This window comes from Gracilinanus agilis, chromosome 2 (genome assembly GCF_016433145.1).
Source record: "Gracilinanus agilis isolate LMUSP501 chromosome 2, AgileGrace, whole genome shotgun sequence".
In the NCBI taxonomy this organism is placed as follows: domain Eukaryota; kingdom Metazoa; phylum Chordata; class Mammalia; order Didelphimorphia; family Didelphidae; genus Gracilinanus; species Gracilinanus agilis.
Genome location: NC_058131.1, coordinates 478,456,914 through 478,529,002, shown reverse-complemented (window position 1 = coordinate 478,529,002; position 72,089 = coordinate 478,456,914). Strand labels below are relative to the sequence as shown.

At 38.5% G+C, this 72,089-nt stretch overlaps 1 protein-coding gene across 2 annotated transcripts; it reads left to right on the top strand.

Annotated features, from left to right (window-relative positions):
* Nucleotides 1-19,881: 19,881 nt before the first annotated feature.
* On the top strand, nt 19,882-71,416 carry ZFYVE1 (zinc finger FYVE-type containing 1). 2 transcript variants are annotated; one of them, XM_044664924.1, is made up of 11 exons: nt 19,882-20,364; nt 47,484-47,988; nt 50,655-50,869; nt 59,702-59,808; nt 62,515-62,623; nt 63,204-63,301; nt 63,434-63,509; nt 67,025-67,195; nt 67,929-68,109; nt 68,930-69,043; nt 71,179-71,416. In XM_044664924.1, the coding sequence occupies exons 1-11, from the start codon at nt 19,882-19,884 to the stop codon at nt 71,409-71,411; spliced, it is 2,292 nt and encodes a 763-aa protein (XP_044520859.1). In that variant the 3' UTR covers nt 71,412-71,416. The 2 variants fall into 2 exon arrangements, with proteins under 2 accessions (XP_044520859.1, XP_044520858.1); XM_044664923.1 differs by having other exon boundaries at nt 63,392-63,509.
* The last annotated feature ends 673 nt before the right edge of the window (nt 71,417-72,089 follow it).

Genomic DNA, 72,089 nt, shown 5'->3' with positions numbered 1-72,089 from the left:
TTAACCCCTACTAATTGGTGGTTGGAATTTGGCCCTTGTCCTTGTACCTATATCTCTACTTTTTAGACTTTAATGGATTGTGTATGATTTGTAACCCCTTCACAGCTGTGACTCTTTCTTTGTGTTCTTTGTTTGAAACCAGTATAAAATGAAGTCTAAATCCCATAGCATTAGAGCAACATGGGCTAACCACTAGTCTGGTTGTTCTCATTTTCTTTTTCCTGTCTTAACAATCCAACGCCTCAGAACCCCCCCAAAATATAGAGATGGCTCTCTATAGATAATTCCACAGAAAATCAATATATCATCATAGATATGGGCAAAGGATGGGTGAAGAGAAGGATGATGAACCAGGTACTTAATTCCTTAAGAAAGGAAAGAGAATTACCTAGATATCAGTAGTAACAAAAATCTTTTTCATATTACCTATAATGCTTTTCCTTTTATTTACATTTATGTGGTCACGTTTGTATAAGTTCTGAGGCTCCACTTCATTCTTTCTCTTTTGCTCCTGGGAGTGGGCTGGTTAGTAACCTTTTAGTTAGGTCTCTTTTGTTAGTTTATTATTAATAAAAAACTTTATTAAATATAATATTTAGTTATTGGATATTAATTTTAAAATACACAAAGTAGAGGTGAGGAGCTAAGAATTCCACTCCTAAACTAGTATGTTGGGCTGCTAAGTGGTATAGTGAATGGACCAGTGGGCCTGCAGTCAGGAAGATCTGAGTTCAAATTTGTCCTTAGACACTTATTAGCTATTATAAGTGTTAAATTTAGTAGTTGGACTTAAATTATGTAAAATAAAATGGTCGCTAGTTTTATTATATGTTTATTTACAAAATAGAGTGGAAATAAATGGAGAAATGTGAGAGAGATTAGAGAAAATACCTATACTAGTCCTCAACCAGTAGTGAGTAAATAGGAGACTTCTTCCAAGTTGGAAGCTAGTCTCTTAGAAAACTAGGAAAGTAGTCAGCTCTTTTCATTCACCCAGTGAAGTAGTCCAGGAGTCAGAATCCAAGTTGATGCCAATCCAAACCTCAGTCTCCAGTGAAGTTCCCTCAAACATTATCTCCAGGAGACATTCTCACTTCACTTCCAGGAGACACTCAACTTCACCAGATTGCCTGCTCAGGGATGTCCATGGCTTTTCCCTGCCCCTTTTCACAGGGTCCAGTCACAGTTTCCAAATTGTCTGAGTTGTCATCTTTGGATTCACACGTTTCTGAGTGTGTGAACTTTTGAAGAATTCAAAAGTTTCTGGCTGTTTGAGTTGGTAAAAAAGGATGGTGCTCTCTATCTTACTGGTTTCTCCCCTAGCATCATGTAAAGTGTGAATTCACTAAGTGGTTTGAGCTCCTTCACCTAGTTCAGTGGTTCCCAAACTTTTTTGACCTACCACCCCCTTTCCAGAAAAAATATTACTTAGCCCCCTGGAAATTAATTTTTTTAAAAATTTTAATAGCAATTAATAGCACCTGTGGCCATCATCACCCCCCTGGATCACTCCAGCACCCACCAGGGGGCGGTAGCGCCCACTTTAAGAATCACTGACCTAGTTCAAGCCTGTGTTGATTCAATCAAAAGATAGGCAAAGGAGTTAATCCTGTCCCCACAATCTAGGGAGGTACTAAGTAGGGGTACTTAAGTTATTGTTAACCAAAGTTTTAACTCCAACTAGATAAAGAGAATAAAGGATTCCCTTTTCACATGTGTGAACTCAAAGAGAACCAAGAATTGCCTTTCACACTACATGACTTTAGGCAAAATCACTTAACCCTTTTTACCTCAGTTTCCTCATCTGTAAAATGAATTGGAGAAGAAAATGGCAAACTTCTCCAGTGTCTTTACCAAGAAAACCCCAAATGGGGTTGCAAAGAGTCAGCAATGCCTGAAATAACTGAATAAAAATAACAACTCACTATGTCAAGGGAGTAAAAGAATGAGCAACTAGCAATGGAGAAAGGTATCAAGGAATGATAGATATCTTTTTTAAAATTTAAAACTTTATTTTATTGTCATGCAAAACACACTTCCATATTGGTCATTTTTGTAAGAGCACACTTATACATGTAAGAGGGAAAATTTAGGTATTTATAGATATATATTTAAAGTGTGGCCCCCAGGAATCAACAATTCAGGTTGATTCCGTAATTAAATCAGACCCAAGCCAGTGTCAGGTTGAGGAGTTTATTTACAATCAGGAAAGTAAAGTATAGGAATAAAGAAAAAGGCCTGGACAGAGAGAAAAGGTTAAAAGGCTAAATAAATGAAGCTGTAAGCCACAAGGCCCAACAGCCAGATAGGCAGAGTTTGGAAGCGGCCCAGCTAGGCCAAGGAAGTCAGCCTAACTTACCTACATGACAATACAGAGTGTAAGCAGTCTGTCCTCTCAGGAGATCCTTCAGAGTTCGAAGCGGGAACTGCCTCAACAGGAAGTCAGTAACATACTTAAGGGATAGTGTCCTTCCTCACTTCCTGTGGGTCCACCTCTAATTCAAATGGACAAATGGCAGCCTCTACACTGATTTGGACTGCCCAAAGGGCAGTCCCCTGTTCTTGATTTGTTACTTATTGTCACATGTGGGTAACTCTTCTTCCCTCCCCGCTAAGGAAGGTGAGGATTACATCATTTCTACGCCTAGGATGGGTAGACTTTTGACTATGAATGGGCTCGAGCTGATTCCATTTACACATACATAACCAAAACCCCAAACTAAAACCATAAATACACTGATGTGAAAGATGACTCCAACAGTTCTTTCCCTGGAAGTGGATTCCTCCAAAGCATTCCCTTATCATTGTATTGCTGAGAGTAACCAAGTTTTCACAATGATGTATGATATTGCTGTTATGTATGATGTTCTCCTAGTTCTGCTTATTTCACTTTGCATCAGTTCATGTAGATCTTTCCAGCTTTTTATGAAATCACCTTGCTTATTATTTCTTAGAGCATGATAGTATTACATCACTAACATGTACCACAATTTGTTCATCTATTCCCATTATCCCCTCAATTTCCAATTCTTTGACACTACAAAGAGAGCTGCTATAAATATTTTGTACAAGTAGATTTCCTTTCCCCTTTTTTATTATCTCTGGGATACAGACGCAGTAGTGGTATTACTAGATAAAAGGGTATGCACAGTTTTATAGCCCTTTAGTCACAGTTCCAAATTGCCCTCCAGAATGGTTGGATCAGTGATGATAGATACCTTTAAGGGAAATCCAGGTACCTCTGAACACCAAATGGGGAAAAAAAGTGTGAGAAAGAGATAAAAAAAATGGTGAGTCTATTAACAATATAATCCAGAGTCCTATGGTCACAGTGAAATGATAGAGGAGATAATAGGGCCTGAGGGATAGGGATAAGAATGTGGATAAAGGTTTGTGGAGGACTGGAACCTAAGGGAGTGTCTACCAACTGAAGAAAGCTGAACAAATAATGACACATGAATGTAATGGCATATTTTGGTGGCCAAAGAAATGACCAAAAGGAGAGTTTCAGAGAAATTTGGGGAAACTTATAGGAACTGGTGAAGAATGAAGTGAGCAGAACCAGGAGAACAATCCATATAGTAAAAACAACACTGTACGTGTAATATTGCTAAATCCTGATTTTTGTATCCTGTAAGGTGGTTGCATGTATTCAAATATATAGATTTAAAACTTAGAATTATGGGTAAAATATGGTAATTGGTCCAAGTCCAGTGGAAATATTCAGTGCACATTCAAATAATGTGACTACTTAAGGGATTTTGTTATTTACACTAATCAGAACCTAGCTGTCCAGTTAAAATAATCCACTCATTTTAGGCCGGTGGGGTAATATAGTGATATAATAGCCCCTAAGGTCCTTTGGTTTTCTTTTCTTTGATTTTAGGGTTTATTTTAGATGAAAAGTTCTGAGTTCTGTCACAATCACTCTGAATTCCTAGTAAGGTAAAATATCTAACACCCAGTCAGAGGTTGGATTCTCTACCCTACATATACATGTATGTTTACATATATGTAAACATTTTCATATGCATATATACATACCTAAATACATATGGGGATTGTGATATATGGGAGATTGTATGTTTATATGTGTATATGTATATATGTGTTTATATATGTACACACACATATATATATAGTGATACCTCGGTTTTCCAATAATCTGTCTGAAAACAATCAACCAAATCCGAAACTGACAAAAACCAAGGCAATTATTTCCATTTGAATCAATGTAAATCCAATTAATTCATTCTAGACACTCCAAAATACATACCAAAAACACTTTTTATAAAGAATAAATATAGTGTTTAATACTAAAAACAATAAGAAATTAATATCAGATGAATATAAAAGACTAATGTAAAGAACAAATGAGTACCTGGGTGGAATCCAGACCATCCAGATGCACCATATATATGGCTGCCTACCTTTTGGCTGTCCTTGTCAGCAATGACTCCCCCCAACTCCAAGGACCTAAAGAAGATCCTAGACAGCATCAGCATCCAGGCAGATGAGGGTTAGGTTAGGCAAGTTCTGCAGCAAAAACATTGAGGACATGATTGTGCAGGGAAGCTGTAAGCTGGCCTCCATGCCTGCCAGGGAGGAGTTGGCGCAGCGAAGCTATTGCTCTCAGAAGTGTCTGATGATGGCCTCTGACTGAGTGCCCACCTAGATCCTGAACGAATAAATGTTTTTACTTAAGAAAAAAAATTGCCTTTCTGAAGACTCTTTTTTTTTTATTGATTAAGAACATTTTTCTGTGGTTACATGATTCGTGTTTTTCCCCTCCCCTTCTCCCACCCCTCCTCCCATAGCCAACGCGCAATTCTACTGGGTTTTATATGTGTCATTGATCAAGACCTATTTCCATATTATTAATATTTGCACTAGGATGATCGTTTAGAGTCTACATCCCCAATCACTATCCCCATCAACCCATGTGATCAAGCAGTTGTTTCCTGAAGATTCTTCTTGTAGTATGGAAGACAGCGGGCAGAGGAGAGAGAAGTTATTTGGAAGGAGAATCTCCCTCCATAAGAACCTTAGGTATCAAGGAATGATCTGGAAAGACTTTGGAAAGACACTAACATGTAGAAGAGCTATTACCTTGATTATGTCCTTCTTCTCATGTGAGATACTATGGAAGAATTTCTACTTGACTAAGATGAGATATCTCACTCCCAATGAGAGAGCTCATTTATTTTGTATAGTCAGGTATATATTCTCCTCTGTATGCGCTATCTGATTTTTGTTTGCTACCTGTATGAATAAATGGATTTATTTGCTTTTTAAAAATTTGCCCACTTCCCCCCCCCCCCGCAAAATTAGCATCAAGGTCAAGTGGGCATGCAGACAAAATTTGAGGCAACCCACGAAAACCAAGATAAATTTTTTGTGGAAAAAAATTGAGGAAAACCAAAACCAACGATAACTGATGTCCATGAAAAAGAGTATCTATCTATCTATTTATCTATCTATCTATCTATCTACACATATATAACATATATAATATATGCAACTATATATAGATCTATATAATAAATCTAATATTTACTTGCTTAATATTTCACAAGCATTTGCTTGTGTTTTATAGATAATACCAATATTTAATGTCAACAACTCAACATCTGATTTAATTTTTACAATTAGATTTATTTATATATATATGTATATATGTATATGGAGAGAGAGAGAGAGAACTGGTTTTGGTTGATTCAAGATTCAGTTTGCTAAAAACATTTGAGTAAAGAAACTATAGATTATATTATAATATCTGTGGATAGACAGGCATCAGGAAGGGAAGTTAGGGAAAGAACAGACTGTTTTTTAGGACTTCTTTGAGGCTTGATCCTTCTTTTCATAATTTTGAAAGAAACTAAGAGTTTTCCCATTGTTTCATTTTAGGTAAAGTGTTTAGGATATGACCCAGGCTCTCACAGTATGACTTTGATTGATTTAAAGAGTTATGCAAACTATTTTCACACTAAGTTATGATGGTTTGAGTGAAATTTTTAAGTGTTTGTACTTAGTCAAGAGATCAGAACTAAATGAGGCTGGTTTTTGAACCCACCCTTATGTAAAGACCAACAACATTAAAAGAATGAAGAAGAGTAAGAATTTACCAGCCACAGGAGAAAGGCAAATATTTCTCTTTAAGACTGATCAACAGAGGATTGAGAGCTAAGCCTAGAGATGGGAGGTCCTAGGTTCAAATTTGACCTCAGCCACTTCCCAGCTGTGTGACCCTGGGCAAGTCACTTGACCCCCATTGCCTACCCTTACCACTCTTCTGCCTTGGAGCCAATACACAATATTGACTCCAAGATGGAAGGTAAGGGTTTTTTTTTTTTTAAAGACTGATCAAATTGTCTTAGTTCTTTCAGCATACTTTTTTTTTTAATGGAATAAGAAGAGTAGGAGACTCTACAAAGTACCTAATCTAACCTCAGTCAACAGGAGGTACTATAATTTGACCAAATTATTACTCATTCGAGGTCAAAGAGTTTTTATTATATATTACATCTTATAGAGATAGCATTAAAGTAGGATGCAGCCTAGGGTTGGCCATGGAGTGCATGGGTCTTGAATGTTAGATGAATAATATTTGAGGAGCTGTTTTTTTGTTTGTTTGGTTTTTTAGGCAATGGGGATTAAGTGACTTGCCCAGGGTCACACCTGTGTCTGAGGCCAGATTCAAACTTAGCACCTCCCTTCTCTAGGCCTGGCTCTTAATCCACTGAGCCACCTAGCTGCCCCCAGAAGTTGTGTTTTAAGGGGACTGACATGCTTCAGAACCATCTGACTACAATGAACTGGCACACACACCAAAAACATATAACATATCAAGAGATTCCTGTTTCATTATCAGCCAGGATATACAGTGGGGGGTGAGTTATAAGGGACAAGCAATAATTTTGATTTTATATATAGACATATTTCTTCCAATAGAGAAGAAATGCTTAAAACACAAAGTACTTATAAACTTTCCATGATAAATATCTAAAATATGAAAGAGTAAACTTAAGTCTTTTTTTTTTTTAATAACCCTTATCTTCTGTTTTAGTAGTAAGAGCTAGGCAATTAGGATTAAGTGACTTGCTCAGGCTCATACAGGTAGAAAGGATCTGAGACCATACTGAACACACATCCTCCCACACCAGGCCTGGTACTCTTTCCACTGTGCTACCTAGCTGCCTCTCCTAATATAGTTTCCTTGATATATCATATATGACCCTTGATATATGAAAGACTTTGTAAGACTTGAATTGAATAGACATATCACATAACAACTCCTGGGTCAATAGCTTTGAACCTCTGGATAGCGTGTGAGTTAGTCACCATGGCTAGAAGGACCCTTCTTTGAGATTGCTGTTGTGCCATCCTATGCTGAAGGAAAGAAAAAGCAAGAAGGTTTGAGATCTGATCTCTAGTTCTCCTCACCAAGCAGCACATGAAATTGCTGCCAGGCCCATACATTTGGCCTCACATGGAAAGAAAAAGAGTACAAAAGAGCAGTAACTCCTTTTCAAGATTACAAAATGGTTGGTTCTCTCTGACTCAGAAGCCAATTCTTTTTTGGCACAAATTCTCTCCTGTCTTGGATACCAAGGAACTACTGCATTGTCCCAAAGTGCATGTCCTTGGGTGTTGAGCCGGAGCATGTCTCTCTAGAAGTAGTCCACAGTACAGGATGAAGCATGCTTCATGGAATGGGTCCCAAGGCCCCAATCCTGCAGACCAGGGGAGCTCATTATTTTTATTACAATTCATTCACTCATTCATTTGTCCAACAAACTCATTAAGCACTCACTATGTTACCTGTCACTGTACTAGTTACTAAGGGTTCCCATACTAATAGTTCCTTTTAGCAAAGAATTTATATTTTCCTGGGGAAAGAAACAATATCAACGTAGATTATCAAATACACAGAACATATGAAGTAGTTTGGATAAGGAAGTGTACAAATCACTGAAGGATGAGGAGATTCGTACTTAAGTGTAGGAGGTGGGACTCTGAGCACTGAAAGAAACAAGAGATGTTACAAGGTAGATATGAATAGGAAGCGCATTTCAGGCATGAGGAACAGCTGGACAGATGGAATGTCATGTATGGGGAACTGTAAGTATGTCAGTTTGGCTAGACATGGATTATATGAAGGAGTGCAGTAAATCTGTATAATCTGGGTCTCAAGTCTATTTGCATAAGACTCTCCTCATTGTTGGAAAATTATTCTTCCATGCTGTGCCTGGACAAGGAGCAGAGTTGGTGAGAGCTTAGAAGAGGAGAGATCATTGTTCTGGTTTCCATGCTTGAGAGGACACACACACACACACACACACACACACACACACAGTTAGTTTCTTTAGAGAGAGGTTCTTGCTGGGAAAGAAAGACTGGGGAAAAAGCTAACATGTAGGGGAGCTGGCATCTTGATCCCATGATCTATCACCAGTTTCCCACATTAGGGACTTGAGGTAATTTCTTTCTGGATAAGATTGAGGTCTCTCTGTCTCTCTAAATTGAGCTGAGATATCTTATTCCCAATAGGATGGCTCATTTGTTAACTTAGAAAAAACACAGAACTATTATTAAATAGTCATAAAACCACTCTTTAATCAAGGGAAAGGGGGAACAGGGCTACTTAGGCCTCTTTTGCAGAGCTGCGCCTTGTGCAGAGTCCAAGAATTGAACACTGCTTCGCTCTGCCACCACACTAGATGAGGACTCCAAGGAACAAAGGAAATTGGGGAACTTATATACCATTTGGGAAGATCCAGAGGCAGGAGAGATGATTGACATTACACTGGTAAAGATGGGATTTACAATCAAGCTTGGGAAAGGAATCATAGCCAGAGGCTAGGGTGTAAGGGAAGGGGCTGCTTACACAGTGGATACTAAAAGATGGTCCCCTGCCCAGGTGTCTTCCTGGGAAGGGTCTACCTAAGACAAAAGGGTATTTAGCATTTACCCTAAGGTCCATTATTCAGTCTGCAACTGCTAGCCTGAGATTCCCTTTCAGGGTGGATCTTCACTGTAACAGGGAAGGACAAGCTTTGGGGTCTCCAGCCTAAAAGCTATTTCTAAAACTTGGGGTTCATCAGATCTCACTAAGCTACAAGTTTGGGGTCTCTAGATTCCACTTTGACGCATCCCCCTTTTGGTCAAGACTGAACATCGCTGACCAATGATGGAACTCTCACTAATGGTGGGGAAACCTTAGGGTACAGGTATGGGCGATTGGCACTTGGGGGCGCTCCCCAGTGCCGGGCGCATTGACCCTTGTGCCAGAGAAAGGTAAGCAGTCTACCCTTAGCAAATTTTTACAAACACAACATCGGCCCTCTTCCCAAGTCTTTAAATCTTTCAATTCCCTGTGTCCTGATGTGATTAATGCCTTTGGCCTCCTCTCTCCTGGAGACTTCTCTCTCTTTGTACAAGACAAGCTTCATTGCTGCAAGAGAAACTTAAAAGAGATCTATAAACACTTTTTTTAACAGACCTTGATCAACTCCCAACATACTTACTCACTATAAAGATTATTCTAACCTCACTCAAGACATCCCTTATAATTGATTCTATTAGTGTTCATTCTACACCCATAAGTTTATTTAAACTACATACGCAATCAACAATTGCCTTACTTTACCAAAGTATAAAAATCAACCCTACAAACTATAGAGATATAAAAGCAAAAATAAATCCACATCATAAGCTTGTCTTGTAAATCTGAAAGTAGTGTCAAGTTTTAAAATATCTAATACAAAGAAAAATTCTAATATTCTATGATGACAATCTCAAAATCATATGAAAAACTGACAATTTCAACTTCAAAACAATTTTAAAGTCTCAAATTAAAATTAACTCCAAAAATTCTAAAGATTGAAAATGCTTCTAAATTTTCCTAATTTAAAAATCTCTCACACACAGCCCTTGGGGAGGTTGAGATGCTGGGGATTTAAAAAACTGGTTTCATTCACTTTTTAATTACTTAACTATAATGCCTATTACTTTGTAGGAAAAAATGTTGCAACTAAGTTAGCTAATGTAGAGGTAAAAATTCTTGTGAAAATAATTCTCTTGTTTAGGCAGTTAACTTGAGATCTCCTTAACCAAATTAGTTTTGGGTACACTTTTCAATTTCCTCAAGTATCTATTCTTTGGCAATAAAGGCTCATTTACCATTGAACCTAGATCTAGTCTGTAGGTGATTTCAGTAGAGTTCCTAGGAGCAAAAGTTTCCTTATCTCATTGTTTCCTGCCTTTTGGCTTAGAGATGTATAAACTTTACTGGCACTGGGGAGAAAGTCAGTGTTCTATCTGAACCCTGTTAAAAATGCTGCTTAGAATCTACTATTTATATGTATTATTTCCCCCCTTTTTTTGACACTGATGTTTTGCCAGGTTTTCCTTATGACCTAAATTCTTCCTCCTTTTAGGAAAAGGGACCTCTAATCTGCTAACCTCATTCACAATGGCTAAAAATTTCCATTTGCCTTCACAATTCCCATATTCTAGGCCTTGCCTTTCTAAAGCTTCCTTCATCACATGATTACAGAAACTAGCTAAAACAGGAGAAAAGTGGGAAGTAACTTAAAATGAAGGAGAGGCTCCTATAATTTGGAATATTAATGCCATGCATAAATTGGTAATGATGGGCATTAGGTCACCTGTAGAACTTGACAGAAACTTAGCCATTTCTCAGCCCTTCCATTCACCTTGTGACTGCATCCATAACCAATTTTCTCCATAGCATTTCTTTTCCCATTTATCTTCCCATACAATTCGCCCTTAGATGGCAATTCACTCTAACCATGCTCAGGGTTTAAAATTATCTTTCCTTGCTTATTAACAATTATTTCGAGGCTCCATCATTTCTTTCCTAAATTCTCTAAATAAATAAATAAAATACTACTTTGAAACAAACATGTTCTGTAATACTGAACTAGCATTCTGGAATCTGCTGTGAATTCTCAAATCTAACATATACTACTTTCAAGCCTCTTAACAAAGCAAAATGCTACTATTTTAAACTTTCCCTACTTTAGCTAAATTTGGGGAAAAACTCTTCTTTCTAGGTTCTCTCTTTATAAAAGGGATTTTGCTCAAGGTAAATTTACGAAAATGGTCAAGTTTTTGAATGTTACAGAAATTTGAAAGGTCAAATGAAAGCAATTAAGAAAGGTAATACTTACTGGTTCCAGTGACATCTTGGGGCTCCTTTGCTTTTCTCATAGGTGTCTTCTTCAGAGAATCTTTCAGGTTCGGATTCTGAGTCTTGTCCATGCTTCTGGCTCCTAAGAACTGGCCTTGAGAGACAATAGTGCTCCAGGGGTTGTAAATAAAATCCCTTTAACAAGCCATATAGCAAACTTGACCTTAATAAGCTTTACTCACTTCACACACACTCCAGAACTGGGACAGTAAAATGCAGGGCATTCCTAGAAGTTTCTTAGGAATTTTCCCAGGTGGGGAATTCCTTTCTCTAATATGGGTCATGTGCCAATGATCATCTATCAGAAAAATGATGCTCACAAAATAAATACCAAGTCGGATTAGTTCTCTCCACTCAAAAAGGAAAACTCAATTGCCTATAGGAACCAGCATTCCCTGGTCTTTTTAAAACAAAGACTTATCTATTGTAATGGTTACACTCTGGAAATTTACCTTAAAAACTCCAAAAATCAGGCTATAGTTCATGATCCCTTTTAAAACACATAAACTTCTCTCAACCCAAAACTTTGGATTACTAAGGAAAATCTAAATTCCCTTTAAATCAGAATACCTATCCAATTCCCTTCTATCTTCTTACTCTGTCCTTGGTTCCAAATTACCTTTCTTTCCACTGGGCCTCAAAAGCCTTCGTTTTGGCCTAAGGCTAAAGTGGCTCCTTCAGAGGAAAATTGTTGGTCAGTTTAAAACCTTCAGTTTCCTTACCATTCAAAGCAAAGCCTTTCCCTAACCATATCTTCTGTAGTGAGTTGAACTAAACTCCATCTTGGCCAGCTCACCTTGGGATTTGACTTTGTTGCCATTTGCCATTTATCTAGATATTTGCATGCATTAGGCCCATACTTTGAAAACATATATCTTGCAGTCTTATTAGTAGGTAGTTCTTTGGACTGCTGGTTACTTCCACCTCCTGGGGCCACAGATTTACTGTTCCCCATTTTTCCAGACACCCCCAGGCTGGTTCTGGTTCTGTGACTCTCCGTGGATCCACGGACCGTCGCCCCAAACCCCCCTTAATTAAAGAGTGGGTCACTCCCAAATATGCGTGACATCTGCTAAGCAGACTCCTGACTCAATCCCAAATGGGCTGTGTGGGTACCTCACGTCTTGGAGTCCTTGTTAGCAGGGGGCTGAGGCTGCCGTGACTTTGGATCTCGCTGGGGAACCTCCTTTTGTTAACTTAGAAAAAACACAGAACTATTAAATAGTCATAAGACTACTCTTTAATCAAGGGAAAGGGGGAACAGGGATACTTAGGCCTCTTTGGCAGAGCTGCGCCTTGTGCAGAGTCCAAGAATTGAACACTGCTTTGCTCTGCTCTAAGCTCACACTAGATGAGGACTCCAAGGAACAAAGGAAATTGGGGAACTTATATACTATTTGGGAAGATCCAGGGGCTGGGAAAGATGATTGACATTGTTCTGGTAAGGATGGGATTTACAATCAAGCTTGGGAAAGGAATCATAGCCAGAGGCTAGGGTGTAAGGGAAGGGGCTGCTTACACAATGGATACTAAAGGATGGTCCCTGCCCAGGTGTGTCTTCCTGGGAAGGATCTCTGATACAATGGGCCAGACTACCTAAGACAGAAGAGTATTTAGCATTTACCCTGGGGTCCATTATTCAGTCTGCAACTGCTAGCCTGAGATTCCCTTTCAGGGTGGATCTTCACTGTAACTGGGAAGGACAAGCTTTGGGGTCTCCAGCCTAAAAGCTATTTCTAAAACTTGGGGTTCATCAGCTCTCACTAAGCTACAAGTTTGGGGTCTCTAGATTCCACTTCGACACATTCATTCTGTTTTTTGTCTGATGTAGTCTAATCTGTATAACTTCTTTGATTTCTGTTTGCTACTGGTTTGGATAATTGGATTCATCTACTATTTACTATGTCTGATGGTCTTTGTATAACTGGCATTTGGTGGAGTTGTCTTCATATACAGCTTAGAGCGCTCCTTCCCAATTAAAGAGATAGTGAGTAGGAACTTAGCTTGAACCTAAAAATAATTGCTCTTAGAGTAACAATATGAGGGTGGTGGTGGCTATAAGTGTTAAAATTAATGGTTTGGCTAAATATGTGAAAATCATAAATTTTTTATTTATAAAGTGGCTAAATATACGAAAATTATAAATCTTTTATTTATAAAGTAGAGAAATACAAAAAGGGTAGAGGAGACATTAACCTATCTAACTAAATTAAGTTTCTGGCTATTTGAGTTTGGGGAAAAAGGTGGAGCTCTCCAAGTATCTTGCTGCCTTCTCACCTAGCATATTCAATCAAAAGGTAGACAAAAGAGAGCTAATCTTATCCTCACAATCTAGTGAGGTACTAAATTGGGGTCTCAAAGAGAACCAAGAATTCCCTTTCACTGTGGCAGAGAGGTAGAATTCTAGTCTACTACTTTTCCTCGAGAACAGTACAGCCAGCCTCATAGCTCTACAATCCTGCTCCTTTCCTAGCAGGAATCAAACTTTGTCTGGCTATGCACCAGATTCTTGTTGAGATTATACAGACATCTATACATATATACCTGTAAATAAATATTTATCTGTGTGTATATGTTTTTGGAATTAAATGATTTTATTTAGTAAGAAGTTTCATTCATGGGAGTGTAAGCCAACTTTTAGATTTGAATTATGATATAGAAATAAGGGCCACTTCCATGGCCCTTTGCACCTAGAGAAACATTTATTAATTCTTTTAATATACTTGGGAAGTATTTATATCATTTTTTTTTATAAACCATTTAGTTAAAAGTCACCGAAGGATAAAGAAACTTATTCAAGGTGACCAAGAAACTTTCACAGCATTTTTTTTTTTTTAACCAAGGCCACAAGCTGCTTAGTCTAGCCTTGGCATGTTCTAGGTTATACTTATGTGTGTCAAGTTTTATGTCTTCTACTAAATTATAACTACCCAGTATCACTAGTCTTTGTAAACTACAGTTGCCTACTACAATGCTAGCATAGTACTATACTAGTACAGTAGTAGTAGTAGTAGTAGTAGTAGTAGTAGTAGTAGTAGTAGTAGTAGTAGTAGTAGTAGTAACTACCTCTGGGGTAGCCATGGCTACTACCTGACATTTAGATAACACTTTCATATTTGCAAAGAACTTTTAGGTGCTTAGTGTTTGTTGGAAGAATGTTCATGGCAGTCCTAAAAAGAGAATTCCAGAAAATCTTTTAGGGTTACCTAGTATAATCAACCAACTTCAAATGTATGCCTAGAAGTTTAACTCTAGGTTAAAAAAAATTTCTCTGATGGAGACTGAATGCAGATTGAAGCATATTTTTTAAAAAAAATCCTTACCTTCTGTCTTAGAATTGATACTAGATATTAGTTCTCTGGCTGAAGAACAGTAAGGGCTAGGCAATTGGGCTTAAGTGACTTTTCCAGGGTCACACAGCTGGGAAGTGTTAGATTTGAACTTAGGTCTTCCTGACACCAGCCAGACCTGGCATTCTATTCATTGTGCCACCTACCTGTCCCAGAGCATACTTTTTAAAAGCTTATTTTTCTTGTGTGTTTTTTTAAAGTCTGTTTTCTTTCACAACATGACTAATATGGAGATGTTTTGCATGACTGCACATGTATAACCTATATAAAATTGCTAGCTTTTTCAGAGAAGGAGGAGAGGGAGGGAGGGAGGGAGGAAGGGAGAGAATTTGGAACATAAAAATTTAAAAAGATTGTTAAAACTTTTGCATGTATTTGGAAAGAAAAATAAAATGTTTTAAAAAATTAAGAAACTTCCCTACTAAATTTCTCCTTTTTAGCCCTAAATCACTTTTTAAAATTAAAAAGGAATAATTGGTGATTTCATTTATAATATATTGACCCATTAATTGACATGAAAGTTATAGCTGGTTTTGATCATATTATCCAACTCTTGAATGTCTTCGCCTATAAAGAATATACATAATTGCCAGTAATAGAAACTTTCTACAATATAGGGTTTCATTATTTCACAGATTAGTTATACCTTTGTTAACTTAGAAAAACACAGAACTATTAAATAGTCATAAAACCACTCTTTAATTAAGGGAAAGGGGGAACAGGGGTACATAGGTCTCTTATGCAGAGCTGAGCCTTATGCAGAGTCCAAGGATTGAACACTGCTTCGCTCTGCTCCCTGACCCCCTGGGAGTGCCACTGCGCTAGATGAGGACTCCAAGGAACAAAGGAAATTGGGGAACTTATATACCATTTGGGAAGATCCAGTGGCTGGGAGAGATGATTGACCTTATACTGGTAAAGATGGGATTTACAATCAAGCTTGGGAAAGGAATCATAGCTAGAGGATAGGGTGTAAGGGAAGGAGCTGCTTACATAAAATGGATACTAAAGGATGGTCCCTGCCCAGGTGTGTCTTCCTGGGACTGGGTCTTTGATACTTTGGGTGAGACTACCTAAGACAAAAGGGTATTTAGCATTTACCCTGGGGTCCATTATTCAGTCTGCAACTGCTAGCCTGAGATTCCCTTCTGGGTGGATCCTCACTGGAACAGGGAAGGACAAGCTTTGGGGGTCTCCAGCCTACAAGCTATTTCTAAAACTTGGGGTTTATCAGATCTCACTAAGCCACAAGTTTGAGGTCTCTAGATTCCATGTTGACACCATCTCTAATCTTTAAAATGGGGATAATAATATTAATAGTACCTACTTCATAGGAGGAATGCAATGAATTATGTGTGTATATATGTGTGTCAATATATAGATCTATTGATACATATACATAGTATGTATATATAAATGTACACATATATTCAGGGCTTTGCAAATTGAAGTGCTATAGCAATGTCACTATAGAGACGTGTGTGTGTCTGTGTGTGTGTGTATATATGTATTTATATAGCAGTTAGGTGGCACAGTAGAGTGCTAGGCTTGAAGTAAGGAGACTCATCTTCCTAAGTTCAAATCTGTCTTCAGATACTAGCTGTGTGACCCTGGGCAAGTCACTTAACCCTGTTTACCTCAGTTTCCTCATATGTAAAAAGAGCTGGAGAGGGAAATGGTAAACCTTTCCAGTCTCTCTGCCAAGGAAACTCCAAACGGGGTAAGGAAGAGTTAGCACTAGGATTCCAAAATGACTGAATAACATCAGTGTTTAAATATAAATGCCAAGTATGTAGTGCTAGGCAAAATGTCAGTTACTATAGGCAGCTAGACAGCCAGATGGAAAGTGAGCTGGAGTTAGAATTAGAAAGATCTGAGTTCAATTTCTCCTTTAATCACTTACTAATTGCAGTGACCCTGGACAAATAATTTCATATTTCTTAACCTTAGTTTTTCTCATCTGTAAAATAGGGATAATAATAGCACCTCTATCCAGGGTGGTTGTTAGGATCAATGAATTTACATAGATTGCTTAGCAAACCTTAAAGTGCCATATAAATGCTATCTGTTATAACCATTGGCTAAAATCCTGTCCCCTGACATAACATATGGGGCACAGTTCTTATAAGCAAGATTGGTTGTTTTGCCTCTCTTTGTATCCCCAGAGCTCACTTAATACAGTGCTTGGCACATAGTATATAAAGGTACTTGATAAATGCTAGTTTTTTTAGTTGATGAATGAGATATAATAATTTAAATGAATTACTTGTACTAACAGGTTTGTAATGAGGTGATCCATAAAAGTACTATCTAAATGTAAGGTATTATTGGTTATTAAAAAAGCTACTCTTGAAGGCTCCTGAGCATCTAACATTTAGAAAGCACTCAATAAACGTCTATTGAATTGAAAAGTAAGTTGCTTGGAGACTCCAGGATGGAAGAATTAACGGGGGGGGAGGGGGGAATCATTGCCTTGGAGGCTTGGTAAATACTTTTGAGCAAGGCTCTAAGTCAGCTGACTTCAGTTATCATCAACTTGACTTGCTTGGTCTTTCCCATGTTTTAATTTGTGAAACCAGAAGATGCTGTATTTCTGTGCACTGCTCCTTGCAAAATAATTTAATAAAAGCAGCGAACAAGAAGACTAGCCGTAATAACGCACATTTCAGCAATGAGATACAATCCTATTTCCTTCTCCAACTCAAGCTATCCCCAATTCTAAAACTAACATCTACCAACTCCAAACTCCAATTCCCGAAATCCTCCGAGTACTTCTTTTCCCTCCCCTCGCCAATCTCCCTCCCTTTCGATTAGCTCCACACCTCCCCCTCTGTAGCTGGGAGATGTAGTCTATCCTGGAGTAGGCCTGCGGAGCCGCAGGAGTCGCCAAGCTCCGGATCGGGACTCCAAATCCCAGGAGGCTATGCGCTTTCAAGCAGACTTCCCCGCCCCCACCCCCCCCTCCACTTCTCGGGTTTCTCCCGCTCTCCCTTGGCCCAGCTCTGCCTCCCCTCCCCTCCGGAGCCCGGCACAGCCCAGCTCGTGCCTTCCTGTTAGCCAGAGCTGGGTGAAGTTCACTCGGATCAGCTGATCTGAACTGACAACAAGAGGGGAGGAGGAAAAAAAAAGAGGCGGAGGAGGAAGCGGGAGGTCGGGTTCGGGGAAGGGGGAGATGGAGATGGAGCTGGATCAGCCGGTGCCTTAGGGAGCAGCCCCCACCCATTCCCACGCACCCCCGGGACCCCTCCCCACGCTGCCGCCCGCCGCCACCGCCGCCTCTCGCCGAGGCGCCCGAGCTGCTCTATGGTGGGGTCCCCGAGTGTGACGCGTACTGGGGGCCCAGGCCGCCGCCAGGGCTTAGGGGTAGAAGGGGGGTCGGGCTGGGGAGCGAGGCCGAGGCCAGTGGGGGTGGGGTGGATAGAGATGTTGTGTAAACAATGGATCGGGTTGAGGGCTTAGTCTGGGTGCGGGGTGGTTTTGGGGGGAGCCTTCTTTGTTCCTAGGCGCTGCTCCTGCCCATCACCGGGCGGGGTGTGTGTGTGTGGGGGGTGGTCGTGCCAGCTCCTGCTGCTTGGGATGAGGAAGGGAGGGAAGAGAGGAGCCAATTGTTTGCTCGGAGCACGGGAGGAGGCGGGTGGGGTGGGGTGGTGGGGTGGGGTTGTTTTGATGGTGGGTTATTTATTTGTTACCCCCTCCCCCCAGCCCCTCCTGAGGTTATGAGAGTTTGGGGGTTTTGAAGGAGGGGAGTGGTATGGTTCTGGCTTGTCTCCCCCTACTCCCAACTCCCACCCTTCACTCCCCACCCCTGACCCCGGCTGAGGTTGGGGTGGCCAGTTTGGCATAATATTCCACTGTCAGGAAGAAGTCTTTTCCATTTCTTTACCTTGTTTCTTTGAAAATAGGGGAATGATTGATTGATGGATTGTTGGTAGGTGAGGAGTGAATATGCATTTTGCTTGGAAAACCGAGTTTCAAACTTAGTTGGTGGGGTGGGGCAAGGCCTGGGAGAGTTACTTAGGAAAGTAACTGTTAGGGGAAGTTTAAAAAAAAAAAAAAAACCAAAACAACAAACCTACCCTCTTTCTGGACTGTTGTTTTTTGTTTTGTTTTGACTTGGAATGTGGGTCCTGAAATCATGTTAAGTGACAGGCAATGATGAGCCTGTCTTTGGGGAAAACTATACATATATAATTATTGGAAAGACCCTCTATTTTTTCTGCTGCTCCTTTTGTGAAGTTAAGAGGAGGTATGAAAGGAAGCATGATAATTAAAAAAAAAAAAGTTAAATGGTGACCATTATTGGTTCTTTGGTTTTGTGTTTTATTAGATATCCATCTGGAATTGAAATGGAAACAATCCAGTTACAAGTGTAACCAGAGCTATCCAGGCCTTTGGTTGCAGTTGAATTTGGAGTTAATTTTTCTTTTGGATTTTTTTTTCCTTTTATTTTTATGGCTCAGGAGTTATATATGGTAGTGCTGGTACTTTCTTGTCTTCCTTTTGGTGCTACCTCAAAGGTCAAGGACTGTTTGGTTAATTATTTACATTCTGAATTCAAGAGTGGATAAGTAGAGAGTATTTTATTTGAAAAATAGTCAGAAAAGATTCCCTGGCCCTGAACTTGGGCTGTGACATAGAAGTTGCCTTTCAAATCAAACAATTAATGTCTATGGTGTATTAGGCACAGAGGAGTTTAGCAGTTGTTTGAAAGGTATAATTTCTAGTATTGATACAGTCCTGCTTGAACTTACTTGGTTGAATATGTGTACAAGAGTGAGAACTCTGAAGAGTCTGACCTGATATTTAATCAGTCTTATTTAAAAAGTTTACTTCTGTTTCTATATGAGTGAAATCTTCTTTTTTTATTCTAGGCATCCCATGAAATATTGACTTGAGGTCGGATTATATTGAAATCCACCTGACCACTGTCTTACATCAGTAAAACCACAGGACAGAGGCCTAGCAGAAGAATCAACCTTGGTTGACAAATCAGGCCTGTCTGACAAAGATATACCTTTTTAAAGTTGAATTTTAATAACTTTTCCATCTGCACTTTATGGATAAAGAGATCAAGCCAAATCAATATTTCTGTTGATACAAATGTCTTGGATGAAGAAGTCTTGAAAATACAACAATTTGAGAATTTAAAAAATCATAATTTTTATTTTTATTTTGAAGCAAGACACAAGTCTTTTAGGTCTACAGAATCCTGTGGAATTTCTGTGCAGTCATTCGTGGGAAAGTTTATTGTAGTCTGCTTTTGGGGAACAGTTAATAAGCATTGTATGGTGTGTGTGTCTCCTTTCTAAACTCATTATGAGTGCCCAAGCTTCCCTAGCAGAAAAGGGGCTGAACCCTGGACTGATGTGTCAGGAAAGCTATGCTTGCAGTGGGACAGATGAAGCTATCTTTGAGTGTGATGAATGCTGCAGCTTACAGTGTCCGCGATGTGAAGAAGAGCTGCATAGGCAGGAGAGGCTTCGAAACCATGAACGACTTAGGCTCAAGCCTGGCCATGTCCCTTATTGTGACCCCTGTAAGGGTCCCAACGGGCATTCTCCTGGGGTTAGGCAGAGGGCAGCAGTGAGGTGCCAGACCTGCAAAATCAATTTGTGCCTGGAGTGTCAGAAAAGGACTCATTCTGGGGGCAGCAAAAGAAGACATCCTGTTACCATCTACCATGTCAGTAAGTCACAGGAGCAGCTGGAGGGAGAAGGCATGGATGAGGAAACCAAGAGGAAGAAGATGACAGAGAATGTTGTGAGTTTTCTCCTAGTGGATGAAACTGAAGAAATTCAGGTAAGTTTCTGGTTGTAGTTGGACTAATTTTTTAGTGCAGATAGTTCAATTGTGAGATCTGGGACAGTGGTTCTCCAAAAGTCTAGAGTCCCAAACTTTTTTGGCCTACAGTCCCCTTTCCAGAAAAAATATTAGTTAGCACCCTTGGAAATTAATTTTTTAAAACTTTTAATAGCAATTAATAGGAAAGATAAATGCACCTGTGGCCATTACCGCCTTCCCTGGATCGCTGCAGCACCCACCAGGGGGCAGTAGCGCCTACTTTGGGAATCACTGATCTAGACCTTTTTAAGAGATGGGAAAGGTCATGTTTCAGTGAGATTATAAGATTAAAAATTTTTTTCTTAATGATAGCATTTTGGGAAATTCGTGAATAAATGAATGAACTGTGTGTAGGTGTGTGTCAGAGAAGGGATATTAACAGAGCAGCCCATAGTCATATTAGGAAATACAGCTTAGCAATGAATGCTACCTGCATTTTTGAGATTAATCTTAAAGGTGATTTTAAAGATTTAAAAAACTTGCTCAGGAAAGTATCTACTCATTGTGACTTCTTATTAACTGTAGAATAGAGTTTTGATTGTTCAGTGTAATTTCACATTACAATAAAAAAGCATCTGGGATCATTGAAACTTGGTTAATATGAAATGCTTTGTGAGATGGTGGAGTTGAGTGATGACATTGCAGTCATTTCATATGATCAAGATTGTTGTTTCCAGTTCAAAAAACTTCATCATAATCTAGAAAACTTTTTTTTTAATAAGCTTGTGGAAATTCTATCATAGTCTATACTATATCTTGTTTTGTGTTTTTTATATATACTTTGCCAATCCATACAGGTTTTACACTTTCTTCCCCATCCTCACTCTTATCTCTAGAGGAGCCAATACAATTATGAAGTGATCCATATTCCATTTTACTTCTAACAAGCAATGCCTTTGGGAGGTAGGGTGGATGGGTCATAAATTATATCCTAAATAGGAGACAATACTAAGAAAACACCTTGTTATTGGAACAGCTTGTGATCTCTGTTAATTTCTTTATTGATTCCTTTTTACTCTCTCTCTTTGGAATGTGGCCATAGTTCTAGTTGCTATGTCATGTTTTTAAAATGAGAAGATGAACTAAGCTGAACCAATATCACTGTCATTAAATGCATGATGTGTTGGCACCAAGTTTAGAAGCAACAAGAAAAGGATTTCCTGAGAACCAGCAGTTCTGGCTTGGACTAACTCAGGACTAGAATAAGTTTCTTTTAAAGGGGTAATATCTTCTTCTTTAAAAAAAACCCTTACTTTCTGTCTAAGAATTGATACTGATTCATTTCCAAGGCAGAATAGTAAGGGCTAGGCATTTGGGATTAAGTGACTTGCCTGGAGTCACATAACCAGGAAGTGTCTTGAGTCCAAATTTGAACCCAGGACATTCAGTCTTTAGGCCTGGCATTTTATCCACTGAACTGCCTTGCTGACCCTAAGGAGTGATTTCTTTTTAAAACATTATAGACCTGGATAGAACTTGAAAGAAATTATGTACTTTAGTCATCTGCCTTCTGATGACAAATCTAAATAATCCACACAGATCATTGTTCATTCTTCTTGAGGGAATTTTTAGGGATGTAAAGTCTAAAGTATTCTCAGATTAGCAGTCAGTATTCCTAAGCATACAATAATATATATTTTTCAGTTTAAAAAAAAAAGACTAGATAAACACTTTAACTAGACTGTAAACTCCTTGAGGGTAGGGATTTTTAAACTCTTACTGCCTCATTACTTTTATTGTATCCTGGAGGTACTTTATACAATGCTAGTCATATTTTAAACATTAAATAAATATTATAATCCTAGGCTCTCCTCATCTAGAACAATCCCTGCCTGAGCAGGTAACACCTTTACCCTGTCTCCAACTTAAATTCAGCAATTCAATAAATATTTAGGTGCCCAATCTGTGCTAAGCACTGTGCTAGGCACTGAGGAAACAGGAGCATACTTTGTTTTCAGAGATAAGTGAATCCAAGGGAACTTGAGGAGAGAGAGAAAACTAACAACTAGTGGCAGGGGACAGGATTAGGAAAGACTTGTAGGAGGTGGCACCAGAGCTTTCCTGGGAAATGGTCCTGAGAGACAAGGGGAGTACATTTGACATACTGAGAGTTCATGATTGGTTAGAAAAAATAGTTTCTCCCTAAAGCATACAAATATGTTGGGTGAAATTCGCATCACTTACTATTTTATAATTTTTAAACAGATAAGTTTGTAGATCTTGAGCCTTTCCAAAAGTTTTTTTTCCAAGCCATTACCAGGGGGTTTGTCTTTTTTGTTTGCTAATATTGATCTCACTCTGTTGATAGTATTACCCTCTGAAAGCCCCATGACCTGGGTATTTCCCAAGATCTATTAGTTGTGATTTGGATGTTAGTTGATTCGTATTAGAAAATGTTAGAATAACTGTAGAAACTCAGTTTCATTTTAGAAAAACTTTTGCTTTACATTAAATCAGTGATGGGCAAACTACAGCCTGTGGGCCAGATTGGGGGTGGGGGTCCTGAAATGTTTTATCCAGCCCCGTGACATTATTCCTAATCTGACAAATACAATGAGCAGGATACAATACAATGAATCTACAATGAATCTTGGAAAGAGTTGCCTTAGAAACAGATTGACAGATGAGCATTTCCTTTCCTTTGGCCCCCTCTTTAAAAAGTTTGCCCATCACTGCCTTACATCATTTTTTTAATTGAATAGATAATAGAGTAGTGAATTTAATGGAAAAACTGAACATTGATTTTAGAAAAATGCCTGTTTTGTTTAAGGTCTGGACCTAATTTCTGTGCTCCCAAAGAAGTTTTACTAATAAAAACATTAATTTAGAAGTCAGAAGGAGAATCTACCATTGAATAGAGACTTTGATTAAGTCACTTAATTTTTCTGGGCCTTAATTTCTTCATCTTTTTAATAAGAGGGAGTGAGCTATAAAATTTTCTAAGTCATTCTTGGTTTCTCATACAAAGAAAGTTGTTTATTAGGAGTTACTGATTAGGTTCAGGAGTGAAAAATGCCTTAGAGAAAACGCTTTTAACAACCTGGAGTCCATGAACTTCATTTCCTAATTAGTTAGTTCAGTATAGTTCTGAACTAACCATAGTTTAGAACCTTTTTCTGAGAAAGGATCCATAGGCTTTAGCATTCTATCAAAAGTATCCATGATTATATTGTTTTGCTATATTTTGCTAAAGAAAGGCATTTAGTTATTAAGAGTTCTGGAATCATACACCAAAGAAAGTTAAGCCAATATAGATTGATAGATTTAACTGATTTCAAAGCATTTTGGATTATAGGTATTATCTAATAAATGTAGCCCTGCTTGTAAAAAATGAAATATATATTTATTTGAAAATAGAGACAAATCTAACCAGTATGCAGTTTTCCCCTCTTTCTGCCTCTCCAGAGATACCCAGGTGGTGAAGTAACTGAAATCAGCATTCTCACCATATGCTAAGGCTTAGTCTGGGAAAGTGATTATTTCTAGGATTATTTTCTAGTTGCTTCTATCCCTTTTCTAGACTCTATCAGAACTTGATTAGAAAAACCAAAGTATTTAAATAGTCTGCTACTTTGATTCCAGAATAAGTAAATGGCCTCTTCTAGCCAAAGGCAGCATCCAAGATTCCAGCAGCTATACTAGAGGGGCCAGAGAAGGGAATGGAGGAAATACCTATAAATATTTTACTCTCCTTGGATTAATCTTGCATATAAGCTCAAACAACTTTCATTCCAACAAATTTTTTGATTTGCTTGTCCCAAAAAGACCTTTTTCTTTAAAAATTCCTCTATTGGGGGTAACAAGGTGGCTCAGTGAATTGAGAGCCAGGCCTAGAGACAGGAGGTCCTAGGTTCAAATGTGACCTCAGATACTTCCTAGCTGTGTGACCCTGAGCAAGTCACTTAACCCCCATTGCCTAGTGCTTACCTCTCTTCTGCCTTGGAGCCAATACACAGTATTGACTCCCAAGATGTAAGGTAAGGGTTTAAAAAAAAATTCCTCTATTAAAAATAGATGTTAATTTTTTTCCCCTTTAAAAAAATACTTTTCAGAATACTATTCCCCCCCAATCCCCATTAGATGGTCCCTGGTAAAAAAGGAAAACACTTAGGCATAATTGATAAGCCAAGGCTGGACAGCCTGTGTTTCATTCAGTGCCTTTTTGCCACATCTATTAAGTGGAGGGGCATGTGTCATTATGTACTGTGTTTTCTGGACATTTCAACTGTCTGAGTTCAACTGCCTTTCAGTGCAGATTGCATTTACATTATTGTAGTCATTGTGTCTCTTCACTTGGTTTTTACATTCTTTACTCAGTTTCATTTGATATAAGTCTTCCCTTGTTTTTTCTGAGTTCTTTATATTTGAAAGATTTTCTTTTTCCATCTTTAACTCCATCTGAAATTTTTCTCATTACCATTTCATCTTCCTTTTTGTTTCCCCTTATAGATTTCCTATAACTGTATTTATCCTGAGAGGTGTGTAGGGGAGGAGTGAATTGACAAGAGAATTTACCAGTTTTCATTTATTCGTTGGTTTATTTTATCTGCTGATTGATAGCCTTTCTACATCATTAGGGGAGCCAAAGAAGTTTTCATGCCAAAAGTCTCCTGTTCTTAGGTTAAGTACTATCAGTTGCTGCTGAACATGCAGGATGATAAAGAAGCATAGCCTTATTTGACCCAAGAATAGGCAATAGGTGGCTAAGGAAGTAGAGTCCACATTGGAAAAAATATTTTCCTTGACCCAGGGATAGTTAATGGCTTTTGAGTTTGAATAGTCTTTTTTTAACTGGAGCCTAAAAGTGGAAGGTCTCTTTCTCCCTGACCAGTTAAACTGGTAATGGTCCTAGTTTCTCTTAAGACTGCTCCTTTAAGGGGATCCATCATATGCTTGGCTGCTTTACTTGTTTACAGTCCCAGAATAGTGCAACTCAGAATGTTGGGACTTTACTCCTCTCCTTTCCACTTCCCCACCCTCATTGGTCAAACCAATTTTATGTGGTGGGATGAAAGAATGAAAGTAGCAAAAGATATTTTCATATTGCATGGGGAAACCCTTACCACAAACTGAGTATTACAGGTCTGCCACATTCTTTGGCTCAATCTGTTTTAGTCCCATCCACCCAATATTCCTTGGCTTTTCCTATTAGTGAGGGAGTAAATTCATCTGATTTTCTAGTATGGAGAAGCACTTTGGAATGCCAGCTGTTTCCATCTTCATTACCTTGATATGTAGGCCAAAAACATTGTAGGCCAAAGAAGTAATAAACAGGTGGAATTATAATTTCCTATGTCTTTTGTAAGTGTAGGTCTGGATTGGAATGTAAGGGTTGTTTTGGATGATATATGAAACTCTTTAGGAAAGATTGAATCATGTCTTGAACATATTTATTACTTTTTCCTGTTCTCTCTATATGACATAGTTGTTCATTTAAACTAGTTTAACAAAAATCTTACCATACCATTTTGACTCTTCTAATATCACCCCTTATTTCTAGTCTTCTGTTTTATCTGCTTTCTATAAATATCTTCATATTTCTCCTATTCTTATAAAATCTTCATTTGACGTCCCACCCTTTCCCCCCCACCAATTCCCTCAAGTGGTTAGCACACATCTCTTCCCTGTTCCTTAGCAGAGACAATTATGAAATCACAGATAAGACTACTACTTATTTGGATTTTGTCTGATGAGGACAGAGTCTTAGAGGATTAATTTGAAAATATTTAATATATATTACATATATAACATTTCCTGTTCCTTTCCAGCTCTTTCTGGTCAGTCACCTCTTTGAAAATGTTGATCTTCTAGACTTGTGCTGTTGTACGTTTCTAATATGTGAATGTTTCATTTTTGTGTTACTTTCATTTCCAAATATTTCCCTTTCCTTCCTTTTCTCAACTCAACTTAAAAATAAAGTTAAGGGAAACAATTTTGGTAAGACCAATCAAACTATCACCCAAGTCTGATGGTATTGTTCTATATAATACATAATAAATATCTGCATTGCTCTACATAAGTGGACTAATTTAAAAAAAAAAACAAAAAGAAGGGGTCATTGTTGAGAATAGATGGAACATTTGTAGCTTTGTGTGTGTAGGGCAGAGAATATATACATAGGCACTGGCATTAGGAAGAAGTGAGTTCAGATATTATTTAGACACTGGAAGACAGTGGATAGATCATTGGCCATGAAGTCTGGAAGGCCTGAATTCAAATATGGCCTACTTATGGCAAGTCACTTAAAATTTCTCAGTTTCTTCATTTGTAAAATGGGAATAGTAATAGTGCCTACCTCACAGGTTGTTGCGAGGATCAGATCAAAGGAAATTACATGTAAAATGCTTTTGCAGACCTTTAGTGCTATATACATGCTGATTATTATAGCAATTATTCTTTTTTTAACTAAAAACATATTTTTATTGTCATGCAAAACACCCTTCTGTATTGGTCATTGTAGTAAGAGCACTCCCATACAAAGCCAAAACCCCAAAATAAAACTAAATACACTGATGTGAAAGGTAGCATGCTTTGATCTGCATCTATCCGAATTCAACAGCCCTGGAGGTAGATAGCATTCTCTGTCATAAGTCTTTCAGAATGATTGTCCCAGATCATATATATTAAGTGATTATTCTTAAGCACTTACTGTAGAGAAACTAAGAATGTATGTAAAGATATTGGAGACACTTGTATAAACATGATAGTTGAACCCAGAGGTGCTGAGAGGTTACCAAGAAAAAGTGCAAAGAGAAGAGAAGAGGACCTGGGACAGAACCTTGGGAGAATAGCCCTAGTCAGGAGATGACTTATGAATAAGGATCCAGCAAAGGAGACAGGATTTTAGATAGGTAATACAAGAAAGCAGTATTACTAAAAAGCCAGAAAGGAACAGATTATATATTATAGAGGTCAAGAAGAAGACTGAGAAAAGGCTTTTATTTGACAATGAAGAAATCATTGGTAACTCAGTACAGAAAATCTTAGTATAGTGGATTACACAACACAGGCCTGTGCAGAATAAGATCTGAAGGAGAAAAATGGAAGCAAAAACAGGATTGGCAGGTAGGGGCAGTAAAGCATTTTGAGTTCTGTTCCTTTCATCCCAATGGTTTCTCTGCCTTTAGGGCCAAAGGGCTAAGTGAAAGCCCCTTTTGTTTATCAAAGTAGTGGACAAAAGCCTCAGATTACTGAGAAACATTAGATTAAATATGAATCCAACAATTAGACTTTAAAATCCCCTCTAATGTGTCTTTAATCTGTAATACCTGAGATCTCTCTGACATTCTTATTCGGTTATTAGTGCCAGAAATATTAGGACAGGCCTTTGAGCAGTTTTCTTAGGTTGCCTTTAGTACAGGGTCCATTTAAAAGTTAACTTATTTAGGCTATGAGGTCACTATGACTCAGCTTTTCAAAGGGACCACCGGAACATATTTCCTGTTCTAGAACTTCTAGTTTATTTTGCTCAACTTGATTCAGCTCTTTCTAGTCAAGCACTTATTTGAAAATGTTGATCTTCTCGACTTGTGCAATGGATTAATGAGACCAGGAAAATGGGATTCTGTGGGTGTTATTTCTATAATAGATTCTTTGAGCCATAAAATACTGCAACAGATGGATGTTTATTAAGTTGGCCCTGAATGTTTTTTTTTTGTGTGTGTAGATGGGTCTGCTTTGCAGTGCTGCCATTGACCTGGAGGCTCTTTTGTGCACTTGGCTCCAAGTATAGAACTTTCCGGGGATTTTTTTTTTTTTTTTTTTTTTTGCCTTAGAAGCTTCTTATGAAATCACAGAAGTGTGATTTAGAGATCTTAATTGATTTTGTCTTGTTACATCTGAGGTCAGAGAAAGCTAGCTAAAGAGTTGTAACAGAAGGAGGAAAAAGAAGGAAATAAGTCTGAATTGAGGAAAAATGAAAAGACCTTTTGGAAAAAAGTTAGAGGAATGAGCCTAAAGTAGTATAGATGTTTCCTTGGGGATTGGGAAGAAGGTCTTTATTTGTCCCTCCTCCTTCAGTGATTTTTGATTATTGATTAAGGTTTGTTTGGCCATTTTGTACTACCATTGAGTGGTGCTCCATAGATATATGTATATATTAATTCATCTGTAATCACCCAGTCTTTGGCTTGTCTTCACTTTAGACTATAACCATCAGTTTCTCAAGGAATTTGATTCCAGACCCAAAAAAGCTGAGGACATAACTTCATTGGCCTTTTGCTTTATAATCTCTCTCTCTTTTAAATCCTTACCTTCTCTTTTAGTATCAGTTCTAAGACAGAAGAGTGGTAAGGCCAGGCACTTAGAATTAAGTGACTTACTCAAGGTCACACAGCTGGAAAGCATCTGAGGTGACATTTGAACACAGGTTCTCCTAACTCCAGGCTTAGCATTCTATTTACTGTGTTACCTAGCTGTCCCTTATAATCTACTTTTAATTGGACTTACAGAACTGTTGTGTATCGTAGGTTTGGGGCCCAGAGGGGCTTTAAAGTGATCTAGACCAATGTCTTCATTTTACACATGAGGAAATTGAGGCCCAGAGAAGTTTAAATCATTTGTCACAGTCACATAGATAATTAAGTTAGGATTGAGAATTAGATCTTTAAAAAATTCTAGAATATAAAAAAGGGTAACAGCTTTATTACTACTTGGTGAATTATATGAGAACTAATGGACAATATTGTCCTATTTTTCAGTGTAGGGGCAAAGAGATTAAAAGTTAAGTTGCCTCAGTTTTTGAGTTTGGGGGAGACATACAGGATTCTCAAACCCAGGAATTCAGTCATTTGGTCAGAGCCTCCCCCTTCCACTTCTTTATGGGTCTTTGTCATTTGGTATCTACATTATCATCTTCCTCCTTGAAGAAAATAAAAATCCTGCTACAGCCAATTCTTGTCATTATGTAGTTTATTTGCAATAAAGTTTTAATCTTAGGTTAGCTTGTGTCCATTTAATGCAGACCTTAAAAGTGCAAACTAATTTGAACATAAAATAAAATATTTGGCAAGATAAATCTATCATTGCTTTGGGGGGAAATTCTTGCATTCCAGAGCCAGATATAAATGACTATCTGTTAATTTGAATTATCCATGGCACTGCTCTCCCTTCATTATCATTAGAGATAATTGAAGATTTTATCATAATATAGCCTTTAGAGATCTCCAAAAATCTTAAGGAGCCAATTTCCTCATTTTACTAGTTAAGAACTTTTTGTCAGTTATATAAGTCTGACCAGGTGTTCAAGAAGCTTCAGAAGTGACTTCCTCTAGACCCTAGAATAAAACACATACTTCTTTGGTATTTAAAGCCCTTCAAAGCCTTGCTCCAACCTGTCTTTCCAGACTTATTTCATACTCCCCCTCACACACTCTCTGTTCCAGCCAAACTGGCTGGCTTGTCATTCCCCTGTACACGACTTTCTACCTCCTGTCTCTCTGTGCCTTTCTCAGACTGTCTTCCCATGTCTCAAATGCTCCTACTTTTTACCTTCTTTTCTTTGAATCTTTACAGGCTGCTTTTCTTGATTTCCTCCCAATTGTCCCTCTCTCCCCACAAAATTACTTTATATTATATAATTTATATATATGTTATAGATATAAAAGTATATAATTGATATTTACTTGTCTGTGTACTTATTTTCCCTCACTATAATCTAATCTCTTTGAGGCAATAATTGTTTTGTTTTAATTTGTGTTCCTGGTGTCTGGTATATATTATGTACTTAAATATGCTTATTAATTATAATATCCTTAATATTCTTGTTAGATTGAATTGTCACTGAAGTGTTATTTGAAGGCAAAATGATCATGTAATGATAATGTTCCCTGGATCTTCTCTGGCACCTTTCTTTTAAAAAACCATAAATTAAGTTTCTTTTTGGCATCCAAGAGCAGGGGAAAAAAATAGGGGTTATCTCTTTTAACTGACAGAATTTGAGACAACAGGGAATTAAAATAAGTTGCCTAAGGCCACATGATTTTTGGAGTTAATGCAAGACCCTGAGTTGCCTGACTTCTAGCCTGATAGTCTTAACTTTATCTGTCAAAGCCTTTACTAGACTTTCTTGTTGACAGTTGAAAAACATGAAGAGCCTTATAACCTTCAAAAACTGTGGACTAGATAACCGCCTATGAAGCTTTTTAGTAGAGGCTTGTGAGAATATGATAATAATTTTGTTGTTTCCTTCTGGGAGTTCTAGCAAGCCCTCAGAATTGAACCTTGCCTCGGAAAACTCATTCTTCATATATAAATGAAGAGTGGGATAGAGTGAGTTAGGTGTGGTCACAGAAACTGAATCACTGTTCTAAAAATAATCTTTCAAAGACTGTTCTGTGGGTCATCTCATCCTTAAGAGGCCTAGTTCTTTCCTACCAGAGGAAGAGGGATATTGTGAGTGGTATGTGATTGTGTGGCCACTGGTAATTAAATGAAATATTGGAAGGGAATTCCTAGCCTCTCAAATAATGGAATGTTTGGGGGACACAGGAGTGGATGGATGAAAGTGAACTTTCAGCTCTTTAGCTAATATGTGTGATAATGCTTGTTGTGTTTCTCTTTAATCTCTTTAGTTAAGAAAACAACTGAGAAATGTTAGGGTTTGCATGTGAATGTGTGTATGTATATGTACTTGTATGTATGTCTTTATATGCACTGCCTACCTATCACCCAATCACATACACATGTAATGATAATCTTAAGTATTACAGTGAGGTGGAGGGACTTCCTTTTACTAAGTATTAATAGAGAAACTTCATTTTAATAATATTTTGACCTTTAAATTGAGGACAACTTTTCATCTTTTTGATATGATTTAGGTGAAACTTTTGCTTAAATGATGAAGAACTTAGATAATCTAGAGAACTTTTAAGCTGTGATCAAAATTTAGATTCTTCCTTTTACCTTCCTTCCTCCCTTCCCTCTCTCTCTTTCTTATTTTCTCCCTCCCTTCTAACATCTTTCACATATACATATGTCTCCCAGAATTTTTTAATCTGGGGCAAATTCAACACAAGTTCAAGGCAGATGACTGTGATCAAGTTAGCATGGTATGGTGGAAAGAACCCTAAATTTGAAGTTAAAAGACCTTTGCTGCTTACTATTTGTGACTTTGATAAATTACTTAAAAACTTTTGTGGCCTGTTTTATCATTTGTTACAAGAGCAAGATGAACTGGACCTTTAAAGTGCTTTCTACCTCTAAATTCTTTGATTATAAGTCATGTTTAGGTTTGAAAGGGTAAGCACATATTTAATCATTTCAAGTTCTCAGATCCTAGAGCAGCATTGGTGAACCTTTTACAGATCATGTGCTCAAACTCTTATCTTCAAGCCACCTGTGAGCCTCCACATTACTCCAGAGAGTAGAGGGAAGAAATGCTGGAATTGGTCTGCTGGGCATGTGAAAAATGTCCTCAGGTACAGTGGAGAGGGGAAATGGAGCAGCCCCCTTTGGCATGCATGCCATGTCTTTGCCAACAAAGTCCTAGGGGAATAGGCAAGGCCAGTATCTAGACAAGACAGCAGAATGCGGAAGCTTGAAAGAGAACATCCAGGGGCAGCTAGGTAGTTCAGTAGATAAAGAGCCAGGCCTGGAGTAGGGAGGAACTGGGTTCAAATCTGGTCTCAGATACTTCTTAGCTGTGAAACCCTGGGCAAGTCCCCTAACCCCACTTACCCCTCTTCTGCCTTGGAACCAATGCATTAATTCTAAGATAGAAGGTAAGGGTTTAAAAAAAATCCAAGGGTCTGGCAAGGTGAGAGAACAAATAGGGAATCATATTAGGTGGTAGAAATCAGGAACTCAAATAAGGAGAATGGGGACTTAAGAAGTCAAGGCAACAGAGTCAGAACTGGAATCTAGAAACAATTATAACAGAGGCACTTGTATCTGAGCTGGGGGTGTTGAAAAAACATGTATATATACATATATACACAGAGAAAATATTTATTGGCAAGAGTAGGAACTGCTTTTATTCTTTGTCTGGAGGTGAAGGTAGATAGAAGCTACAGATTATATGGTCAGAGAGGAAGTAGAAAACAGATTCCCAGCCTTGAAATTTTACTCTCCTGTTCTGTGATAAGGAATTGGAAATATTTCTAAATGAACTTCAATTTCCTTAGGCTGTGTTATTATAATGAAACCCTATGATTCACCATGATGTAGTGGATATTGTTGGACTTGGAGTTAGAAAAACCTAGGTTCAAATCACAGTTTGTAAACTTAGTAACTGTGTGATCCTGGGCCAGTCATTTAATGAACTTTTCTTAGTCTTTTATCTCTAAATGAGAAGATTGGAGATAGAGAACATTATGGGCTATAAGATGAAAAAATTTGATTACATTAAGTTAAAAAGGTTTATCCAAACAAAAACAATGCAGCCAAGATTAGAAGGAAAGAAGAAATGAAAACTAGGAAAATTTGGGCAGCAAGTTTTTCTGATAAAGGCCTCAATATTTTTTTTTAAACCCTTACCTTCTGTTTAGGTAAGCAATACCACTAACTAGGCCATATCCCAAAGAGATTTAAAAGAAAATAAAAGAAAAGGAAAAAGTTTTACTTGTACAAAAAGGTTTATAGTAGCTCTTTTTATGGTGACAAAAACTTGGAAATTGAGGGGCTCATCAGTAGGGAATGGCTCAACAAATGCAGGTATATGATTATGATGGAATACTATTGTGTTATAAGAAATGATGAATAGGATGCTTTCAGAAAAACCTGGAAAGACTTACAAGAACTGATGCAAAGTGGAGTGAGCAGAACCAGGAGAACAAGTACACCGGGACAGCAATATGGTATGATAAACAACTGTGAATGATATAACTAGTCTCAGCAATACAATGATCTAAGGCAGTGATAGGCAAACTATGGCCTGTGGGCCAGATGGGGCCCCCTGGAAAGTGCTATCCAGCCGCAGGACATTATTCCTAATCTGACAAATATAATGAGCAGGATATAATACAATGAAACTTCGAAAGAGTTGCCTTAGAAACAGACTGACAAATGAGCATTTCCTTTCCTTTGGAAGTTTGCCCTTCACTGATCTAAGGCAATTAATTCCAAAGGACTTGTAATGAAAAATGCCATCTACCTCCAGAGAAAGAACTGATACAGCCTGAATGCATATCAAAGCATGTTTCTTTTAACTTTAGTTTTCTTATGTTTTTGGCCTTTATTTTCTTTTGCAATATGACTACTATGGAAAAAAATGTTTTTCATGCATAACCTACATCAAATTGCTTGCCCCTTCTAGAAAGGAGGGAAGGAAGGGAAGAAGGGAGAGAATTTGGAACTCAAAAAATTTAAAAACTAGTGTTAAAATTTTTTACATGTAATTGAAAAAAAGAAATTAAAAATTAAAATGAGAGGGTTGATCCCCCAGGATCCCTTCCAGCTCTAAATCTGTGATCCTGTAATGTTTGTGGTGGTTGTGGCCTAGTATAAACCAGATTCTTCTATGTATAGACTTGAAATTTTCTCTGTTAACTGGTATCTGATAATATTGAATTCTATCTACCTAACACTAGATTTGGAGTCAGAGGACCTGGATTTATATTCTTTTTCTCCCTACCTTTGTTAACATGGACAGATCATGTAATTGCTCTGAGCTTCAGTTTCCTGATCTGTATAATTTCAGTTTTATTCAGTAGACCTTTAAGTGTTTACTGTGTACCAGACACGAAATACTGGGGATACAAATAAGAAAAAACAGCTCCTGTCCTTCAAACTGCTTATAATCTGACAAGAGAAGACAACACAAAAAAGCTTTAAAGTGGCAAGGGACCTAGGTACCTTGTGTGTAATTCCTTGGTGTTAAATCAGCTGATGGAAAATGGTATTACTACAAGGTTATGATCCCTTTGTAAAGAAAGGCTTTGGGAGGAATTAAGAGTTTTGTTTTCCAGCCTTCTCCCTCAGAAGAGAGAGACTACTGAGGGTGAGTTGAGAAAGTGTAGTATATCAGAACCTGTCAGTCTTGATAGTGATGAGATTTCAGGTGATTAGTTTTTCCTGGTAGGGGGGGAAGGTTGGACTAGAAAACCTAAAGTAATGATGGCCAACCTTTTAGAGACCATGTGCCATGCCCTACCTCCAGAGACAGCATGCCATGGTCCTCCCCCACTCTTACTTGCTGGGCATCCCCTGCCCTCTATCCCCCTACCCCCCACAGGAAATGAGGGAGAAAGCTCTGGGCTGCTGGGCAGAGAGGTGAGTGAAGTGAGGAACATCCTCAGCTCTCTGTGGGTACGCGGCTGCCCACCTTACCCCATGTGTACTTCCATTGGGCTGCTGGGCAGAGGGGTGGGAGATGTAAAAAAATGTCATCAGGCACAGTGGAGAGGGGGAGGGGAGCAGCTTCCCTCGAGTCCCTCTGCCTTTTTAGTGAGGAACTCTGGGGTGGGAGGAGGGTGCTGTGTGCCCACAGAGAGCGCTCTGCATGCCATTGGTTCGCCGTCACTGACCTATAGGGGTCTTGCCAACTCAGAATTTATGGTCTTAATCCTAGACCTGGTAAGGATGGGAAAAGATTAACTGAATGCTACACAGACTAGGACTGGCCTGGAAGACTGGAGTCATCTGCATAGAGATAAGTGTCTTTTGCCTAATCTTTCTGGATTTTGAGCCTTTCATTACTTATTGTAGTTTTAACCAGAAAGCAAAACTAACAGTTTAACTGGTAAAAGTTAATAGGAATCCCACTCTGCCTATAACTTTGTTATTCAAAATGAGAAGAGGGGAGAAATGATGGAAACATTCCTGGATTGGCTCAAAGGTGCCTCAATTGCCAGTTGTCAATGATAATAGGTTTGATTTCTTATCACAAGGATTATCTTGATGAAAGCCAGGTTTTTTTTTTTTTTCCACTGCCTCAGAGATAAACTTTTACTTGTGGGGGGAAGGGTATGGTGATTAAAATGAATGTGAATGCTAATTCTTCCATGGGGAGTCTGACTATAGAAAGAATCCTAATGACTAAACCTCAGGATTCTGGAAGCTGCCACTATTTCTGCTCCTAGTACATTTTGCATCAGCTCCTTTCCCACCCTCCCAGCCCTTACATTTCTCTCCGACCACCCCCACCCCAGCTGTATTGCTATGATGAAAGCCTCAGTTTCCTCATATGTAAAATGGGAACAAGAATAGTAGTACCTACCTCAAAATAAGGCTTAAAACACTTTAAATGCAAGCTATTATTGCTTTCATTGGAGTAGTAAAGATGAAGGCCCTTGGAAAGGGGTTTTGTGTAGGGGATTCTTTTTTTTTTTTTTACCCTTATCTTCCATCTTGGAGTCAATACTGTGTATTGGCTCCAAGGCAGAAGAGTGGTAAGGGTAAGAGTGGTAAGACCTGGCAATGGGGGTCAGGTGACTTGCCCAGGGTCACACTGCTGGGAAAGTGTCTGAGGCTGGATTTGAACCTAGGACCTCCAGTCTTTAGGCCTGGCTCTCAGTCCACTGAGCTACCCAGCTGCCCCCTGGGGGATTCTTTTAATATCTATTGCCAACTTTGCTTGTAGGTTAATAGCCAATACTTTTCAGCAACATGGTCTTCACCAGATTCTCAGCACTGGTAACTGACTGATTAGGAGTGGTTATATTTCTTAGATAAACCCTGTGGAAGGGCAAGAAGCAGTTGAGATAAAGGATTCAGAAGACTGAGCCTACCTGGAGCTCATTTGGAGATGATAGCTAGTGATGGGTTAGGCTGCTGTGTTTCCTTTCCCATCTGTCCTCACTTTACTATATTGTGACACTAAAAAGATACCGTCCAGAAGAGGTGGTACTGAGCTAATTAATACTCATGTTTTTTAAAAAAAGATGGCAGTGTGATATAGTGCAAAGAAGCCTGGGCTTGGAGACAGGAGACCCAGTTTAAAGACCAGGATCAGTTACTTACTAGCTGAATGAATAATTTAATCTGTGTGTGTACCTTGGTAATGATATTTTGCTCATCTAGTTTATGGATTGTCATGTAAGGAGGAACTTATAACAGTTAGCAATCCTGAAGTGAAATTGGGGTACCTGAGGGAAGGAATGGGTTGCCACCCATAAGGAATCTTCCAAGAGGAAGGCTGATAAGCACTTTTTTTAACTGTCAAGTGCTTTATAAATATCATGCTGCTATTATTATTAGCTGCCTGACTTTTTGGGCAAATTATCTAACTTCTCTGAGTGTCATTTTCCTAATCTTTAAAATGGGGATAATAATACTTCTAGTGACTTACTATCAGGAGTTATGAGGATCAAATGAGACCATGTACATAAAGCACTCTATAGATGTAACTAGTTCTTAGGTTAGAGTACAGGATTGTCTGACTGTTTTTTTCTTAAGAATGATGCCAAGGGGGCAGCTGGGTAGCTCAGTGGAGTGAGAGTCAGGCCTAGAGACAGGAGGTCCTAGGTTCAAACCCGGCCTCAGACACTTCCCAGCTGTGTGACCCTGGGCAAGTCACTTGACCCCCATTGCCCACCCTTACCAATCTTCCACCTATGAGACAATACACCAAAGTACAAGGGTTTAAAAAAAAAAAATGATGCCAAGTAAGACCCATGAAATTCATTCCATGAAAATCATCATGTAAAGAAATCCTAGAGAAAATCTTTTTTTAAAAAATGTTATTTTATAACATTTCTTTTTTCTACATTACTGTTACTACCCAGTGGATTCCTCCAGCTCCACAGTAAAACTCTTCCTTGTAACAAATAGATATAGCTAAGCAAAACAGATCCAGTACATTAGCCCCATCTGAAAATGTGCCCAATTCCACACCATCCCTGCCAACCTGACGCATTCAGCATTCTGGAACCTTCCAGTGTTGTTTTCCTTTACCTTAATGTTGCCATCATGTAAATTTTTCTCCTTGTTCTTCTTACTAGGCCCAAGTCTTTTCAAGTTTCTCTGAATTTGTCATTTCTTTTGTTGCAAATACAGTACATTCATATTCCATAATTTTTAAAGCTGTCCCATAATTGCAAAAAGTATTGCTATATTTTTATATGTATATGGGATTTTTTTCTTTCTCTGACTTCCTTAGAGCATATACCTTATAGTGGTTATTGCTGGTTCAAAGGAGAGATACATTTTAAGTTTTTTAAAAATCATAACTCCAAATTATTTCCTAGAAGAGTTTATCAGTTCAGAGCTCCAACATTGCATTAGTATATCTGTTTTAACACATCTTTTCCAAAATTTATTCTTTAATTCTTTGCTTGTTTGTTAGTGTTAGATAGAACCTGAGTTGCTTTAATTGCATTTATTAGATTTTTGTAGTATTCTTTCCAGTGATGCATTTGTTTTTAAAAAACCTGTTATGGTAGTTAGGTGGCTGAGCTTGAAAGCCTGGCCTAGAGATGGGAGGTCCTAGGTTCAAATGTGGCCTCAAGACAATTCTAGTTGTGTGACCCTGGGCAAGTCACTTAACCCTTATTGCCTAGCCCTTATTGCTCTTTTGCCTTGGAACCAATGCGCAGTATTGATTCTAAGATGAAAGGTAAGGGTTTTAAAACAAAAACAAAAAAACCAAAAACTTGAGTGTTTATAGTCTTTGGAATGTGTGCCTTTGATCATATCTTTTCTTCACTTTTCCCAAATATATTTGAAGAAACAGATTTATCATTATAGGACTGTTTTCTCCTTTTTGGCTTAAGGAAAAAAGGAACCAGATCCCAAGAATGAGTTTGTTGATTGATATGTTTTATTTTAACACATCAATCTCTTCATAACAACTTCTTAGTTCCTTTTAATTAAAAAAATACTTCTTTATAATTTGCCTGTAACAAAAAACGTTTTCTTTTAATTTGTGTTATTATCTGGCCTGGTCAATTGGACATTATATTTGACCAGAATTATGTTGTCTTTTGTCATTCATATTTATATTAGGCAAGTATACATTTTTCTGTTTTTGCTTTCTTTACTTTTTATCAGTTCTTGTAGATATTCCCAAATTTCTCTCATTCTTCCTTTTATTCTTTATGTCAGAGTGATATTTTATAATATTAATATGCCATTTGTTCAGCTATTCCTGGATTGATAAACTCATGTTATGTTTGCGATTTTTTTTCCTCCAACAAAAAGCGCTGCTATCAATATTTTGGTGTATGTATGACATACCTTTTTGTCATTGACCTCTTTGGGGTATATGCCTAGTAATGCTATCACTGGGTCAAAGGGTGTGAATAATTTAGTAACTTTTCTTGAATAATTCTAAATTATTTTCCAGAATGATTGAACCAATTCAGAATTAGTGTATTTCCCACAGTCTCTCTGGATTAGTTATTTCTATCTTTTATTGTATGGCCTTTAAGTGTGAATTAATGTTTCTCAGTTTTAATTTGCATTTCTCTTCTAAGTGGTTTAAAATGTTTTTATGTAGTTTTGTTACTTTGCATCTTTAAAATATTTTTTCCAATTACATGAAATAACAATTTTTAACATTTGTTTTCTAAAATTTTGATTTCCAATTCTCTCCCTCCTCTCCCCCTTTTTTGAGAAAGTAAGCAGTTTGATCTAGGTCAGTGATTCCCAAAGTAAGCACCACTACCCCCTGGTGGGTGCTGCAGCGATTCAGGGAGGTGTAGTGATGGTTACAGGTGCATTTATCTTTCCTATTAAAATTAAAAAAAAGTTAATTTCCAGGGGGCTTAGTAATATTTTTTCTGGAAAGGGGGCAGTAGGCCAGAAAAGTTTGGGAACCAGTGATCTAGGTTATACAAATGCCATCATGCAAAACATATTTCCATATTGGTCATGTTGAGGAAGAAGACTTGTATAAAACAAAACAAACAAGAATAAAATAAAGTGAAAAATAGTATGTTTTGACCTGCATTCAGACCCCATCAGTTCTCTGGAGATGGATAGTTTTTTTCATCAATTTCACCAATCCAGTTGCCTTGGATTATTGTATTGCTGATAATAGCTAGGTAACTCATAGTTGTGCAATATCATTGTGTAAATTATTTTCCTGGTTCTGTTTACTTCATTTTGTATCAGTTCATATAAGTTTTTACAGTTTTTTTCTGAAGTGATTTTTCCCATCATTTCTTATAACATAATAAATATTCCATCATAATCATATACCACAATTTGTTTATCCATTCCCCAATTGATGGACATACTCAGTTTTCAAGTCTTTACCACCACAAAAAGAACTGCTATAAACATTTTAGTATAAACAGGTTTTTCTCCCTTTTTTCCTTTGCATTTTTAAAAAAACTATAAGAATGAATGTAAAAAATAAATTAGGCTCAAAACATTGTATGTGAAATAGAATTAATATCTTCCATCCTTTCATATTTATTTTTCATGTAATCTTCAGGACAACCCTACTGGATAGGCAGAAAAGATGGTTTTAGTTGTATTTAGGCACACAGTGTTATATAGCCTTTGAGATGGAAGGGACCTCAGAAGCCATTTTGTAAGATAAAAAAAAACTAAGCCCCAAGAAAGTTAAGAGACTTGCCCATGGTCACACATGGAATAGTCTGAGGTAGGATTTGAACATAGGTTCTCCAATTTTAGAACCAATGTTTTTTTCCATTATTCATCAGACACCTTTATCAGCCCTATTTCTGTCTCTGTGTAGGAGCAACATGAGGCACTGTCCTTACCCAACAAGGAAAGAACAGGTTTGGAATATCTTCTGTGGGAAATTAGGATAGGGAATCAATTAGAAAGGAGTAAAAGGACTATTTGCCTTTAAAGAATGTCTAGTTGAGGTTAGAGAACATAGATTTGGAGAGGATCTACTTAGTTCATGCATAATTTTTCCAACTTTGTTCAATAGCATGTGAATGGGAATAGAGGAGGCAGATGGTGAAGTTATCTAAGGTAGGGATTTAGCAAGGTTTGAGGGGCTTTGAACAAGGGATCTAAGAGTAGAGGACATCATGGAGTTAAACTGGTTCAGATTGGAAAGAGAAGAAGGTAAGTCAGGCCAGGGATAATTGCCTGAGAACGTATGGAGTGGTTGATTTCAATAAGGTAAAAGAATGCCAGAATTTTTAATCATAGAAGTGGAACACTTGCAGGCAAGACCCACCCCTTTGTGTGACTGAGGGGTGGTAAGATGACCAAGGAACCTAAAGGGATTCAAGGAGATTGCTGAATGGAGAAGTTGGGATGTTTGATGGAAAATCTGCTTAGATACTGAAATCCCTTAGTATTAGGTTGAAAATTTGGGTTAGTAAGCTTTAGTATTGACCTCTTTGAGAAAGGAAGGAGAAAGATTGACAGCTAACACCATACTCTGACCTCCTGAGTCATGCTCAGACTCAAGGTCTTCCACAATCTAAGACTGTGTTGGATTATTGACTTTTTAGGTTTTTGAGAGTATACATTATAAATCTGATTTATCATGTTAATTATTGTTTTTTCAAATCATGTAGGTCTGCCTTTCTCATATGTTTTACCTATTGCTTACCACATATTAAACTTTGTGTAAGGTCAAGAATATCATGAAACTATGTTATAAATGCAGCACTATCAAATCAGTCCTAGATATTATACACGGCATAAACTTAGCATTCTTTTTTTTTTTTTTTTTTTTTTTTGAAACCCTTACCTTCCATCTTGGGAGTCAATACTGTGTATTGGCTCCAAGGCAGAAGAGTGGTAAGGACTAGGCAATGGGGGTCAGGTGACTTGCCCAGGGTCACACAACTGGGAAGTGTCTGAGGCCAGTTTTGAACCCAGGACCTACACTCTCTAGGCCTGACTCTCAATCCACTGAGCTACCCTGCTGCTCCCATAAACTTAGCATTCTAATAATACTTTATTACTGTTGGCAAAGCTAGTCTTCATACTGACCCTTTTTTTCTCCCATTGTTATACATAGGTGTGATAAGTATCTACAGTAGGTGTTTACTTCTTTCCTTTGCCTGTTGGTATACAACTGGACTCTAAACACTGATATATAAAAATATGGTTTACCCATCTAACAATATCAACACCAGTAGCATACTTCCCCAAACTTTATAGCAGAGCTACAGGGCCTCAGATGATGCTATATTCCCTTACAGACATTTCCAGGCTTTTGACCTTTTGTATAGCCTGTTCCCGGATTGCCACAATAACTGTCACATTGTAACAATTCCATCTTGGCATTCTCTGAATTTGTTTTGGGCCATTTCTCCTAAAAGGAGTCTTGATTTGTTTTATAATGATGTTAATACCTCACGAAAGTTAAACTTTGGAGTTTGGTGTCTAAATCTGATGAGTTGGTATGTCAGAATTCCGTTGGAATTTGAAATAAAACTAAGCTAGTAGTCTCCAGTTGTGACTCAGAACATTTTTTCCTGATCATTTTCCCAGCTACCAAACAGTAAAGACTATATAAGTACCATTCCAGTCGTTGGCCTAGAATTTCACATACTACGGCATATTTCCAGTCTCTCTCCACCCCCACCCCACACCCCTTTTTTCTCCCTGCTGTCAAGGGAGTGAGAAGGAGCCCTGTATAACTTTTGGATCACTTCATCTGTCTCAGATTCTATTGTGGGAGAATCCTATAATTAGGGAGTCACTGCAGAGTGTGGAAATGTCCAGACCAATGGCTTCAACAAGCATGGGTTTAGGGACTAGGATGACAGACTGGACCTGTGATTTAATTGGTACAGGGAACTCCCAGACTAGGAGTCAGTTCAGGTTGGCACCTTCTCTGAAGTACTATCTTCAAGAACTGCTTTTAGTTCTCAGAAGTTAAGACTTGTCCAGGGTTCAAAATAGTCATGATGAGCCTTGGGTCCTGGTCTTCCTGGTTCCATAGCCATCTTTGTCCATTTAAACACATTGCCACTTCTGTTAAAGACACCATTTTCCCAACCTTCCAGGTTTATAACTTTGCAATTATGAACTTCTAACTCTCAGTCCACATATCTAGTCAGTACCAAACCTAGCATTCATCCTTCTAATAATAATAATAATAATAATAGCTAATATTTACATAACACTTTAAAGTTGCAAAAATATCCTCAAGTCACTTTAGGGACCATGCCTTTGTTACACACTGGGATGGACTTGTCATTACCCACAAGTGTTCCACTTCCGTGATTATAAACTCTTGACATTCTTTTACCTGATCATAATCAATCACTCCCTTGCCATTATGCCCTCCACTAACCCTAAATTACTACTACTTCACTGTTACCTATACTCCTCTTCCACACCTCAGTACTTGGGCAATTACCCCTGTAAGATTTAAATTAACTCCAAGTATTATTTTTATAAAGTTTATTAATAATCACTTCAAGTAGAAGTCACTTAACCTCTTTCTGCCTCAGTTTCCTCCAACAGTAAAATGGGGATAAAAATAATACCTTCCTCCTAGGGTAATTGTGAGCATCAAATGAAATATTTGTAAAGTGCTTACTTATTACTTAACACAGTGTCTGGCAGATAGTAGGGTTAAGAAGATCATGTTTACTTCCTAGTGTTATGAAAACCCAGAGAGGAAATAGTATTCCAGTAGGAGGTCTGGGTCATCCGTGCTGGCACTTGAAGCAGTCTGGTGGAGAAGGATGAGGCCTAAAAAAGACCATCAGATTTGCAATTCAAAGGTGATTGTTAAATTTGGAATGGGCATTCTCAGTCAAAGAGGTCAGAAACCAAATTGCTGGAGGTTGAGTAGAGGAAGTGGAGGTAGCTAGTATAGATGCTTTTTCTACTTGTTTCTTTGAGGTAGGAAGGAGATAGGATTATATTGGAAGACAATCCTCTCTATTAGGCCTGCCCCATATTTCTTTATCTTCAGTTTTATAACCTTGCCATATTCAGACCAATTAGCCGAGTTCATTTCATAAATTGGTATCTATTGTCTCTTGGGTCTAGTTCTCCATTTATCTTACTACAGGATGAATAGCAGCATTGAGGTCAGCCTCTAGGGATAATTTCCTTTCCCTTTCATTTTGAATCATCAAATGACTTTGATTGGAGAATGGTGTTGTCGAATTGTTTCAGTCATATCTGACTCTTCATGACTCCTTTTGGGGTTTTCTTGGCAAAGATACTGGAGTGGTTTGCCATTTCCTTCTCCACTTCATTTTACAGATGTGGAACTGAGGCAATAATAGGTTAAGTGTGCCCAGGGTCATATAGCCAGTAAATTGTCTGAGGTCATATTTGAACTCAAGACGAGTCTTCCTGACTTCAGGCCTGGCACTCTCTGTCTAGCTCTGTGCTACCTAGTTGCCCATTTCTGAGTGGCCCTGGCATATTGGACAGTCATCTGTGAACCCTGAATTGTGTCTATTCATCTTGTTGGGTAGATCACAGAGCTTCTCTCACTGATCTGTAGGGTCTATGTAGGAATCTGTCAAAGATTAATTACTGGGGGCAGCTGGGTAGCTCAGTGGATTGAGAGTCAGGCCTAGAGACAGGAGGTCCTAGGTTCAAATCCGGCCTCAGACACTTCCCAGCTGTGTGACCCTGGGCAAGTCACTTGACCCCCATTGCCCACCCTTACCACTCTTCCACCTATAAAGTCAATACACAGAAGTTAAGGGTTTAAAAAAAAAAAAAGATTAATTACTGGAGTGTACAGTTTATTGTCCTGTTGAGCCCAGGTATAACCAGATCTGGAATGTGCCATTGTCATTTGATTGTGTAGTTGTATACTGCCTACTCCATGGGAGGAAGAATCTGCCATTATTCAGTCCATAAGTTGGTAGCTCTGGCTTCATAGTTATTATAGTTTCATCAGTTAACTTTTGGTTGCCTCTATGACCCAATATCTACCAGTTGTTTTTTTTTTTTTAAACCCTTACCTTCCATCTTAGAATCAATACTGTGTATTGGTTCTAAGGCAGAAGAGTGGTAAGGGGTTAAGTGACTTGCCCAGGGTCACACAGCTAGGAAGTGTTGGAGGCCAGATTTGAACCATCTGAGCCATTTATCTTTTAAATTTTTTTATTAAAAATTGTTTTTATTGATGAAAAACTAACTTCTCTTCCTTTTTACCCCCATTCCTTCATTGAAAACAAAAGAACAAAGCCTTTGTAGCAAATGTATAGTCAAGCAAAAAAAAATTTCTCACATTTGCTATGTACAAAAAAGATATGCTTTGATCTGCACTTTGATTCTATCAATTTTGTGACTGGAGGTGGTTATTAGCATATATCATCATTGCTAGTCCTTTGGAATTGTGGTCGATCATTATGTTGGTAAGCATTCCCAAGACCTTTAAAGTTGTTTGTTTTTATAATATTGTTTTGTAGAGTAAAGTGTTCTTCTGGATATGCTCATTTCACTCCATATCATTTCATACAAGTCTTCTAGCTTCCACTGAAACCATTTCTTTCATAGTTTTCTTTTTTCGTTTTATTAGGCAATTAAAGTTAAGGGTCACAATCTGAGGGTAGATTTGAAAACAGGACTTTCCTTCTCCAGGCCTGGCTCTCTATCCACTGAGCCACCTAGCTGCCCCCTGACATCTGTCTTCTGGGCCTTGTAACTCTTGGTCAGTGATGGTGAACCATTTAGAGACTAAGTACCCAAACTGTAATCCTCATGCTGCATGTGATCCCCCTCCCCAACCTTACCCCAAACAGGAGAAGGAGAAAGATCTCCCATTGGGCTGATGGGCAGAGGGGAGGGTGATGTGAGAAATGTCCTCTGTCATGGTGGAGAGGGAGAAGGGTGCAGCCACAGGTTCACCAACATGGCTCTAGGTTACCAGCCTATCCTTGGCCCTTTAGGTCAACTCACTAGATCTGAATTTTCTTAACTGCAGATTCTTCCTGATCAACATGTCATCAGTGTAATGTGCAGCACCTCAGACTAACAAATGAACTGTACGTCACCTGCTATTTTGATAGACTTAAGTTACGGCTGATTTGGATGTTTGCATGCCCTTGGGGAAGCAAGGTACACTGCTCCCCTTGCCAGGTGAAGTGCTTCTAGAGACCTGACTGTATTGGCACTAAGAAGAATGCATTAGTCTGGTCTGTTGCTGTGCTTTCCTAGAGCACATGCACATTTATTCTGATGCTGTTACCACATCAGGATTAACTACAGGAACCACTGGTACCAATTGTGGAAGGGTTAGTCGATAGCCTTTATGTCCTATGTAGCTTCTATATTAGTCAAAGAAGAGAATTGAAAGGTGAAATGAGCATTTTTGCCTCTTTTTTTTTTTTTTAATTTTAAACCCTTAACTTCTGTGTATTGACTTATAGGTGGAAGATTGGCAAGGGTAGGCAATGGGGGTCAAGTGACTTGCCCAGGGTCACACAGCTGGGAAGTGTCTGAGGCTGGATCTGAACCTAGGACCTCCTGTCTCTAGGCCTGACTCTCAATCCACTGAGCTACCCAGCTGCCCCCTTTTGCCTCTTTTTTTCCTGGAGTTCTTTGGTGACTGCAGTTGTATGTCTTACTCCCTCTGGGAGGTGATACATTTTTTGTTTATAATTTTAAAAGGCACATCATTACTTATTACAAGTATTTACTAAGTGCTCCCTGTGTGCCAGGTACTATGCTAAGTGCTAGGGACAAAAAGGCAAAAAACAGTATTCTCATGGGAGAGACAATATGTAAGTAAGTACATTCAAAGGAGGGAAATACACTGACAGGTGGGGTGGGACCATGAAGGACTCCTGCAGAAGTGGTAGAAGGATCATCAGCTTTCACTTCACCTTGCCAATCAGGATAGCTTTAACATTTTGGGTTAGGGAACCCAATATGGAGATTGTGTCAATTACTCAATATATCCACTCCTTTATTATATCTGGGGTTTGCACCCTGGTGTAGCCTGGGACCCTCTGATCTTATCCTTTGTCTCTTCATTTAAAGGCAGCTGATAACACATATGGCTGGAGAGCTGGGCCTGGAGTTAGGAAAACCTGAGGCCAAATCTGGCCTTTGATACTTATTATGTGTATAACTCTGGGCAAGTCACTTAACTGCTGCTATTTGCTTCTACTTCCTCAGCTGTAAAATGGGGGGAGAGCATGTTACAGGCTTATTGAGGACCAAAAGAGATATTTGTAAAAAAAAACACAGCACAGTGTGCTTATTCTTTTCTTTTTCCTTATCTCTCTTGATTTTTCTCCTTAGAAATTTTGCAGAGGATCAAATGTCTCTAGCCTTGGGTTTGTACTTCTCTGGCTCTGTTTCTGAATTTGGATGGGTAGTCAGCCACACCAGATCACTGGGGTCTAGGTTGAAAGAGGCAGGGGAATTGGGTATATCCAGTTTATCTTGACCCTCAAAGTTTTCCCTCCATGTCTCCATTCTACATCTCAAAGTCCTACCCACTTACTGATTAGACCTTGAATGTAGAGACATGGCTGGATATTAACTTTTTGGTATCATTGTCCTCAAGGTGGGTCTGAGCCTGTTTTTCTGCCACCTCAGCTGGCTCTTGACATGTCTTCTGCGATTCTTACAAAGTTAGCTTATGTGCTACTAATTATTTCTGCCAAAGACAGTTCTGCCCTCTTTCCCTTATAGTTTGCTTGGAGTGGAGAGCAACAGACACACCCTTAAATCATTGGATTCTTTTCATTTTTTCCCATGTTATGGCCATCTTCTGCCTGATCTATGAGAACTGAATGGTTTGGACTAGATGATCTCTATGATTCCTTTCAGTTCTGTGGGTCTGTGACTTTGCTGAGTATAGAACCAGATATCCTTTAATCTAGGAGTCAGTTGAAATGTTGGACTGATGAAATTAGATACCTAGTTAATAATAGCTCACATCTGTTATTTAAAGGTTTAAAATGGATTTTTTTTTCATCATAACCCATAGGCTAGTGTATGCATTGTCCCCATTTTACAGATGAAGAAATTGAGACTTTTAGAAGTAAAGTGACTATTTCATGGTTGTATAGCTTGACATTTTGGCTATAGGTCACTGGCCTTCAAGACCAGTTACTGAATCAGCAGTGGTTTTAGGAGAGGTTTAGAGCTGGTTTTGAAGGGTGGTACTGAGTGGTTATCATGTGGTTGCTGTGGATGACTTTTACCTAGTTCTCTCTCCTTTCTTGATCAATAACTGATTAGGGGTCTTAGGTAATTAAATGCTGATTCTATTTGGTTATGTTTCTAGCCATTTCATGATTTACTGTCTTGTATTGTTTTATAAGGTAATAAATGAAGAAGACTTTATTAAGAAACTGGACTGCAAACCTGACCAGCATCTGAAGGTGGTTTCCATTTTTGGAAATACTGGGGATGGGAAGTCTCATACCCTTAACCATACTTTTTTCTATGGCCGTGAGGTCTTCAAAACATCCCCAGCCCAGGAGTCTTGCACAGTGGGGGTTTGGGCAGCCTATGACCCAGTCCACAAAGTGGCAGTAGTAGATACAGAAGGGCTCCTGGGAGCTACTGTCAACCTAAGCCAGAGGACACGGCTGCTTCTCAAGGTTTTAGCCATCTCTGATCTGGTCATCTATCGGACTCATGCAGACAGACTGCATAATGACCTCTTCAAGTTCCTTGGAGATGCTTCAGAAGCCTACCTGAAACACTTTACCAAGGAGCTCAAGGCCACCTCTGCCCGCTGTGGCCTAGATGTCCCTTTATCTACTCTGGGTCCTGCAGTCATCATTTTCCATGAGACAGTACATACCCAGCTGTTGGGTTCTGGTGAGTAGTTGCAGATGTATATTAATCTTGCTGAATAAAAGAAAAAAATGAAGTAGTTGTTAGCTTGTTAGTACTTTCTTGGTGATTAGTAATACAGTTTTTTCTTTTCCTCCCATTTTCATTTTCTCTGTGTAGCTCTTTTCCCTCTTATGCATAGTATGGGAATAAAAAATGTTGGCTGAATTTCCTTTCCTTTCCCCAAAAGAAGGGGAAAAAAGGTGGAGGAGAAAGTTTAAAGAGTTTTTTTTTTAAAGGAACTTAACTAAGTATCTCATATAAAAATATATGATGGAGTCAGAGAATCTGGGTTTGAATATATCTCTGCTTGTTTCCTATATATGGCCAGTCACTTTTCTCTGTCTCAGTTTCCTTATCTCTAAAATGAAGAGGATAGGCTAGTCTAGTGTTTCTCAAATTATTTGGTCTCTAGATCCCTTAATTATCTTAAAAATTATTGAGACCCTTAAAGAGCTTTTGTTTATGTGGGCTACATCTATAAGTATTTACTGTTTTACAAATTAAGATCCATGAAATTAAAAATTATTTATTAATTCAAATTTATTTGAATTTATTAATTCAAAAAATAACAAATTTATTACACATTAACACAAATACTATTTTTATGAAAATAACTTTCCAAAACAAAAAAAAATAGTGAGATGAGTGGCATTGATTTATACATTTTTTGCAAATCTCTTTAAATGTTTGGCTAAATAGAAGATAGTTGGATTCTCATCTCTGCTTCTGCGTTCAATCTGTTGGGATATGTTGTTTTGGTTGAAGTATGTGAAGAAATCCAGCCTTATACAGATAATGTAGTTAGAAAAGGAGGAGAAATTTAATGCAGATAACATCTTAGTATTATTAAGAAAACTTTTGATTTTGAGTTCCTCCCATGAGAACTACTAGACTAGGTGATCACTAAGGTTCCTTCTAGTTAGTTCTAAGCCCTGTGATCCTGTTATACTAGATCTTGTTTTCTTAAACGTGTTATTAACTTAAGGTGTTTTCCCATGAATTAATATGCAATATTAGTTATTCAATTTTAACTAAGAAATAGTAACAAAATTGGCCGTAGAGGTCTATATTTGAGTCATGATGTATACTTGTCTTTTAAGTTGGTAAATGAATTTAGGAGCACATAATCAGAAATATTATTTCTGATTCAGGAGGAATTTCCCCTATTTTTATGGTGGGGAATGGGAAGATAATAATACCCCCACCTCCACCCTACCCTCTAAAAGGGGGAAAAGGAGCCAGAAAAATAAAAAGGAAAGGAGTATCAATGGAACATTAAAAATATAGAGAAAACGAGCAGAAGAAAATTTGGAAAAGGGACACAGGAAATCAATTTCACATTGTATTCTATACAATTCTCTTTTTTTCTATTTGTGGAAGCAAATGTTTATGGTTGTTAATGTTTTTAAGTTCATAATAATAAAAAATAAAGTTAATGAATTTAAGAAGCATTACCACTAATATATTACATAAACTAAGAAGCATTACCACTAATATATTACATAAACTACCTTTGTAGTTTGGGAAATTGGGAATGATTATTTGGTGATCTGTAGTAGAACCTCATTGCAAAATGGTTTTGTATTAATGGATTTAGAAATATCATAGGTAACTATTTAGTAAAGAACAGATAAAAAATAAATCTGTAGCATACTATTGATCCCATCTTCTAACCTAGCACTCTAAAGGGGTCAATTCCAGGGGCAACATGATTTACAAAAGTATTCATCAAAGGGTTACTGGTAGACCAGAATTCTAGTAGTAGGGGCTCCCATATTCTGTTTGCCAGCTAACTACCCTAAATTAACATTTTATTCAAACCAGTGAAAGCAGGAAGGAATAACATAAAGTCAGTAATATTTGTTTTAGGGGGACTTGTATGAGTAATAGTATATCTTTACTAGGAAAATAGGAAGGTTGAACTAAATGATTTCCATGTTTCTTTTCTGTTCTATGATTATGAATTTAAGAAAAAGAAGGGGCAGAAAGACTATTCTCTTAAGATTTTTTTTTTCCTGTATATTTAATCTTCAGGGCTTTGGGAGAGTGATTCATAGATATCTTTGGGTCTGTAATTGAGCCGTCTTTCTATATCACTTTTAGGATATTACATTGTCAGGAATTCTTTATAGAAATTTAAAGTAAATTTAGAGCAGGAAAATTCTGTATAGTTCTGAGAGAGGGAGTAAAATTGGGGAAAACAAATGATTTTATGTCACCTTATTGCATATGATTTCTACTTCTATTTTACTTGATATGTCTTTCTTCTTAGGTTTGAAAGTAAATGAATCATTTTGCAAATGATACAGACTAAATTTTTGGAAAAGTGATTTGGCCAAGGACCCATTCTGTACTGACACCTAGCTTTGCTTCATCTTAGTTTATGGCTTCTGATTAACTGTGGTAGAAACGGTGTCTTCAGATTCTGCTTGCATGGGTGCTTCCTTCTGCTCCTGTAAAAGGTGGAAAGAGCCTTTGGGAAGAAATAGCTGGGAAAAGATAAGAGAGAATTCCTTGTCTAGCTTGTTAACTTTTCTTGTGAACTTAAGAAAGATGCCAAAACCCTAAACAGTCTTTTCAGTTTATCGAAAAGTTGGTTTTTCCTTAAGAAGCCATTTGTTAATGTAACTGTATTCATGCCTCCACAGATCATCCCTCTGAGGTACCTGAGAAGCTGATCCAGGATCGGTTCAGGAAGCTGGGTCGATTCCCTGAAGCTTTCAGTTCCATCCACTACAAAGGAACAAGGACTTACAATCCCCCTACAGATTTTTCTGGGCTCAGACGGGCCTTGGAGCAGCAGCTGGAGAACAACACCACCCGTTCTCCGAGGCACCCAGGGGTCATCTACAAAGCACTGAAGGTCAGTCAGTGTGTTTCCAGTCACCCATACTCATCAAACTACTGGTAATTCATTTTGTGGGGCAGTTAGTGGGAGATAGGTAGTTAGACTACATTAGGGAAATCCAACAGGTGTTAGAACTTTTTCCTGTTGTCTTAGATGGTAGAGGGAAATTGGTGTCCCCAGCCTGAGGAAGAGTTCAAGAAGCCTAGGCATTTAAGAATAGGAAAAGGGGATTTAGCTCTGAACTATGCTGCTGACATCCTAGATAAGTGCTGTTCTTTCACCAGGCAGGTGTACTCTTTTTCAAGAAGCTTTAGATTGTATAATTTAGAGATGCCAATTTGTTTCTCTTGGGCTCCCTAGAAATAATAGCGTTTACACACACACACACACACACACACACACACACATATTTGGTTCAGTAAAATTCTTCTAAAGCACTTTTTTATATTGCAGATTTATTTATACTATAGAACTAATTAATGATGCCATCCCATGTCATGACTGATATAGGATATCTCACTGTAAAATGTAAAGCCTATAACTTGGATTCAGTTTTTGCCTTCCAACATTAATTCTTTAGTATTTCTTTTAAAAAACATTACTTTCTGTCTTAGAATCAGTGTTATGTATCGGTTCCAAGGCAGAAGAGCAGTAAGTACTAGGCAATGGGGGTTAAGTGACTTAAGTTATACAGCTAGGAATTATTTTGAGGTGAGATTTGAACTAAGGACCTCCCATCTCCAAGCCTGGCTTTTTATCCAGTGTTACCGCGATACCCCAATGCTATATAGTATTTCACTATCCATATCTGGAAAGCTCATATTCTCGCTACCTGCTCGTCATACTTCTTCAACAAATGGCATTTGTTACACATCCACATGCATATAGACACTTCAAAATAATGAGAAAAACCAGCGGAATTTTGGTGCATGGGATGGAAAGGAGGTGGCTCAGGGTCATAAAGATGTGAAGAGTAGCAATTTATGTATTTTTTTCTTTTTTTAAAAACCTTTACCTTCTGTTTTAGAATCGATACAACTATTGGTTCCAAAGCAGAAGAGCCGTAAGGGCTAGCCATTTGGAGTTAAGCGACTTGCCTCCAGGGTCACCAGCTACAAAGTGTCTGAGGCCAGATGTGAATCCAGATCTTCCTGGCTCTAGGCCTGGCTTTCTATCCACAAAGGCACTTAGCTGCCCCCAATTTATGTATTTTTAAGGCACATGATGTTATTCCTATACCCACTACTATTTTTTTTGCATACATGCATAGAGACCCATATACAGTCAACCCCACCCATAGCTGTCAAAGTATTTTTGGGTCCAATAAAGCTAGACACAAAAAGATTTCCAATAGAAATCTAAAAACTTTTGATAGTTCATGCAGATGGGAGCTTGAGGCTGCCATCATAGCCATCCTCAGATGCTTACCTGGAGTAATATTTAGATGAGACTATTAAAGGAATGTGTGTCAGGAAGCATGTCAGATACCAATGTGTGTTGAGGAGACTAAGTCTTTGAATCTACTCCAACTCTAGGCACATTCAAGAACAACAGTAGGGATGGCAAGGTCTTTCAGGCTTATGATTCATAAAAGTTGTCTGGACAGGCCATGAGATTACAAAGATTCTAACCAAATTGGAGTTAGGGTAATCCTTTTTTACTGATGACACAATGATCTTTATTTCTGTTTCTGATTTGGTGGCATTGTATGATTGATTTTAAAAGTTGTTTGGGCTTTCCTTTACTAATGATGTAGTTATTTAAATTTATAAATCCTTGAATTATTCTGTAAAGATAGTTTCAAGCTGTTCTTCAAAGAGAGGTTTAAAGGAGCAACATTGTCATTCTGTTAGAAAGGCATAGTGTAACTTTTTTATTAGGTCAGGTGGTCTAAATTACAGTCAGAACATTAAAGTCAGAACTAGGTAGTTTCCTGGATTAGAGTTCCTGTGATTCTTAGCTAGCCCTAACAGATCTAATTTTTCATCTTCTCTCTTTTTCCTTGTTCCCTGTTTGTCTCTTGCCTCCTCAACTTCCCATTAGTGTACTTAGTAATGTTTTAGAGAGATCCTCATGTCATAATAGGATTTTCAGAATATGGGTATTTAATAAGAACTATTTGATGATGAGCTTCTTTTGATCTTAAGAGCTTTTTGGAAGTTCTACTTAAGTGAATGACCAATTTGGAATTGTGGCATTAAATCTGAGATATGTTGGGGCCACTTGATGTGACCGTTATTGGTTTTGCAAAGGCTTTTAAGCTTAATTATGCCTTTTCCTTATACTCCTTTCTTGTGTTTAGGTTGATCTCTTAAAGATCTTTAAAAAGAGAATTACATTTTAATCACTGATGGTCCCTTACCTTCACTCTACATTGGAACATCAGAACAACCCAGAGCTGCTTTTCATCTCTTATTAAATAACATATGAGAAATAGATTAGTGGTAAGAACTGAATAATTAACTTTCATGTGTTACAGTCAACTTCTGTCTACATATTTCCTGATTAAAATATATCTAGAGATTGTTTCCTTGACTTTTATGGACCTCATTATTTCATTGTCATTCAGGAAGAATCTTGGTCCTACTCTCTTTAATGGAATTTTCTACTGTCCAGCTAAGTTCTAGGTCCTTTTTTATTTATCATGTGTTCTCCTTGTTTTATGCTCTTTGCCCTTGTTTACCTCAGTGGTAGCAGGAACTGCCTTAGCACAGAAACTTGCTAGGGGAGTGTCTTCTAGGAGAGCTGGTAAATTTGTCTTGCAAATTAGGGAGAACAAACTTAATAATTAGTAGTGGCAGAAAACCAGTACTACGAGTTAGAATCTAGGCATAGAATGGGAAGTAACCTTGATAATAGAGATGAAGCAGCTGAGGCCCAGAGGAGTGAAGTTATTTGCCCAAGTTAGTACTAGCTGATACAACTAGTAAGTGGCAAAGGTAGAGATTAAATTAGAACTAGACTTTTGACTGGAGAGGAATCTAGTGGACTTTATCTTACACTGTACTCTTGTGAGTCCAGATTGCTTCCATGTAATTGAGGCAATAATTTAATAATTAATAGACTTAATATAACATCATTCTTCCTTAGGCCACCAAATGTAGAAAACTTTGGCCATCAGATTCCATCAAGAGGGAATATTTATGAAGGGTCTACATAATAATTATTGGATGGGGATGGGGAAGGAGGGAGAGGAAGACCTTATATTAGTGTTTTGCAGTCTAAAACTCCAAATTTGAAATAGGAAATGTATTGCTAGCTCTTGTTTAGTGCTAGCCATGTAGGTACAATAGAGAAAGAACCATATTGTTGCCAGGGCAACTGAAGTTCAGGATCGTCTGGTCTCCAAGCAACCATTCCCCGACATGCTACAAATGCTTTTTCCAAGGTTTTTTTCAGGAAGGAGACCCTTCCCTGCCTTTCTCCTCCAACTTCAGGACCTTGGGAGGAGGAGAACCCAAGAAACTCAGGAATGATGTGAGATCTGGAATCTTGGATGGGGGGAGCAAATTTGGATCATGTGGTATTATCTACATTGGAAAAGAAAAATCAAGTTGCAGTTGAGGGAGGACAACATTCATCTACCCTGGTACTTAGTAAGCTCCCTAATATTTTTCTCCTTTGAGTTAGGTCAGCCAGCTGAAGCCTGGCAGTGCCAAGCTATTAACCATTATCTAGTTCTTCAGTGACTACTCAAGGAATGATTTATTAGCTTACCTACTTTCTAGAAGATTCTGGGCCCCAGGAAGTTCTCTGCAACTGGCATCTGAAGTAATACCATCTGATTTGCTTCAGAGGCAGCCTGCCCTTTTCTGTGATGTCATAATGAGTTGTCGCCTTAGCAAAGATAAGCCTATGAGAAAGATGTCCTTGGAAAATGACAGTAATTTTCAAGTGCATGCTTCATAAGAAATCAGTTTGTAAACTGAGCCCAGAAATTTAGAATAACCCAGGAAATCCAGGCTTCTCCCTTTTTAAAAAAAAACTTTTTTTAAACCTTTACCTTCCATTTTGGAGTCAGTACTGTGTATTGGCTCCAAGGCAGTAGAGTGGTAAGGGTAGGCAATGGGGGTCAAGTGACTTACCCAGGGTCACACAGCTAGATGTGTTTGAGGCCAGATTTGAACCTAGGACCTCCCGTGTCTAGGCCTGGCTCTCAATCCACTGAGCCACCCAGCTGCTCCCCCCTCCCCCCCCCCCTTTTTTTTTTTAAGTAGAAGGAAGTAGTTGAAGCAAAGTTGATTCTTACACTTACGTTGCTGTTGGGTCACAATTCAGTATTTTCTCTGCCATTAAATTTATACTAATAGTTACATTAAAAAGTATAAATTCTCCACCAAATGATGCAATCAGTAAAACATGTGTATGTGAAAATCCCAAGTATGTGATTTTCTTGATTAATAATTCAGCAATAAAAACTTTTTGAGTGAAAAGAAATCTATATTTTATGTCATTCCTTTTGAAGAGAGATTATATTATAGTAGAAAGAACATCAGACCTGGAATTCACATTCTAAGCCTGACTAGTACTCCTGGGACCTCGGGAAAAGCACTTAACCACTTGAATCCACAGTTTTGTCTTGTCTGAAATTATGTATACTCATATTTGTGCCACCCTCAGAAAATGTTCTGGGGAAACTGCTTTATCATCTTTGAAGAACTACTGTATAAAATCATCTAGGAATTACTTATTTCTTTCTGGACTTTGGCACCCCTCCAAAAAAAAAAATTAAAGAAGAAAATAACCTGCGATGTCTTATTTCAGTCAAACATTCAAGATTTCAACTACAAATTATTTACTTGATGAAAACTCAGGGGATTTTGTTGCTTAAGAGCCTTTTTTATTAGTAGGTTTGCTCAGTAGGTGGCCCCACAGCATGGACTCTGAGAATAGTATACAAGATCTAGTTTATCTTGCAAGTGAATTTCCCATCAGAAAGATAGCATGGTATTCTGGAAAGATTTCTGTACTAGAAGTCTGGAGACATGGGTTCTGCTGCTGGTTATATCCCATTTAACTAACATTTCAAGACATTAGTGAAACTGCCACTTACTACCCTGCAAAATGTAAGATGGCAGGGTCAGGTGGATGCTCTCTAAAGACTTCTTCAAAAGCCAACATTCTTAGATTTTATAGTGCAAGTTATGAAACTTATCCAGATTCCTAGCTGGTCTTATGTACAAGTAAAATGGGAAACTTACTTTTCTGGGTGTTTAGAGGTACTCCTAGTAAGGGCTCAGGCCTTCAACTCCCCAATAATATCCTAAATCCAGAAATTCCACATTTGTTCTTTCTTTTGGATAATTGACCTTTTCAAGAGCTACCTCTTGAAATTCGAATCCTGTCCCTTGGTCTTCTTTGGCAGCTTTCTTGATTTTCCCAGTTCCTTTGGAAAAATCTTTTCCTTCTAATCTGAATATACATTGTACTTTTCTTATGTATTTGTATTGAGTTTTAGTATAGACATGTGCTTTCTTACAACTGTTAACTTAGGGGAGGTGCTCTATTTTGTTCTTTATCTTTCCTGTTCTTGCTAGCCTGCCTAATTGATGAATGTTGAATGAATGAGTTTCTCCTTCCTTGGAGTTAAATCTAAAGTTAATGGGAAGAGGACAAGGTCTTTAGTCAAAATTCCTTTAAATCTTTATAGAATACAATAGGCATCTTTAAAAAGTTTATAGTTGGAAAGAGGGTCTAAGGTAAAGAAGGCAGTATCAACGATCAGATGGATCTGAGATGGTTGTTATGGAAACAATTGAATGTAAATTTAATTTTTCACTACATCCAGCTAAGCTATTGATCAGGAGACAGGAGGGAACCAGGACTTCTACTCAAATAGAAGAAACTAAAACAGATAAATACTCAGCTGGCAGGAATATTGATAATTAGGGAAAAATACTCTTGAAAGTTCTTCACATGTAAGGGTAAATATAATCATATTAAAGGGTACGCAGTACCACCATATAGCTTTTTATTTTTAAATTCCTAGTAGCAACTTAAGACAGAAGGGCAAGGGCTAGGCAATTGAGATTAACTGATTTATCCAGGGTCACCTAGCTGGGAAGTGTCTGAGGTCAGATTTGAATCCAGGGCCTTCCATCTCCAGGCCTAGCACTCCATCCACTAAGTCACCTAGCTGCCCTTTATATACTTGCTTAGTGATTTGAGACCATAGAAAACTCAAGAAAGTCAAAGGAAACTTAGCAGGGGCCTTCCAGCTGACCAGGAAGGCCAAATAAGTCTATCCCTCACTAGCCTAAGTAGAATGAATAGTTTGAGTGGGAATATGATAGAGAGGAGCATCTAGAATCACCCAACTCCTGAGATGCTTACACTGAGATGCATGCAGGAACTGACAGTTGTGGAAGGAATAGCAGATTCACATGTCCTAACTCAGGCCCTGAGCTTACACTCAGGAAGTGGATGGATTATGGACACTGAATAAACAATTTCTTTCTCTTTCCCCAACTCTCTCCCCCTCCCCCACCCCTCCCCTCCCCCTCCCCTTTCTCTCCCCCCTCCCCCTTCCCTTTTTTCCTCTCTCCCCCTCCCCTCCTCTTCCTTTTTCCTCTTTCCCCCTCTCCCCCCCCCTCCTTTCCTTCCTCTCTCCCCATTCCCCATCCCCTCAAGTCCTGTTTCCACAGGGGTCCTGTGCAGGCAAGCAACTTAAGTCATGCTGAGTTCTAAATAGTCCATATATGATTGTGTGGCATCACAGCTACCCAAATTCAAATTCTATTCTCTAGGAGAGGGAGAGGGAGAAGGAGAGGGAAACGGGAGTGGGGAGAGGGGAGAGAACTTGGAGAGGGTCTTGGGCTGGGGGATGGGTGGGATAGGATCACAATGCCCTGGGAGAGTGGGTTTGGAGCATAGAATTCAGAGCAGGAGGGATTGTGGAAATCATATGGTTCCAACCCCCTCATTTTACAGATCAGGGACGTGAACCCAGAGAGTTTCTAAGAGAGGGGTGCTGTGAAGGGAAGGAAAGAGGGCACCAAGCATAAACTTTGTCTACCTCATTGTTTTACCTCTAGTCAGTTCAACATAGAGCAAGGGAACCCCCTGAAACATCACCACCACCACCCTGCTTGGCCATTTTTATAAGCAAACTCTGTGGGAGTCTGTGCCATTGTTTATGAAAGTCTGGGAAGGTCTGGGGCCAGCTTGTACAGGGAAGTGTAAGAGAAACCTGTCGTATGCGGTCAGCAACTCCCCCACATAAGGAAGGAATGTTTGCTGGGGAGCGAAGACAAGTTTCCAGTGGCACGTGATCTTTTCAACAAGGATCTTTTGAATGTCTGAGGTGTGCATTTCACTGTCCTAGGCACTATGGGGGATAGGAAATAAGTCAAACAGATGAACCATGTCTTACAGAGCTTTTTGTATAGTTGGGAAGATAAGAAAACTTAAAGACCAGCTATGTGATACCCGAAGTAAGTGTCATAGGGCTCAGGGGAAAAGGGGCTGGTTGGGGCGGAAGGCTTTGTGGTAGGTAGGATGGAGGTCTTGAATCTGAGTCCTTAAGGATAAGATAGGCAGGGGGGTGGAAAGAAGAAGAGGGCTGTAGTCTAGGCAAAGAAATTATACTCATCTTGGGATGATAGCTCTGTTTTTGTTTTATTGGTATTTTTTTCTTTTTCTGTCTTATAATTTTTAAGCTTTATTAACAGGTTTGATTACCTTTTCAAACATCATCCCCAAAGGGAGGATTCTTCTGTTTTATTATCAAATTGGATCATTTAATATTTGTCTGTGCTTTTAAAATATTTGTTTAAATGTACCCCATTGCTTAAAGTTCTCCCCAGAGTTTGAAATTTTTGCACCGACATCTGAATTCTCTTTGTCTATACCCCAAATTAATCTTACCATGTCTTTCAATTATTATTACTTCTTCCAATTAAAAAAAAATCCTTCCTTTTTGAAAGATACCCAGGTGATCAAACTAATTGAAAACTTGGAATTTAAAGGGAATTGGATGCCTTTTAATGCCTGTAGAATCTATTCCTGTTTAATTTGCATTACACTGGAAAAAGCTGATTGAAATTGTATTGCTTTTTTCATAGATTCAGCTATGTCTGACTAGGACTTAGAGTGGAAAAAATACTCATTTTGAAAGGATGACCTAGTAGTTTGTACTGAGTGTAAATAAATAGAAGGTTTAGAAATGGAAGATGCCTTTCAACATAAATTTTTCAGTTTGTTTCTGTAAACACTTTATCCTTTGACCTGGAACTTATTTCAGCTCCAAGGAGACTCAGCTGCTTTCCTGACTTTTGGCTTAGCAGCACTGATAAACGGTTGCCAAATGTTATGATAATTCTTCCTTATTTTTTCAAATAGTTTTCCCTCTCCTCTTGACACTCTCCCAACCCTTAATGATCCATGTAAGTTATGAAGGAAGGGAGAGGGCAGAGTAAGGAATCCAGGAAATTCTCAACTTCACGAGAGCTACTACTGTCTCACATTGAAAACTATCATTTTTCTTTGCCTTATTTTCTCATGGCCATTTGACCATGATAAAATAGGCAATTATATTGTTAATTTTCTGGTATTTAAGATCCAACAAAAGACAGATCTTAATGTTAGATCAGCTTGCTTTACTCCTTTTTGGAAGAGAGGGCTTAATTTCTTTCTGAGATTTATTGAAGTATTGGTCAGCACTTGCTGGGACCATAACAAAGGCACCTGTATTCAGGTGTTCTCCATTCCCCAGGTGAGGACCTCTCAGAGGAGTCCAGTAATTTAGCCTTTTTTTAAGAGGCTGCTCCTTGGAAGAGAAAGCAGGGCAGAAGTGGCTTTCTCCTGAGTTACTCAGTAGTTTCTTGCCTTCCCCCTCAATTCTGGCAGGCATTGAGTGACCGCTTCAGCGGTGAGATCCCTGATGACCAGATGGCTCACAGTTCCTTTTTTCCAGACGAGTACTTCACCTGCTCCTCCATTTGCCTCAGCTGTGGGTAAGTGAAGACAACTATTCACCCTACCCACTACCAGAAGAGTGAGTAGGCCTAGCTTACTTTGTAGGACAGATGAACAGGAGCCCATTTTTAAAAAGTCTCTCATAAGGAAGAAATGCTGGTCAACCATGATGTTTTATCAAGCTCAAAGACTCCTTAGAATTAACTTTTGAAAGCCCCAGACCAGAATGGTGTCTGGGCAGTGTGGGATATGGGTTGGGTTTGGTTGAATATCTAAATGTCAACATCATAATGAATTATCTAATGAATATTAAATATCTAAGAGAGACAATTCAATATAGGATAAAGAGCATTGGGCTTATAGTAGGAGAATCTAGATTTGAATCCTAATTTTGCCACTTATATCATTCAGTTTGACAAACATTTATTAAACAGGTCCTCTCTTCAAGGCACTGAGAAAAAAATGAAGCATTCCTGCTCAAGAAGCTTACATTTTACAAGAAATGTGGACACATACAGTGTTTTAAGTTTTATAAAAACACAGATTGTCTCATTTGATCCTCACTGGCAACATTTCCTCTATTAATGAAGAAACAGGTTTAGAGAGGTTAAGTGATTGGCTAGTGTAGGATCTGGGATTCATCCTTGACTGTTTCCTCCTATGTGACCCTGGGCAAGTCACCCAGTTATCTGGGCCTTGGCTTCCTCATTTGCAAAATGAGGGAGATACTGATTAACATTTTTATCAGTGATTTGGAAAGAAGCACAAATGGCAGCCTTAGCAAAATTGCAGATTATACAAAGCTGGCAAGGACACCCTGCATTACAGAATTGGGATCCAAAAAGATCTTGACAGGCTAGAGCACTGAGGTGAACCTAATAAGATAATAAGATAATGGCCATAAATATAAAATGTTATATGTGGGTTCCACAAATTAATGGAGAAAGCATGGATAGAAAATAATTTTTTCTGAAAAAGTGTTGGAGTTTTAGTTAACAAGAAGCTCAGTCAGAGACAATAGCTAAAAAAAAGCTAATGCATTCTTATATTTTGTTAACAGAGGTGGTAATAGTTTTAGGAATAAGGAGGCAGTTAGTGGTATTTTACTTTGTTCTATCAGACTTTGTTGAGTATTTTGTTCAGTTATGGTTGTCACATTGTAGGAAGGGCAACATTGATAAATTAGAGAATGTCCAGGGGAGGAAAGTCAGAACAGACCGTATGAGTATCAGGTGAAGGACCTGGGGTGTTTTAGAAGGATAGAGTTAGGAAGGATATTATGATAATCATATTGAAGGATTTAGAGGGTTATAATATGGATTAGAAGAATTAGACTTGCTCTATTTGGCTGAACAAGGTTCAGAGGGAAGAAAAAGAAGCAATGGGGAGAAATGTAAAAGTCACTTTTAAGCTTGATATAAAGGAGGGAAAATTCCCTGTTGAGTTATCCATATTGTAATGTGCTATCTTTGGGGGTGGTGTGTTGTTTGACACTGGACTCTTCAGGTAAAGACTTGACACTTGTCAGGTATGTTGTAGGAAAAATTCTTTTTCAGGTATTAGGTGGACTAGATTTAAGAGTCAAGATCTAGATTCAGATCCCTGCCCAGATATATTTATTAGCTGTGGGATTCTGGGCAGATCACCTAACCTCTCTGTGCCTCAGTAACTTCATCTTTAAAATGATGGGATTAAATTGGATGGCCCTTAAGGTCCCATCTGGCTCTCAGTATGATCCTGTGATATTAAGCTTCATCTCTAATTGAGCATCTGGCTTCTTTGTCCTTTTTTTGGTTCTTTTTTCCTAACAGGAAACTCTAATTTCTGCTTTAGCTTTTTCTCCTTTTCACTCCACAATGATTCTCCTATCTTTCCTCATCTTTGCACTCACAAAACTGCTGTCCTAGTTCAGGTCCTTATCACATCCTACCTTGATTATTGCAAAACCCTCTTCACTGGCCTCCTTGTTTTTCAAGACTTTCCTCCAATCTGTTCTTCATAGCTGCCCGATTGATATTCCTCAAGTACAGTTCTGCCTATGTCACTTGTCTGCTCAATAATGTTAAGTTTTGTTTGGCATTTAAAGCCCTCTACAATCTGACTTCAGCATACTTTTTCAGTCTTATACATTTATTCCCTTTCATGCACTGAATAGTCTTCTGACATAACATTACAATCTCCCGCCTCTCTGCCTTTGCAGAGTCTGTGACCCCTATTCCTGAAATGCCTGTTCTCCCTTCTGCCGCTTGGAATTTCTAGGTTCCTTTAAATCCCAGCTCAAGTACTACCTCCTGTCTTTCTTGATTACAGTTGCTAGTGCCTCTTCCCAAATTATTTTTTATTTAAAAATCTGTATATTTCCTTTCTACTTGTGTAAATTTGTATGTACATATTTTTCCTTTTCCTCTGCTTCCCTTGCTTCCATGTAAGCTGTTTGAGGATAAGGATTGTTTCATTTTTCTCTTTGTATTTGTTTCCCCAGTGCCTAACACATGGACACTTAATAAATATTTGTGGATTGATTTGTGTTCTTGGGTTATGAAGAAAATGGTTTTCTTTTTTCCTGATGATTGAAAGTTGGAGAGGAAAGCCAAATGTTATCTAGGATGTCCCTCAGCCAATTCCTAGTTATAGTAATGCTGATGACTGCACCACAGTACTATCCTGTGGCTGATTTGGGGCCAAAATATCTTCCAGACTAACAGCATTAGCTTGTTGCCTCACTGTGACTTTTTGGATTGTAGGTCTGGATGTAAAAACAGCATGAATCATGGAAAAGAAGGAGTGCCTCATGAAGCAAAAAGCCGCTGTAGATACTCCCACCAGTATGATAACCGGGTTTATACCTGTAAAGTAAGTAGCTGGGGGAGTTTGTTTTTTCTGCTGGCCTGCTTATTTGTTCTCCTCTGAGACAGACTTGAAACTTGAAACAGTCCCAGGAGCTACCTCTTGTCCCATCTCCCTGCTTCTGGAGTCCAAGGGTGAATTCCAAGGGTATCATAATGCTACTGGGGCCTTCTGTCAAGTGTCTGTCAAGTGTTCATTTTCAGTTAAGATGTTCTTTCAGACAAATCCTGATTTTTTTTTCACCTTATGTCTGATAGATCTACAGTTTAAAGATTGGTCTTATGGCTGCATAGTGACATAAGACTTCTTTCTTTAGCCACATAATGCCATCTAATCAATTTTAGATTTTATATGTTCATGTGTATGTCTGTGTTCTATTGATTAATTTCCAGAGAATGGGCTTTTTTTTTTTTTTTTTTTAGAAAATGGTGTGGTTTTTTTTATTTTTTACCAACCTATATTTGATCCAGAATTTCAGTAGTGTTCATTTGAGCTTAGGATCTTCTGTAGATGCAAGAAGCTGATGGAACACTATATATATGTGTGTATATGTGTGTATATATATATATATTAATATATATTCCAGGCCTGCTATGAAAGAGGAAAGGAAGTCAGTGTGGTGCCTAAAACATCTGCTTCCACCGACTCCCCTTGGATGGGCCTTGCAAAATATGCATGGTCTGGGTGAGTAGAGGTAGCTGAGTTTCAGATACTTTAGTATATGCTCAGCTCCTTCTTATGCCTACCTGGCTAACTATTTATCTCCATTTACAGGTATGTGATCGAGTGTCCTAACTGTGGTGTGGTATATCGTAGTCGGCAGTACTGGTTTGGGAATCAAGATCCTGTGGACACAGTAGTACGGACAGAAATTGAACATGTCTGGCCTGGAGTAAGTATTCCCCTTTTTTCTTTTTTCTCATCTGCTTTTATGTAGATGTGACAGTCATATTTGGTGTCAGGAATAGTCATTAATAGGTTGGTAATTATTGGCAAGGATATTAAAAAAGGAAAATGATTGTTGTAGGAGAGGTTTGAGAGGATAAGCATACTAATGCATTATTGGTAGAGCTGTGAAGGGATCTAATTCTTCTGGAAAGTAATTTGTAACAATACTCAAAAAGTCACCAAACTGTTATATACTCTTTGACTCAATGACAGATCTACTACTGTTGATATTTATCCCAAAGAGATTTTTTTTGAAAGAGAGAAAGGAGTCATATGTATAAAAATATTTGTAGCAGCACTTTTTTTGGGGGGAGGTAACAAAATGGGTGTTCATCAGTTAGGTAGTAGCTGAACAAACCATAGTGTATAATTGTAATGGAATTTTATTGCACTGTAAGAAATTATGGTTTCAGAGAAATCTGAACTAATTCATTGTGAAGTGAGTTAAACAAAAATGTTTTATACAGTGACCAAAGCACTTTAAAGGAAAAGAAGTTTGAAATACTTAAGAACCATGATAAAAAAGAATATTAAGGAGCCATGTTTTCCACCTTTGATAGAAAAGTGGTGAACTAGGCTTGTAGAATCAGACTTAATGTTTTCAGATACAGTCAATGTGTGTATTTTATTTTGCACTACTTTACTTGTTTACTATACATTGGGCATTTTCTGAAGAATATGGGATGGAGGTAGTATATGTATAGAGTGATACTGGGAAGACAGGTATACTAGTTCAACAGTGAATGGATCCAGTCATTCTAGAAAGTAATTTGGCCCTATAGTACCCCAACAAATCATTAAACTGTGCATACCCTTTAATCCTAAAATATGGCTACTACCATCATACTCCAATGAGATTTTTTTTTGAAAGAGGGAAAAGATTCAGGTGTGCAAAGTTATTTCTTTTAAACCTTAACTTCTGTTTTAGAATCAATAAGTATTGATTCTATAGTTTTTAGGGTAACAGATTCAACTTACACAATCCCCACCTGAGATCCTTTGGAAGACTAGTCTCCCCAGTAGATCTTGTAAGCATAACCTACTTATAAATTACAATAATTTGGGGATAAAAGGGAAAGAGAACAAAATCGATGATTGCTAGAATGTAAGGGGTAAAATATTAATGGGTTGTACTAAATTTATGAGGAATGTGGTTGCCATAATTATTACTCAAGTCAGAATGACTTTTTAGCAATTTATTTATAAAATAGAGGGAAAGTGAAAGTAGGGAAATCAGAGTTGAGAAGGTAATTATTCCAGTCTGGTCTGAACCAGTCGTGACTTCAAAGGCCCCAGCAAAGGGGAACCAGAGGTAAATTACACAAGGGTTTTAGCCACAAGGACTCCTCCAAGATCAGGGGCCTCTCCAGAGGCTAGTTCCTCTCAGAAAAGCTAGGAAAATGAGTCAGTCTTTTTCACTCACTCACGTGGTAGTTCTAAGGGGAAAAAAGAGCAGCCTGAGGTCCCAAGCCAGAGCTCCTTCAAGTTCAAGTTGAAGACGAAAGACCTTGTTACAGGAAGTTCTTGCCTCTTTTAAAGACTATTCCTTTTGTCACTTCCTGTGCCTTCCTTCCACTTTTACGTGGACCAATTATAGCTAAAGCTTTGCTTAGGACTGCCCAGAGGGCAGTCAGTCGTTCTGATTCATCACCCACCATTGCACATGCAGGTCACAGACCTCCCCATACTTAAAAGATAAGTGGGGTGTATATGCTTCTAGTGATTTAGTCTAAAAATGGGCAGGGGAGAGTTAATCCCATCTTTATAGTTCCAAGGCAGAAGAGTGGTAAGGGCTAGACAATTGGGGTTAAATGACTTGCCCAGGACCACACAGCTAGGAATTGGCTGTGATCATATTTGAACCCAGAACATCCCATTTCTAGACCTGACTTTTTTATCCACTGAACTTCTTAGCTCTCCCCAAAGATATTTCAAATAGCATTTTTTTTTTTAGCCAAGAACTTGAAATAAAGTGGCCAACCATCATTTGGAGAATGGCTGAACAAATGATGAGCATATGAATGTAAAGCATGAAAAAAGAGAATAGAAAATTAATGAAACATTTAAAAAATATTCAGAAAAGAGTAAAAGGAAATTTGGAGGAGTTTAGAGGGGGACAAAATTGAATAAGGCAGCAAAACTGCCATGTTAAACAATACGTAATCTAAAAAAGTATAGCAACCAAATTATATGTTAAGAGATTCACGAAGCCTTGCAGAAGCTTCTTGTTATGTTTTTCTTTGGATAGGATAAAGAAATGTTCATATTTTGATATTTTTCACGTTTTATAATAAAAATTTTAATTGGTAGGCATGTATGACCTTTAAGATCCTTCTTGGTTCCTTTTCCTTATTTTACAGTTTTCTTTTGAATTCAAGATGTTAAGAAAAGATTCTTCCATTAATAAGGAAATCATTTGCTGCTTTTATTTTATGAAACTTAGATTTTCATATGGAATAATATAGGAACAAAGGTTAACCTTAAACTTCTTTACCCACAGAAAAAGGTAGGCTGTCACAACCCTGAATTCTTAATTCTTGGCTCCTTTTCTAAAAGGTGTTTCTTAAAGCTGGATCTTTATGTCTGAACAGCTATCTATTGTTGCATCTTATCCACTTTAGCATCACAATCCAGAGCATTTCGTTATTTATTCTTCTTGTTTGAATACCTTTGCTTTCTGAATTGGTCAGTATACTATGACCTCATTTATAGAAATGACCTCTTTTTTGTTTGAGATTAATCTGCTGCAAGAATTTATTTTGAATTCCAGTCAGTTTGACTGGACTCTTGGACTCTTACTGACACCGATACCATGAGGTTGATAGTGTTCTCTTTAAGCCATCATCATCATATAATATGGGTTATAGTCCAGGAAACAAATATTTGGCCTTTGATCAAATCACTTAACTTCTAAATCTAAGTCCAAGTTTTCCCATCTATCAAATGGGATAATATTACCTGCAATGACCTCATCTTAAGTTTTTTATGAGGCTCAAATGAGATGCTCTTTGTATATTTAAAAAAACACAAGCAAAACCTCTTAACTTTTGGGGGCAGCTAGGTGCCTTGGTGGCTTAGAGAGTCAAGCCTGGAGGTGGGAGGTCTTGAGTTCAAATCTGTCCTCTGATACTTCTAGCTGTGTGACCTTGGGCATGTCACTGAACCAGCTGTGTAGCCCCTATTGCTCTTCTGTCTTGCAACTGATACTTGGTATTGATTCTGAGATAGAAGATAAAAGTTTAAAAAACAGTAACAAAAACCTTGCCTTTTGTCTTATTATCAGTTCTTTATCCTTGTATCCCTAGTTCTTAAGCATATAATAATATTAGGCATGTAATAAAATACTTGGTGATTGATTGATTTGTAAAGTTTAAATAATAGAGACTATTTGACTTCTCAGAAACATTTGCTCCTTTCTTTTCTTTGGAGGCATAACACATGCCTGCTTGTTTGTTTCAGACAGATGGATTTCTGAAAGACAACAACAATGCTGCCCAACGGCTGCTAGATGGGATGAACTTCATGGCTCAGTCAGTGTCCGAGCTGAGCCTCGGGCCCACAAAGGCAGTGACATCTTGGCTCACAGACCAGATTGCTCCGGCCTATTGGAGACCCAACTCTCAGATCCTGGTATGTGGGAGCATGTGCACAGTCCCACCAGCCCTGTTGTGGTGCATCATGTATCAGCCACAGCAGGGACTAAACAGGGACATCTGTTTGTCCCCCATCGAAACCCACACCCTCTGACTGGAGACAGCGCAGCACTATCTACCTGGGTTTCATTTTGCCATTTGACCACTGATGTAACCTTGGTGAGTTTAGACAAGGCATGTCTCTTTCCTGGCTTCCATTTCACCATCTGGGAGTAAGCTAATGAATTGTGGCAAAAGGGTCTGGAATTGCTCATCTCGGAGAGCTTAAGAAGCCTAAGTAGTGAGTTTAAATTCTGTGATACCCTAGATTCCATAAAGCTTTTTTTGAAAATTGCCTTAATTCTGGTTAAGAAAAATATAGAGACCAGTTCCTGTCTTGCCTCAGATACTTCCTAGCTGTGTGACCCTGGACAAGTCACTTAACCTCCATTCCCTAGCCCTTAATGCTCTTCTGCCTTACAACCAATACAAAGTATTGATTCTAAGATGGAAGGTAAGGGTTTAAAAAAACATTTATATTATTGCTGTGGCCTTATTATTATGACCATATTTTCTATTGGGGATAGTGTTGTCAAACCTGGTGGGGTGAATGCCTGAGGTGTCACTTTAGGGAGGGAGGTTTCCAGGGTACTTAACACTGTTTCTCACTGATCCTTTTACCTGAACTGACACAAGCGATCTGCTCTTTTTTTTTGTTTCTGGATTGTTAGAACTGCAACAAGTGTGCAACATCCTTTAAAGACAACGACACCAAGCATCATTGCAGGGCCTGTGGGGAAGGCTTCTGTGACAGCTGTTCTTCCAAGACACGGCCGGTACCTGAGCGGGGCTGGGGGCCTGCGCCTGTTAGAGTGTGTGACACCTGCTTTGATGCAAGAAACATCCACTTAGGTAATGTGGAACAATAGAGTTGCAAGGGCAGAGTGCCTTCTTCCTTTGGGCAGTCCTCCGGGCATTTGGGATTGGATCCCCCACACTGGTCCACTCTCAAACTGGATCATTTTTCTGAGGGCAATTACATCTTTGGTTTTGGCTGATCCACTTCTCTGTCCACATAGTCCTGTGGGTGCTATTTCTTTTTTCTTTTTCTTTTTTTTTTTTTAACCCTTGTACTTCGGTGTATTGTCTCATAGGTGGAAGATTGGTAAGGGTGGGCAATGGGGGGTCAAGTGACTTGCCCAGGGTCACACAGCTGGGAAGTGGCTGAGGCTGGGTTTGAACCTAGGACCTCCTGTCTCTAGGCCTGACTCTCACTCCACTGAGCTACCCAGCTGTCCCCTGTGGGTGCTATTTCTTGATGCACTTGGTATATGCCTTGCATTTCTAATGCTCTGGAGATAAAAATCAGCAGTAGGAAAGTCCTGGAAAGAAGAGAACCTTCATTTATTTTCTCTTCTTGAGATTCTTATTTAGTGCCATTAAGCAAAACATTTCTCATTGATTTTGAAGGAAAGTTGGTAAATATTCTCAGGGTATGTGATTAAAAAAAGGATAATTTTACTTGATCCCTTGTCCTCAGATGATGGTATGCTCCAAACCACACAGAATTGAATTGTACTACCCTGGGAGAAGAATAGGTTTTGTTTTTTTTTTTTAATTTCATATCCCTGAATCCGTCTTCACAAGGGTGTCTTCATATGTTGGAGATAAATGAAGATTGATCTTTAGGGTTTGAGACTTTTCTTTCAATACAGAAATGTTTTTTGAACAGATGTTCCAGAGGCACAAGTGGATGAAGAAGGTGGGACACTGATTGCCAGGAAGGTGGGTGAGGCGGTGCAGAATACCCTGGGAGCGGTAGTAACAGCCATTGACATACCACTAGGTAGGTAATGGGCAGTTATTCACTGAAATGTAGTGCATTCCTAGCAAAATTATGTGTTTTTGTATTATCTTTTTTAATTCAATTTTATTTTCAGTTCCAAATTTTTCTCTCTCCCTCTTCCCCCTCCTCAACCCATTAAAAAGGTAAGAAAGGCAAATAGGTATAGTCAAGCTAAAAAAATTTCTGCATTAGTTTTGCTCCCTTCCTCCCCAAAAAGAACAAAAATCAAGAAAGAGAAAATAGACAATAGGGCCCCAATATCATTGGTTTTGTTTTCTATAGTTTCAGTTATCTGAGGTCAACCTGATTGCCAAACTCACTGGAAGTCTGCTGGTGGCAACAGTTTGTACCCATGGCAGTCTCTTCTGCTTCCACTTCCACTTTTTATTTTAGGGTTTTTTCCCCCTGGGATGGGATTGCTTGTGAGGCCGTGGGGCACTGTAGAAGCACACATATTTGGGGTTTAATAGGTGTTTGTTTATGTCCATGGTAGGTCTTGGAATTTATCCCCCATGGCTACTGAACTTCAGTCTGCACTGAGGCTTAGTTCTCTCTCTCTGTAGCATATCCACCCTTTTCAAAGACATAGGAAGCAGTTAGTTACGATGTTGATTCTACCATACTTTTCTTTACCTGGGGGGGTCTGGAAAATGGCTAATTCTTGTTTCTCAGGGACTTCTGCTTAGATCTGTATTAGAGAACTTGAGTTTAGTATCCCATGGGTATCCCTGGGAGGCAAATAATCTTATTAGCAAGAGTCACCAACCAAGACCATCATTTTCTTTAAAAAAAAAAAAAAAAAAAAAAAAAAAAAGTTTATTTATTTATTTAATTTGGGGTGTTTTCCCATGATTACATGATTCATATTTCTCTCCCTTCCACCCCCTCCCGTAGCCAATGAGCATTTCCCCTGTGTTTTACATGTGTCATTGATCCAGACCTATTTCTATATTATTAATATTTATACTAGGTTGGTCCCTTAATAGTCTACATCCCCAATCATGTCCCCATCAAATTATATGATCAAGCAGTTGTTTTTCTTCTATATTTCTACTCCCATAGTTCCTTCTCTAGATGTGGGTAGTGTTCTTTCTCATAAGTCCCTCAGAATTGTCCTGGGTCATTGCATTGCTGCTAGTAGAGAAGTCCGTGACATTCGATTGGTGCACAGTATATCCGTCTGTGTGTATAAGGTTCTTCTGGCCCTGTTCCTTTCACTTTGCATCAATTCCTGGAGGTTGTTTCAGTTCACATGGAATTCCTCCAGTTCATTATTCCTTTTAGCACAATAGTATTCCATCACTGACAGATCCTATAATTTGAAGATCATCATTTTCTTCAGAAAAGTTAGACTTGTGGTAGTGAAGTGTGTGTGCAAATGTACTTCCAGAGTTCAGGTGGGATAGAGTAGCTAAAGGTTTGAGAATTGGGACTGTGTAGAAACAAACTTGATCTTTGAAGTTGTCTGTGTGCTTTACTCAAACTAGAGTACTCTTTTTTTTGTTTGTTTGTTTTTTTTTAAACCCTTAACTTCTATGTATTGCCTCCTTGGTGAAAGAGTGGGCAATGGGGGTCAAGAGACTTGCCCAGGGTCACACAGCTGGGAAGTGTCTGAGGCCAGATTTGAATGTAGGACCTCCTGTCTCTAGACCTGGCTCTCAATCCACTGAGCTACCCAGCTGCCCCCAAGCTAGAGTACTCTTGATTTTAACTAGAGAGCTTGGGAAGCTTTTTCAGGAGCTTATGAGTGACCATGGAGATGATATTTGCCATAATTACCCTTGGGTAAATGAAAGCATTTTTGGTGGTCCTTGTTTTTCTCCTCTGCTAAAGTATGTCTAGATTAGATCTTACCTCAGACACTTCCTAGCTGTGTGACCCTGGGCAAGTTACTTAACCCCCATTGTCTAGCCCTTCACCATTTTTTTGCCTTTAGGACCCATACTTAGTATTGATTCTAAAACAGAAGTTAAGAGGCAAAAGTCAGAAAGTAAAAAATAATGGTAATAAAATCTGTTTAGGAGTCAGTTTATAATGTTAGAACAAAGGGAACTGCTTAAACCAGGAAGCTTGTGTGGAGGTTGTGTAGCCTGTGTTCTGTGCTGTGTCTAACCATAATTCTGTCCCTGTCATAGGTCTTGTGAAAGATGCCGCCAGGCCTGCCTATTGGGTACCTGACCACGAGATCCTGCACTGCCACAATTGCCGAAAGGAATTCAGTATAAAGCTTTCCAAACATCACTGCCGGGCCTGTGGCCAAGGCTTCTGTGACGAGTGTTCCCATGATCGCCGAGCCGTCCCCTCTCGAGGCTGGGACCACCCGGTCCGCGTCTGCTTTAACTGCAATAAAAAGCCTGGTGATCTTTAACGCCAGCTCCCTCTCCAGGTCCTTCACAATTCCTTAGGTTCTCAGGGTTAGAAACAAATCTCTTTGGGGGTCTTCCCCTCCTTGACCTGGTAGCCTATTGTAGTGTGTGCCCTCTTTCCTAGATATCCTCGGGCTCTACCACTTCCTTAGGGGAGGCCAAGTGTCAAGTTGGGGGTGAGTACAGCAGATCAGGGCTGAAGGCCTAAATCCCTCGGGGTGGGGGGACTGGGCAGCTCATTTTAAAGGTGAGTGAACCAGAATCCGTTGCATTTTATTCCAGTTTAAAAAATAAAATATAAATACATATATCTAGAATTATAAATATATATAAATATAAAGAAAATGAGTGCTAAGGATGCAGTTGGTTCCTGAATCCTTAACACAAAGTTACCGGCGCAGGGAAAAATGGTAGCAAAAGTTCTTCCCTGCGAGGCTGGGCTAGGTCCAAAGCCATTGCATTGCTTGTTAGCCTTTTGCTTGTTCTCTTAAAGCATTTTAAAGCCTTTCCTTCTTTCCTTCCTATCTCATCTTCCTCACTTAAATGGTAGACTTCTCCAGCTGCTAAGGAGACTTAAGGCTTTCGGGCATAATGTTTTGGACAGCTGTATGGGAGAATTCTACCCTTTGGTGTTCAGGAGGACTTAAAATTCTGATTCCTTGGCTCAGCCTGTTTCAGCC

What these genes read in the sequence shown, in the direction of transcription:
- ZFYVE1 (XM_044664923.1), top strand. Translation starts at nt 19,882, where the DNA reads ATGAGTGCCCAAGCTTCCCTAGCAGAAAAGGGGCTGAACCCTGGACTG. An exon ending in ACCGGGTTTATACCTGTAAA is followed by an intron (nt 62,624 to 63,203) that starts GTAAGTAGCTGG and finishes TATATATTCCAG; the next exon opens with GCCTGCTATGAAAGAGGAAA. An exon ending in GCAAAATATGCATGGTCTGG is followed by an intron (nt 63,302 to 63,391) that starts GTGAGTAGAGGT and finishes CTCCATTTACAG; the next exon opens with GTATGTGATCGAGTGTCCTA.